Here is a 69,154-nt window from a genome sequence, read left to right on the forward strand (position 1 = left end):
TAAGTGCAAACATAACTTTGCAGCCCAATGAGGAAGAAAAGCCCCATTTTTAAAAAAATAATCAAAAAGAATAAAAGTAATGAAACTGACCAGGAGCAAAATAAAAAAATGTCTCTGATTTTAAGAGAAATCGGAAGACTTAAAAAGCAAATTATTGCATTTTGAATTTTAGGAAAACAATTAATCAACTGTATGTTATAAGGTACTAATATTTAAAGTAGTATTAATATAACAGTATTTGTAAAACAGTAAATTTGAAAAATCATAGATAACAACAATTATGTTTTAGCATTAAAGACATCATATTGAAAGCTTATGCGTACTGGTGTATTAACCATTAAAGAAACCATTAAGAAACAATACAATAACAATCAGTTTGTGATGTCAAACAATTTGACAAATAAAGACAGTTTCGGTCTCCTTCCAGACATTGGCACACACATTGAATAATTTGTACTTCAATACTGTTATCTGGTAATTTTCAAATCTACAGAGACCTTCCAACTTGTGTATATCGCCATGTTTCCTTCTTAGATCCCTGAGTTTCCCATTGTCCTCAGCACTGGTCAATCCAATTGAGGGTTTTATCAAGATTAAAGACATTCTTAAACCTTCAGTACCACTTATTAAAAGATTCAAGTGGGTCTATGTATATACTTGATCCTGAACATATACTTTTTAATCTGTGTGGATTCGAGAAAATCAAAAATAAATGAAAACTGGTGTATCCGATTCATGTTTTTTAAAAGTGATTAAACATTTATGTTGTACGATGATTACACCCTGAAAAAGAACAATTCAAAGAAATCATTAAAAGCCCAAAATGACAACATTCATGCCCACGATGAGTGTATGTAAACTTCTAACCACAACTGAGTATTTGTGCTATACTGTGATCAGCATCAGAATTAATCTACAATAATCTTTCGGCAGCTCTCACGCGTCAGGGACCAAGAGGTCACTGCTGACACACATAACAGCTGATTATAATCCTGTTTCATCCTGTGCAAGGTGTACCAGCTTTGGTGAATGAAGTGAAAGCCAGTGCACATTTATTTGGATTTTTCTGCATTTTAAATGAAGTTAAAGTTGGACAAAGCAATCCTAAATTTTCCTTTATGCATAAACATAATCCGGGAGAGTCTCTGTGTAAATCTGCATCTACCTTTGCAAAATCAGATTAGGTAAAGTCCAGGTCATTCATTTCACATTTAAAATACCATCACATACTTTTACATAATCGTTTAGGTTTAGTTCACAATTGCACAAAATGTTGAGCATCTGTACGTCAGGGGAAAAGGCATTCGCTCAAACCTCACATCTGTCATTCGCAAACTGGCAGGTATTATTATGTAAAAAGCAATGAGCCTGGGAACTGTTCATTGTACCAACCGGCTTACCACTTCATCAAGTGTAACGCTGGACTTAAGTATCCTGTGGTTGTAATTTATTACATGGAAGCTAATGTTCAGTATAATCTATGTGCATTCAGAGGAATCACTAAAAGTCTATGCCTACTTACCATATAAATGCCAGCAATGAGGCAAACATACAGACGGTCAAAAATCCCCCTTATATTATTTGTTATTGTTTATTTTCTATCAGTGTCTACTCCAGATGAAACCCATTTTAATATGGCCTTGTCTTTTAAATCTTATGACTGTAGTGGACATTGTGTAACACGGTTAAGTCAAATTGTCCCTACATGAGTTTATCGTGGTCATTACTGTGGATTTTCATCACACTAATCCCGGAGTACAGTTTCTTTTTAAGCTTTTGTGTTTTAGTTTATATGAATCGTTTGAGTGTGTTCTGGATTTGACTCGATTTGACTCCAAAAACATGATGAGGATGATGAGAGGGAAAATTCGACATCTCGGATACTTTAAAGGAGTTTACAAATCCAGGGCAGTTAAATGATCTGCACAGCTGCCAGTGCTCACACTACTGTACACAGGGCAGTGTAAACAAAAACTGAGAGACCAGTGCATATACTGTACACCTGAGTTTCAGTACTTATAACAACTTGGGCAAAATGTCAAATACATGCTGCACAGTTAGGTTACAGCTAACTGGCTAACTGCCCCACGCTGTTAGTTATTTATGTCAGCAGTTATGAATTATATTGTTATATGTATAGGTGATACTGTGCTGCTGTTCTGTGTCCACATTTCTGTATAGGCAGGTGTGGGTGTGTGTATATATGTGTTTGGCTGTAGGATGGATGTCAAGCACCTGCAGGCCTGGTGGGTGTGGCCCTGCTAGGGGACTGGCCACACCCGAAGCTCCTGCCACACACCTGCTGCTGATCAGGGCTCGTCGGGGGAGCTACTTAGGAGAGTCTTGGTCGCTCCCATTGGTGTGGGATCATTGTGTGAGACTCCACGTTAGTCATCCAGTTGAGCTTAGTTAATGTGTGTGTCCCCACGGTTGTATGTGTCCTGACGGCTGCTTTTATTGTGTCCCCAGGAGAAGTGTGGAGCGCCAGACAGCAGCCAGCACGAGGAGTGCTGAGACACGGGAGCGGAGAGCACTAAGACACGGACTTTTCACGGAGAGACACGACACGGGAGTCAGGGGAGAGCACGGGGATTTATTGTTGTTTTTTCACTGTAAATAAACGCACTGTTTACACACAGAGCTCCGCGCCTGGGTCCTCCTTCCCTACATCCCCACGGTTTGCCCTGCCAAACCGTGACAATATATGTTTGTTTCATGCCATTACATGATTTGTTGATGGCTAAATCAGTTAAGTAAGTTGGAATTACTTTAGTTATCAAAGTAATCTACAGTAATCTAGCAAACTTGCAAGGATAATGTTAGCAACTAAGATACAGGTAACCTGGAGATAATTAATTGGCAAACAAAGTTACCAAATCAGCCTTAAGATTTAGAAACAATTACACAGTCTCATCTACTTCATACAGTATTTTAGTTTAATTTGCAATAACTTGCAGTTTGACTGTGTGAGCAGCGACATCAGTGTTTGCTAGCATTATTTATTGGACACAACAGCTCAGAGACACCTTTGAAAACAATAAAGTTGAGTGCTCTTTTGGCAGCTTTCCACTTTTGCCCAGATGGGCATCATTACATAAAACTAGCTTTCTTCTAATGTTAGCTAACAATAGTTTTCCTATATGTACATAACTGAAGTTATCGGCTGAGCTAGCAAGCTTGGTTGTAGGTGAACTGTGGGCTGCCCTTTTGGACCCCTATGTGGGGATTCTGGGGGCCGCCCCATTGAGCTAGCCGCTGCATTAGTTTTGCCTCTTGTGGGCACCAAGAGATGATTTTCTAGAACCCTCTCTGGTCCACTTGTGATTTGTCCTAATGCAGGGACCACCAAGGTTATTACAGTTAATTTCATCGAGGCTAACAGCTAAAACTACCAAAACAATAAAGAAACAGGTCTTCTAAAATGGCATCTTTTTGTTGTTGTTGTTGTTTTGGTAGTTTTACTTGAAATAGACATTGCTACTGTCTCAGAGTACTCTGAAGTCATAACTAGAAAAATTATGTAATCTCAAATCCCTAAATTAAAACAAAATATTTCTGCCAAAATGCTTACAAAGTTAGACACTGATTTCTTCCAGAATAAGTGTTATGGTGGATTGGCTTTGCAGTATCCAATCACTCAGCATTATGAAGCAGTTCAACTTCTACAATTGCTACAAAGAGAGAAACTGTCCATAGAAGCTGCTACGTGGTTTATTGTACGACACAGTTAGCATACTAATTATCATGCTTAAGTGCCATTTTCGTATTTTAAAATCAGCCTGAAGTGGCAAATACAGGAAGCATAATTTTTGTAGTTTGTACTTATTATTTGTACCCTTAAACAATAATTTTGATGGTAGCAAAACAATAGACAACATCAGTGTTTTTGTTAGAGTTTGTGATGGTAATCACGTTGGAGTTCACCACCTGTGAATGCCAGCTTCACAATCTGTAAAACACCATTAACAGCTGGGAATCAGCTAAGTTTGGAGAGCTTCACAGGGCCAAGTGTCTGTTTTTCATGCACTGCCTACTTGCTGTTTGAGGCAAAAGTCTTTGTTTACATCAAAATCTGTTGGGACATTGAAAATGAAAAGACTGTGATGGATGATAAATGTTTCCAAAGGCACGTTTAAATTATAGACAAAAGCATCAGAGTAAAGGCAGCAGATGTTTCCTCCAACCATCTGTCTCCTTCAGATACTGTACTTCTAAGTAGTTTGTCTTCATTTGTGTGCTACATCAGCAGGCTATTAGAAGAGATTTGCCCTGCTTGCACACACACGCAGTGAATGGATTTTCATATGAGACTGTCCACATTATGTCACAGGTCACCAACTGTAAAAAGGGACTTGATCTTATGCCTGCGGCTGCAATTACTTTGCAAATGCAGGAAACTCAGGGAAGAGCCTGCTTCTGGATTACAATCTAAGCTTGTTGTAATCTTTGCTTTTTGCTAATATGTTCAAAGGAAGTCTGGACTATAATTTGCCATTTGTAATGGATAATGTTGCAGGCAGAGCTTTGTAGAAGGGGAGGAGCGATGAGTTTGGAGTGGCAGCACAGAGGGGACAGTTTACGAGTTCAAATGAAGGAAAACCAATAGTGCCATGGGTTTCTATTGTCTCTGTGGGAGTGCAGAGGATGCACCCTTTCATCAAGGTGGCAGCACATCAGAAGAGCCGGCAGAGGGATGTACACACTTCTCACCCAAGGAGCCCCAAATGCAACAAGATTATGAAGATTTGATATATCCGCTGGGAGGCGAAACACGGTGGCTACATATCAAAAGCCAGGATTAGTTGCCTTTTCATTTCATCTCCTCTGGCCTTGCCTCGACCATGAGGCTAGAGCGCGGGCGGCGGGCTTCTCTGGCGCTCACCCTCAACTTTGTGGCGTTTGCTTTTGCCTTATCCGCGGTGACCACCAGCTACTGGTGCGAGGGGACCAGGAAGGTGGCCAAACCCTTCTGCACAGGCCCACCGGTGAACAAGAAGGAGTGGTACTGCATCCGCTTCAACAGCACCAACCTCAACGACAGCCGCCTAGTGCAGTACATCTTTGAGACGGGGGAGGAGAAGTTTCTGATGAGGAAGTTCCACACGGGGATATTCTTCTCCTGCGAGGAGGCGGCCGACATGAACGGTAAGATGACCCTAAGCTCTTCAGCCCTTTAGCTTTGGGGCTGCAGACGTTCAAAAACAGGAAGAGCTAATGGAGGAAGCAGCTCCTGTAAACGCACAAGACAGTCTCTCAAGTTAATCTACAGCTTATAAATGTCAACCCAGTTACTGGAATCGCACCATCTGGACGCAATCTCTTGAGTCATTTAAGGTCATTTATGTATAATGCACAGATAAGGTGAGATAAACAGCTGCGAGTGTGCTTTGGCACTCGAGTAAGCTGGGTTAAATTCTCTTTGGGTCTAAATTCAGCACATTTTAGCTAGATTTCCTATTGTTTTATGCCTGTGTATAGGAAAATAGCATTTCAAACAGTGCAATATTGTTCTTAAGTAATATTTTGGGTCATTATGACCAATAATAACGAATGAAAAAGCTACACCTGTGGAGGGGGTAAGGTAGTGCACGAGGAAAATGAAAAAGACAAAGTACAGATTAGGATTAAAGCTGTGACATGCTGCATGCAGGTACTGCAAAAAGGTCCTTCATGTTGCATCATAACTACAGCTTTCTACTTGAGGTCAAAGCTAAATCTCATCAAGCGAAACATAAAACCTAATTACAAACGTGTACATGCTTTCCACAGGAATCATACTGACAGATAAGCAGCAATCTGCCTGGTATGGAGGAAGAAAAATACAAATGTTTTCAAAGAGAAATAAATTTCACTATAAAAATTTCACGTTACAGGACATATGTAGGGTGTATGAAAGTGTCATTGTTACAGAGCAAAATAATCAAACAGTAAAGCTTCCAGATTACAGCCATTGCTGTTGCATCCAAGCCGCCCCAGTTGGTTTCATAAGCTCTGGTAATAAATCTCAGAAAAATACATTTTTATAAGGATTTGCATGCAACTAAGAGCCAAATTGTCTACTGATTTTCACCAATATGATCAGAGCACAAGAGTCAGTTCCTTGGGAGCTCCAACACCAAGGTGCCGTATCACTAGAGCTGGGCGATAGAACGATAACGATATGTATCGCGATATAACTTTTACTCGATAGAGAAATTAAGCTATCGCGATAGACCTCGCCGCTCTTGTCCTCTTAAAATAAAAAAATTAAAAAAATTTTTTTAAAAAAGGTCAGCCAATCCAAACTAAGTAGCGCAGAGCCGAACCAATCACAGCCGCAGCGTCACGTCGCGTGACTTGTTACGTACAGCACAAGTGCCAAGCCGCACGTGTTTGTTTGGGAAGCAGCCAGCGGGTAATGGAGCCAGCGCGTAATGGAGGAAATGAGTGTGCCGACTAGAAAAATCAACCGAGCGTGACCGAAGAGAAAACAGATGATGGTTCCAATGCCGGAGAGATTGTCGAACGGAAGAGCCATAGAAGTTCCGTAGTGTGAAGGTATTTCGGCTATTTCAAGTCTGACAAAAAACAGAGCAGCGTGCACTGTAAATTGTGCCGAAAGCAAGTCTGGAAATACAATAAACTGGTGCATGCGTCACACTGTGCGTCACGTTATTGTTTCGGTGAAATGAATTTCTACAATACTGTTACTGTTAATTCTACTCTCTGCAGTGTTTAAATGCTTACATGTACACACAGTTACTGTCTGTCCACACATACGACTCGGTTCTGCTTCTATGCCCCAGCTTTGTTTACTTTTTCCCACCGAGGCTTCTAGACTTCTGATTGGCCAACATTTCTGCACGGTTAGGAATCTAGCGCCACCTGCTGCTTTGGCATGTTCATAGCAGCGTTTTTCTTCATTTCTGCCTTTATGTGTGGACGGGATTATTTTTTAAAACGAAAACGGAAAATCTCCGTTTTCAAAAATACCCATGTACGTGTGGACGTAGCCTCAGTCTCTGACTGGAAGCGCTAATTCGTCATTCGGCTTTTGTCAGACTAAAGTAACTGTTAAAACTGTTTGAAAAGCTAAGCTATACAACAAGGAGAGATTGAGAATTTCCTTTTAGTTCTCAGTTTATTTGATATTGACAAAAGTTAGTCAGTTTTGTCTGTTATTCTGTAAAACAAACTAAGATTTATTTTTAGAATTAATATTTTGTTTCTAAGTGGAATTGACAATTTAGTCTGTTTCATTTGTTCTATTTTGAAACTTAAACGCTTTAGCGGCTGCCTTTTGTGTAGTTTGCAATATTTGCCTTTATTTATCTGAAAAAGTCTCATGTTCCTTAAGTACATCTACCCTGTTGAACTTATTATGGGAAATAAATATTTAAATAAAAACAAGCTGCTGATTATTTCACATTTTACTTGTGAGCAACGGCACATTTAAATCTTACAAATATAGTTATTTGGCTTATATCGTGATAGATATCGTTATCGCCTGAAATGAAAAAAACATATCGTGATATGAAAAAATCTCATATCGCCCAGCTCTATGTATCACAAAACAATATCATCAGATGCTACAATCAGTTTTATATATGTGGCTGCGGTGCAAAGATGTCAGTGTTTGTGGACTCACATTATATCAAAATATACTTTTAAAAATATATAATATTCAAAAGTCATGACTTCATGTAAAAAAAATACTTGTAAGTATTTTTGATACTACTGAGTGCACTTAATTCATTTTATTGACAATCACAAGAATTGCATAGCTGATTGAACAAATAACCATGAATGTGAGATTTTCTTACAGATACACATTTAAAAAAGAATTCCATATTAAATCAGCAAAGTTTGTAGAACATTTTCTGCTCAATTTGCATAAAAAGTTTATGGTCCAAAGTTTGGGCATATAAAATGACTGCTATGAAATTTTAAATCCATCTATACAGAACTTTTTTCTTGTATTTGTCCAAACTGTGCATAATGAAATTTACAGCAAACGGGAGATGGTCGAGCAGAATGGCCACGTTGATTTGAGCTGGAATGACCCAGCGAATAATTTCGGCGTACAACTGATGCTGGGGATTGCAGCTTTTAAGGGTGTTTTCGTGATTAGTGTCAAAGTGGATTCTTCTACATAAGAAAACTTACTTTTTCCCCTTTTTTTTCAGGGTTTGAATGTCGAGAATTCTCAGATATTGCACCTGAAAATGAAAGAGGTTGGTGAGATTTTTATATTTTTAACTGTCTTTTGATTTCTTAGAGTTTTCTGTTACCTTATGGGTACTTTGACCTCAAGAGGATAACATAGATTGTATATAAAAGATGGACATAGTTCCCACGATGTCAACCATTAGTTCATAAAGGCCCGCTCGAGAATCTCCAATTTTGCCATTTTGGGGCTTCAAAACATCTGAATATAAGTCAAGGATGCTGCATGGTCTTAGGTATCTATGCCCGTCTTTAGTTTCTATTTGATGCTTAACGGGACGATAATTTACAAAAGCAACATGACTTTGTATTAAAGAAGATTTTAAACTAAAAACATTGCCATAAACTAATATGAATTAAATCAATGTAAATTACATGGACTTGTTGTTGACCTGTTGTTATTCCAGTTTTAACTGGGTTAATTTAATGCAGCTCAGGAGTCCAGGGTGGATGTGGGGCATATAAAACACTCGAGTCTCACAACGACAAACATTATGTCTCTGTCTCTAAACCAAGACACAGTCTTACACTTACATGTACCGTGAATGCCTCAAGATGATTTACAGTATTTTACATGCTTGATATCTAAGTATCAGTGACTTTCTAAATATGTTATCCAACATTATTTCTAATAATGCTATAAAACTTAATGCAGTTTCAGTACAATGGTTGGGAAAGGGCCTTCGACTACACTCATACTGAGAAATCTTACCTTTGCAAGTCTTGCTTGTAAGGAATCTAGAATTAGCAGCTGCTGTCCTGATTTTATAAATCCATGCAGTCTAGACAGACTCATTCAAATCTCCAGACATAAAATGAGCAGACCTGTTGTACATGCATGCTTGTCTGCCTTTAGACATGCAGGATTATGCTTCCTCCCTGTTTTTGTTTGTTTTTTGTATTCACAGGAGTGCTGTGGTTGTGTATCGTGGCGGAGACCCTGTACCTCACCCTGCTCTTCGCGGGCGGGGCTCTGATGACTCTGGAGCAGTGCCCCTGCTTCAGTGTCATGAACAAACTGAAGCTCAGTGCCTTTGCTGCCATGTGCACTGCCCTGTCAGGTAACACTGCATAATGAGCTCCAGTGCAGGTTATAAAAACATTCATGTTCACAACTTAAATTCCCCTTAAGCATTTATGCCTCTTTACTTTTAATTAAACCTTTAAACAATTTTTTGTTTTTTGCTGATAAATGTTCTGTAAATGGATGTTGGTGGGACATGTTTATTAAAGCCAACAGTTGCTCATAAGAGGAGTTATAGCTGCTGACTGCTTAAATCAACTTTATCCTAAACCCGTGATTAAATCTTTAAATACTAAATAAGGAGAGACTTAAAGTATAGAGCCTTTAACATCGACAAGAAACATGGAGATAAATTATAGGTGAAGCTCGTGTGGCGGTAAATAAAAGCAGCAGGGCAGCAGGTCATGGTGGCTGGATGAGATGAGGCTGACAGTGAGCGAGCGCTCGCAGCAGCTAACTGCTCTGCGTCCACTCGCTGCCTTGGAGGATTTGCTGGTTTCTGGACTAATCCGATTGAAGCCGGGGCTGCGGTTTTGGACTGCGCCAAGACCTGCCCAGAGGAGCATCCTCCCGCCCCCTCAACTCCCCCCATCCCCCGACTCCCATCCCCCCTGTTGTTATTAGTTAATCCCAAGAAAAGCAGCTGTGAAGGGGCAGGCTGCTGATTGAGGGAGAGCCTGGATCAGGCAGGCCAGTCCACCTCACCCAGAGTCAGTCAGAAAATCACGTATGCGTTGTACAGGGATGTTTCAGGCTTCAACCGTCACTACAGTCATTTCATGTACTCTTTTAATGTTTTACAAATGTGGATCATCCACACTTGGAGTTTATGTCTTTTACTGCATGTGATCATTTTTCACAAATCATAAATACAATGCATTGCCAAAAGTATTCTCTCATCTGCCTTCACACGCATATGAGTTTCAGTGACATCCCATTAATCCATTAGCTTTATGATGTTAGCCCACACTTTGCAGCCATAACGGCTTCAACTCTTCTGGTAGGCTTTCCACAAGGTTTAGGAGTGACTTAATGGGAATTTTGACCATTCTTCCAGAAGCACATTTGTGCAGTCAGACACTGATGCTGGATGAGAAGGCCTGCCTCACAGTCTCCACTCTAATTCATCCCAAAGGTGTTCTATGAATTAGGTCAGGACTCTGTGCACACCAAACTCACTCACCCATGTCTTTATGGAGCTTAGAGGATAGAATAGAATTGAATGCCTTTATTGTCACTATACAGATGTACAATGAGATGCACAGTTTCTGCAGCATTATATACATATGAACAGTATTTAGAGAAAAAATATATATAAAATGTACAAATATACAATCCAGTAAAAAAAGGAAATAAATATGTAAATAAATAGTGTTATGTATATATAGTTTGAGTTATTGCACGTAGAATTAAATATTGCACGGTGGTGGTTTATAGAAGGAAGTCCTTGGAATGGGGGGTGGAACTGTGTTTATGGTTATGGCTTTTGGGAGGAAACTGTTCTTGAGCTTGCTTTGTGCACTGCTGTGCAGTCATGCTGGAGCAGGAAGGGGCCATTCCCAAACTGTTCCCACAAAGTTGGGACCATGAAATTTTCTTGATATGTTGAATCAATAAGAGTTTCATTAACTGGAACTAAGGGGCCGTGCAGTTCATATTCAACTAAATTCTATTTTCTTACCCCTCCTAATTCATAAAAATTATTTTTAGAAAACCAATGTATTTCTATTAAAAACAGAAATACATTATATCAGTATTAAAACACTTAATTTGTTATGCTAACACTACATTAGCATAACAAGATTAACATTAGGATAAAAAAAACATTGAAAAGACAAAAGGCATAGAAAACAAATAACACAAAAACATATTAGCAGGAAAAACATAAAAATCCAGCATAAAAACTGGAAAGATTGGAATCTTAAAGAAGTAGGGATCTGTCTACTCCCATGTTAAAACAGGTGATCTTTTACTCATACTTTAGCACTACGAGCCTCTAAAAGAACCAAATATTAATCTTATACACAAATAAATTGCTTCATATAACTTTTACGATAAAGAGCCATCAGTATGGTCCTCTCTCGGTTGTCACAGATTCACAAACCCAACTCTATTAAATTTAGTTTTGGTCTTTTTTTGCGGTTTGAATGAGCAGTCACTTGTTGACTTGGTGTCTTTTTATCTTTTTTTGTTCTCAGGCCTTTGTGGGATGGTGGCCCACATGATGTTTACTACCATATTCCAGCTGGCTGTTGCCACCGGGCCAGAAGATTGGAGACCCAAAACATGGGACTACAGCTGGTCTTATTTGTAAGCAACTTTAACCTTCATCTCTGGCTGTTTTGACATTTTTACTCACTAGATCAAATAATCACGGCCCAAATTAAGGCTCACTACCTTCCATTTTCTAAACAATCTTTTGCGCCTCTGGCTTGAGACTCATCCACAGCCACCGTATTGTATGCAGGCGCTCGATCAGTCAGCTAGGCAGCAGTATTGTGGGTTTAACTGAGTTCAAAAATTCCATGATGAACCGGACATTGGTAGACAGTGGTTCTACTGTCCACAGCCAAACTCTAGCAGACTCTTTCTGAGGTTGTAACAGTAGTTTATGTTTCCAGGAGTCACACTTCTGAGGTGAGGCATGCTTTCCCATTCACATTTCTGCACAGGTACAGCACCTCGATTCTTCTTTTTATAGCCATTCTATTGTAGTTTTGCTCCTGTGTTTGAAATAATAAACTGTTGTATGGTGCAGCTTGGGCCAAGATTTTTACCTGTCAAAACAAGCTTAAATCATAACCCCTGCACCACTGTGCTTACAGTTGGTATGGAGTGTTTGTGTTGATATGCAGTGTTTGTTTTTCTCTAAATGTGGCGCTGTGCATTATGGTCAACTACAGGACATTGTTCCAGAAGTCTTGTGGTTGGTTCAGATTAACCTCTGCAATCCTAAGCCATGCTGCCATGTTCTTTTTAGAGAGAACATGCTTTGTGCTGGCAACCTTTGCACACAATAGTCGTTCAGAATGTTTTTAATTTTGCTGTCATGAACTTTAAGTGAGTTTTAGCTCTGTGGATTTTTGCACTTTTCTGAGCATTGCACGGTCTGACCATGGGATGAATTTGCTGGGATGCCCATACCTGGTTGTGGCATTACTTACGTATTTCACATGAATGAAAAACTTCCAAAACGTCAGCTTTTACAAAAATTCTCACACTTTTTGATCATTTTAATTGGTACATTTGATTAGGAGCACCTGGAACAGTCAGATTGTTCAACTGGCTTTCACTAACTGCACCAAAACTACGCGATTATGTGCAGAAGAGATGGTACTCACTGAACAATGAAGATGAAGGGTACCGGGCACATTTAAAGAGAAGGATTTGGCATGTCTGTTGCTACACTGTGCAGTGTTGCATACCTGCCCAAAAATCTGGGAGTTTTAGTTTTGCCATTTGTGTTTTTATTTTTGTTGACAGATGGGTTGATATTATGACTGCAGTGTATGGATGCATGCATTCCAGTTATTCACAATAAAGACTCAGTAAATGCTTTGCTGGTGAGTTCATGGGCCCAATCGCTAATTTTGGGTCATACTAAAAACAGCTGAAGATTATAATCAGTGTTAGAGTCAGAAGAAGAGGAGTATCAAGAGCATGTTTATTAGCTGAGGACTTGTTACTGAAAAGTCGTCAATGCAAAGGTCTGTCTCTCGGCTGTCAAGGTAGCTGACACGATTGGTTATATCCGTAGGACTGGATACAGTTACAACTACTGAGTTGGAAGGCGACAGAAGCCCTGGGAATGGGATTACATTTTACCAGTTCTTGATTGTAAACTAAAATAGCACACAGCACAAACAACACTGCTGGTACGTCTGTGTAGAGCCGTGTTTATTGTTGGGGTTCTTACAGCTGCAGCTCAGCAGTAGGCTAACCCTCTTTTTAACCCTCTCCACAGATTAGCATGGGGCTCTTTCGGCACCTGCATGGGGTCTGCAGTGACGGCACTGAACCGCTACACAAAGACAATCATCGAGTTTAAATACAAACGGCGGAACATCGAGAAGAGCCTGATGATAAAGCAGAACATGATGGAGATGAACGTCCCCGAGCAGATGTGGGACATGTACCTGACTACTGTGCCGGTTGATGCCGAGGCACCTCTAGAACTGCCGGTCAATGGCCACAAGCCGTCCACAGGAACAGCGTACGAGGTCGAAATGGGCAATGTACCAGAACCACAAGGAGAGGCGTACTGTTAAAGATGGAAACGTTTCTGGGGTTGATTTCCTGGACCTACACTGACTCTTGTTCTTGGATTTAAATATTTACTTCAGGACTTTTTTTGTATATTTTGTTCCTCTCCACACACCAGATGTGTCTGGTTCTTAAAAAAAGATAATGTGAGAAGTGGGGAAGGGAAACGGGCTACATTTCCCACTAAACTGGATGTAAATGCTCCTGATGAAAGACTGATCCTTCATTTCTGCTTTAGCTTCTGCTGAGCCAGCCTGTTTCATTTATGTTTGATCAAACTGTCCTCTGAAGAACGAGGCTCAATGATCTGCTCAGCAAGAGGAAGAGAAAATTACCTCATTCTGTACCATCAGGGACGTATCGCCGAATCACCGCAGGTCTACCTGCACAGACTAGACTCTGTTTGAAGTGTCCAGTAACATCTGATGTTGGACAGTCGGTCAGCTATAAAAGATTTTAAAAAGATGACAAATTAATGTCAAATAGCAAACTGGGACACAAATGTCTGTCAAGACATACAAAACAACCACTGAACCTGTGAAACAACCACAAAACAGCCACTCCAACAATGAAAAAACCCAAGACAGCTGCAAAGTTTGTAGATATTCTCCACGACTGACTGTTCAGGATTTGTTTTTTTTAAAGAACATCTCTTGATAAGATGTTACATCAGGAATTTGCCTTTTCTGTCAACTCCCCTGAAACAGCTGCTGTCTTTATACTCTGGTACTTTTGATGTGAGACATGCTGTAACTCAAACGCTGACAGCATCAGGCCGACACAGAAGTGCAGGAAAACATGTTTACAGGAGTAAGATTGACATCTGTTGGAACAAAAGCAGACAATAAAAAAAGCACAATATCTCTCGAGCTCACAGTTTGTGTCACTGAGGATGTAATGAAGATGAAATTAAATACAGCTGTGCTTTTCACTGACTTTGTTGCTCTTCTAAAAACTAGCAAGCAAACCCAATTAAACGCTCGATTGTGGCCAATCTCTTGTCATGCTGCTGCTGCTGTTGCTGTGGGGGAATTAATCTCATCAGCTGGCGAGAATCCAGCTGTGCTCGCCAAACACGCTGATTTCATCTGTGATTCGAGGCTCGTGGTAACACCGGAGCCCATTTTCCCCACAATCTTTCTTTTTGTGATTAATTCTGCTGCATTTATTAACGTAGGCTCACTATAACAGAGTTATATTACTAATAACATTGATACCTAAACAAGCTTCTACATTACACTGCGTCTTAGTTCCATATGGTTTGTATTACACATGGCCAAAGTTTCAACCAAAGAGGTCAAAGTATGTACAAGTAATACATGTGAGATAGGATACTTTAAACACTAAGGTTTACAAAGTCTTTTCTACTTTTGCCTCTGCATGATTCTGTGATTAGTTACTATTTATGCTAATTGCAAGCAATCTCTCAGTCTAAAGCTGGATTGATCAGCCAGGAAAAATTAAATCAACTGCACTAATTAGCTTTAGTCCACTTCTGTTAACTGCAGATTAGGACCTACACTGCCTTCTTAATATACAGACAGAAATACATAAAGTCTCTGGCCACAGTGTCAAATTATGAGGTCAGTGTATATAAAAGTAATTCCTGTAAATTAAAATCTCAGACTCTACTAGTTTGTTTTGGTTTTTTCCCCACGCTTGCCTCTGTATGATCTCATACAGTGGGGATATCCACTTTATGGTCAATCAACCCTGAAGTCCCACTCATCTGCTGTTTATGTGGGGCAGCCAATCATCAGAAAGCTGCTTTCAAACAGAGCATGAAGTCAGGGGTCACACCAAAGCCTAGTATGAGATAAATAAAACTTATTTTGAACTGTGACTCATGCAAAGCTACTCTAGTGGGGTCCAGGAATAAATATACATGTGGAAATGAGCAGATGTCCCTTTATGTAAACTTTTTAATATAAAAATTGTATTATTTACTCTACATATCAACTACATAATTCTGCATGTATAATATAATAATACGCTTGTATAGTATAACAAAGGTTTTTAATTACATTTTAATGAATTTTATTGGTAGAAAATTCAGTCATGCATGCACACAGTCTGATATTTTTAAAAGAATCACAGTTTATCTGTTAAACTGTTCTTATTATAATACAAATATCACCTTCAACCCATTGGTTTAATTATATTTTTGGTTATTTTATCCAAATATAGTCCACATTACATTTAAAATTGTTTAAATGTACATTGAATGATGTGAGATTTCTCACTTGTACATTGCACACTGTGCGAGTGTAGTTAATTAGAGGTAGAATTACAGTATGTAGTCTAAGGAGCTTGGAAAGAAAAGCGTCTGGACTCCTTAAACTATGAAGACCTGGATGACTGAGAACCTTCACAGACATACAGCATGTAGGTGCCATAGAAGCTGCAGTCAAGTGATGACAAACTCTTTATATCTCTGCTCTGGTTGTTCTTCAACGTACTTCTTTATGTACAAGCAGGAGACATGAGCCTTTAAGTTCTCTTCAACCACAAAGTCCAGCGCAGCCTGTTAAGAAACAAAACAAACATTAAAACTACTCAGAAAAAAATCACGTATGACCTGAAACGAGTTGACTGACACCTGGAGTTTTACCCTCGACAGCAGAGCTGCAACACCATGGCCCCTGTATGTCTCGGGTACGAAGGTCGACATCAGGTCCACCTCCTTCTCCCCAGTGAATCTGTATTTCAGCACCCCACATTCATGGTCCGCTAGAAAGAGGACAGTAATGGCTCCTTATTACAATAATATTAAGCAGATGCTTATAGGAAGAAAAAAAAAATTAAAAATCACCACATGATTTTTGTATTTCCTAGATTAAATTATCTCATGCTATTTCATAGAAAGTAATACAGCTCATTTTCTTTCAAATGGGGAACTTGTGAAACTTTCAGCAAAATTAAATCAGTTGGAACAGAAAATACCAAATTCCCATCAAAAACACCTTAATTTAAACCCCAACTTCTCCCCTGCAACTTGTTGTGCTAGGTCTTGACTTAGCAAAGATTTCACCAAAATACATTAGTACAGATCACAATAAGTATGCCGATCTCTTAGCTAAGTGGCACTGAACCCTTTAAAATATATGACATTGGTATGGGTTAAAAAGAAGCTGACTTTAACCAAAGAAACCATTAAAACACACATTTTTAAATGGAATTTCGCTGAGCGCTCTGATTGCTACACACAATTTATGTGTGAGAGGGATTTATGTGTGAGAGGGATCCAAATAAACAACTGAAAGAGAAACACATCACACAACACAATATTGAATTTAAAATAATTAATCATCTCAAATGTCCTCCATCAGGCCGCGACGACACCTCGGGCTCTCTTAGAGGCTCTACGCGGGAAGGGGAGCTGCAACTCGGGCTGTGTGCTTACCAGTACTGCTGCCTGCGGTGACCGTGAAGCGCTGGTTACGTCGGTCATGTTCAACCTTTAAACTGCCGGCGGAGCTTAACGTACTGAAGGCGGTCTGAGAGGATTTCAGTCCGTGACTCAGTGTACAGACTCTGGAAAGTATTCTAAAAGCCATTTATTTTAAAAATTAAATTAAATAAACAGCTAAAACACGACAGCGCGTCGACGATCAGGTCTTCTCTGACTTGTCCGCCAGAGTGCGCCATGAGGCAGGAGTTAATCATTAAATTCCTTTGACCTTCAAAACAAAATAATGGGATTCATAGGATATTCATTTCACTGAAAACTGTCATATCAGAACAGTAATCCTAGTATTTTTTATAATTATTGGTTCCATTTCTGTAACTCTCTACTGAGAGACATTATAAGAGAGAAATTTGGCACTGAAAGAACCACAAGTTGACATCTGTGGTTGGGAACAGAGTTTATAAAATGATTTTTAAGAATAATTGTTCCATGCATGAAGTTTTTATGTCCCACAATTGAAATTCAAGTTAAAATTAATTTCGATTTTTCTTCAAAATAACTGTTCAATTAAGAGCCCAGAGGTGTTTCAAGATGATTGATTTATTTAACCCAGTGATTTTATTTCAAAGAGCACCTCGGACAAAAGCAGCCAGGATATATTTATATAGCTGTGTGTTTCTTCACAGTCATAAATTTCATGACCATGAAACATCCCTAACTATTTCGATCATAAACATGAACCCAAATATGAAAATATTTCTGTATCTTATTTCCAAGCATTCTGTTAAAGCTCAATAACATCTTTCATGTAAAAGCTGTTTGTAAATGTATCTGTTAATTTGAATCAAGTAAGTACAAACATTTCCAAAGTGTGGCGTAAATTATAGAGCAGTAAATACATATATATATATGTATATGTATAAACATATATATCTATATCTATAGCTATAGATACAATTTTAAGTTCTCTGTGAGATTTAGTCAGTAAGGTATGGAAGCTGGTTTCTTCTTCTTGAAAAAAAAAACGCCACTCTGAAGTTACAAATTTCAAGTTAGTTTCTTGAAATGTCAACTTATTCAGAAATAATTTGAAATTTTGAGCTTTTAGCAAGCTTGTTATTTGTACAGTTTATTTTCAGTGGCAGTAGTGAAAGTAATTATTACACTTCAAACCATGACTCATACAGTAAATGACACATTTCATGATGAATGAATAATGAGTAAATAGTTCATATTTTAATAATATTTCATAGTTAATACTTTGATTATAGTTTAAATACAATAAAAATTCCATTGTCGCCATAATAAGTATTAAATTATGTGGTCATTTTCAGGAAATTCTTTCTAAGATCATGTGAAAATTCCAAACTTGTAAAATAACATTTGTCCATAGTCTTACATATGATCTCGGTGCCAACAATAATATGTTAACAAGCCTTTTTTTTAAAAAAAAAAACAAAAAAAAACAACAACAACCTACAGCAATAGGTCCATAAATTCGGCAACAGATGCAAAATCTCTTCAATACGTCACCTTCTGATAGAACTGCTATGAAAACTAAAGAAGAAGTGAACATTTATAAATATGAGTAAGTGCTGTAAGTCCTGTAACTCCTGATTGTTGAGTTTTAAGGAAACTCTGTTTATTAAAATGAAGAAAATCAATATTTTACACACAAATCTGAGTATAAGACAAAACACTAATCCACAGGCTGGATTTACCCACTTAGGAGCTCAGAGGCAAACATTTGTTGTTGGACCCCTGTTGGCCCCCACTCTGTGTGGCAGCTTCATGATTCATGAAAATCATATCGCTGATTTTCCCACAATTCAATTAAACCAACAGCAACAGATAATGTGATGTGGATTAAATCTGGAACTGATGCGCCATGCACACGAACATCAAATGATCATTAAAATATCTTTGACTTCCACTGATTTGTTAAAAACCTCATGTCATGTGTCCCATCATCCCGGTGCTGAGGCAGTATCTACATCTCAGCGGCGATGGCGGCATTCTTCACCCCTGCACCAATCACAGCAAAGAACACATTTGGGAAAAAGGACCTGGCGTAAATGGCCATCTTAGGGAGCGAGGGAGCAATCACCACCTCTTTCCTCTTATTGTTTAAAGTCTTCACAATCTCCGCGGCGGCTTCATCAGGAGAAACGCCGAGGGGCTTCTTAGTGTACAACACTGCAGTGAGCCGACAGGAAGAGGAAATAACACTCAGCATTTTCAACAATAAAAGAAGTGTTTGAACATCTGTCTTGCCTCCTCTGAGTTTACTCACACGACCACAGGGATTTGGAGGTGGCTGGGGCTCCAGACGCAGAGCAGCTGATGAAGTTGTGGCTGATGGTGCTGACGGAGATGCCGTACTCCTCCACCTCCGCTCTCAGGCAGTCAAAGAAGGCCTGAACAGCGTGTTTAGAGGCTGCGTCTAAGATACAGAGTGAAACCTGTCATCATCTTCTCTGAGGAAACAGCAGGAATAATCTAAACTTGTTTTCTAATCTAATCTAAACTCTGCACTGGAATTTTAAAATGTTTACATTCAAATTTTTAAATATCGTCTTTGAAGGAGTCTGAAAACTTTGATAATGGATTGTTTTAAGTCATTTTTAATAAATATATAAAAAAAAAGTCCAAATCTGAATACTTGCTGCTTAATGCTAAGTGTTAATGGTAACTCAATGTTAGCGTTAGGCTAACATTAGTTATTTAAAATGAACTTTCTTCATACCAATTTGAATTTTTTTCAATAAAATAATATTTTTCAAATATATATAATTTTTAGTAACTTAGATATTTTATTGAGAAAAACTATTGGCAGAAAAATAGAGAAAATAACACATCACCATTTCTTGCATTTAGCTACTAAGATTATTATTAATTCTGCTGTTACCAAATATCAAAGAAATGAGTAATTAGAACTGTTGATTCTTGTCAAAAATCTCGAGTTTGCTTTGTAACTGATCAGAAACAAAATACAGACTGAACTAACGTTTCTGTTGTTTCCACAGAAACAGTTTAAGCAGTTTTACAACAGATTACCTCAACATACAGCAAATGAGTTCACCATAAACTAAAACCAGTTTTTGTAATACGAACATTATGCAGACTGAAGTTATCTGATGTTTCATGAAAAAGGGAATTTAAAAACTCACAGGTACTGCGAAAAGGCACAGCTAGTCTCCCTTGGATGCTGTTAACCAGCAGCAGGTGACCACTTCTCCTGGAGATCATGGAGGCCAGCACGCCTGAAAGAGAAATTCAGCCTTCATCGTCTCACCCTTAGAAGGTCAAAGTTGAACATGTTCCCATCATCTACCTTTAGCCAGAGTGACGGGCCCAAAGTAGTTGTTGTCCATCAGCAGTTTGTCCACCTCCAGAGACACAGTCTGTGCTGGAGCTTTCACCTTCATGCTGCTGTTAAAGATAATAATATCCAGGCACCCATAACAGTCCAGGATCTCTGCAATTGCCTCAGGCATGCTGTCCGTATCTCCAAAATCCAGCAGCACCAACTTAGGAGGGAACGTCTGAAGAGGAGAAACAGCAGAGGAGGTCTGCATGGCAGCAAAGTGCTGTATGGTGACTACATCTCATTTACTTTCACTTGTAATGCAGTACTTATGATTTGAGCAATTAAAATCTGTTTATTATTAGTAGTAATAGTAATAGCAGTAATAATAGCTAACATGCTGAAAAACACAGAATTTACATAAATGTGCAGAGACAGAAATAATATAATTAATTGTTTGTGTTTCATACACAAAAGTCTTTAGAAGAACAAATGTGGAAGGTTTTGAGTTTTTCTTGACGGGTGTGGTGCTACGGTGAATTTCAGTGTAGCATCATGTGTGACATTTGCACGGTGGGCTCTACGTGACCTGCAGCAACATTAGTGGCTGTTCTATAAAGCCAAATAGTGGTCACAGGAAGTGATGTGACAGCAGAACAACAGCCAATTTATATTCGAGTCTTCTTAATTCCTGTTGTGTAAGTGGAAGAATTTTTTTTCTTATTGACAAAATGCACTGAAGTGTTGGCTTCATGTTATCATTCTTTACGCTAAGAATATCATGTCAGGATTTTGTGCCTGATTTGTGGTTTTAATTTTGGGATTTTTGTGTGGTGATGTTTTGAGATTTGTATTCTTATAAGTTGTTTCCTGGTTGGTTTCTTTATGTTTGTATTCACATGTTTGAGTTTTGTTCTCTTCTTGGTTGTGGTTTTGTTTTTATGTAATTACTTGAGTTTCTGTTTATCCTGCCTCCCCTGTGCCCCAGTGATTTGTTTATTCCCTGTTTTACTTCCTGTTTTATTTTGGTAGTTTTTGTGCTGTCTGTCTTTAGCTTTACTGTCTTTATCTTGTTATCCCTTGATTGTTTCCACCTGTTTCCACCTGTATTCAGTCTTTGTATATTCATAACTGTTGTCTTCACTGTCTGCTCTACCTCTTTTCCCCCAGTAAATTCTTAGTGTTTTCCTAGTTTTCCTGATGCTGTAGTTATCTATGATATTCAGTTCAGTTTCTGTTTCAATTTTATTTTTATAGCACATTTAAAAGTCTCAGGTACATCAAAGTGTTTCACAGACAAGCCGCATTTGCGGGGTTACAGCAGTAAAGGAGCAGGAAAATACAATTATCAGCAAAAGATATACAGTTATAAGATGGTGACGTGGCAACAAGCATGAACCAGGGAAAAGTTAAAAACCAAGTTGTTTGGAAGGCAAGCTTAAACAGGTGGGTTTTTAAACGTGATTTAAAGGATTGGATGGATTCCGACGCACGGACATCAATCGGCAAACTGTTCCAGAGTTTTGGGCAAAAGCAAAAGCACGATCCCCCCTACTCCTCCGTCGAGACATTGGTTGCATTAAGAGCCCCTGGTTAGAGGATCTGAGTGCTCTCGTGGGGATGTATAGGTCAAGGAGGTCGATTAAGTAGCTGGGTGCCAATTTATTTAAAATTTTAAAAGTGTATAAAAGGATTTTAAAAACCATACGGTATTTGACGGGGAGCCAATGAAGGTTGGCGAGGGTTAGCCTGATAAGAGGGATGAATTCATTAGAAGTGAGATGCAGGGTCCTATAGTGTTCAGGGCATTTTTGATAATGCGAGAGGGAAGCACATCGTGACGAGAGTTAGAGCTTTTCGATTGGCCTATTAAGGGTCAGAAAAGATACAGGTTCTAGGACCGTTGAGGGTTCATATTATCTATGAAGCTTTGATAAAAGAGCTTGAAGCTCATGAAACATCAAGTCTTCATGCACATCTGTCGCTTCACTTTGATCTTTTCAGTCAAACCCTTATTAGGATCCGATTAAGGTGATTTTCACATAATGTGATTATATGAAAAACGGGTGTCTCATACTCAGAAGCTCTCTGGCTTTGTTGCATTCAAACATTTAAGTCATTATTTCACACTGCAAACTCTGATTATACTGAACAGCAAAAACTCTGAAATTACTCTTTTTATGTGGAGCCTAGTAATTCTGAAAAGGTGGTTCAAGTTAATTCAAAAATGTTTCATCATCTTAAAAGGGAAGAAAATGTAAGTTTTCACTTCTTCATTTTTTAAATTACTTTGACATTTACAATCCACCAAAGACCCTAAGAGCAGCTCCACCAGCAAAAAATGCAGCCTGGTAATAAATGCCAGTGAAAAGGAAGCTTTACTGCACATTATTAGTGATTACATCTTTTACAGTGTTCTGATTCAATATATTGCCCAAAGGATTTTTCTCGTCTGACATCCCATTGTTAATCCACAGAGTTTACTGAGATGTTGGGCCAGTCTTTGCAACCACAACAGCTTCAACTCTTCTGGGACGGCGTTCCACAAGGTTTAGAATTGTTTCTGGGAATTTTTGACTATGCTTCAAGAGGCCCATTTGTGAAGTCAGACACTGATGTCGGACGAGAAGGCTTGCGTCACAGGCTACACTGTAATTCATCTCACAGGTGTTCTGTCAGGTTGAGGTCAGGACTGTGCCAGTCAAGTTCTCCCACACCAAACTTGCTCATCCATTTCACAAGTCTCCAGCACAGACTTGTGGACAGGTGCCCAGCCATGTTGGAACTGGAAGGGGCCATCCCCAAACTGTTTGCACAAAGTTGGGATCACTCTACATCAGAGGAGGAGCCAGACATTTGAAACACCCGGGGCTTAGCCCTAAAGGGTAGTATGCATGTGGGATTTTTTTTTTTTTTTGAGGGGGGGGGGGGGGGGGGGGTGTGGAAATGACTGAAAGATTAATAGGCTCTGTTTTGAGTTTTGTTCAAAAAAGAATGACTTCATATAGGGAAATATATATATCACACATGCAGGACACCTTAAACTAGTTTTTTAATTGAGCAGCAAGACAGAACGAAGTCGGGGCTGTATCAAGACACAGGGACTAAACCCCAATTCAACCAGACCCAGAACTGATCCAGAATTAAAACAGGACTACAACAGTTCAAAAGCAGGATTACTGAGGACTTAACCAAGACATAACCACAATCAGAACTAGATGATAGTAGCACTAAAAATCATCATAGACCTGCACTACACTTATTTATTTAATTCTACCAAAGTACAATATTTAGATTGAGAAAAGTTTATGTAATTATTTAGCCTTGTTGTGCAAACAAGCCTGCAGAACTTAATAAATATAGAATTTGAAAAATAGCAAACCTAAAAAGAAACACTAGGTACGAGATACATGAGTACCTATGATACGGTGATACTTTTAGTAAGCAACCATTTGACTAACATGTGTGTCTCACCTGCTCTTGTTCATCTCTGTTCTGTCCTCACTCTCCATCTCAATCTCTGCTCCTCTCTCCCTCTTTGTGCTGACAATCATCAAATATACAGTTGAAACCAGATATTTACAAACTCTTCAGATCAAAACACAAACACTTTTTTAATTGTAACATCAAATCAGACTAAATGTTTATTTTTTTAGATTGATAAATATAAAAACATATTTGTTAACTTTAAGAGTAAAGAGAGAAACTGTCTGTGTTTTTTAATTGCAAATGGCACCAAATTGTATTCAAACTGAGCCACACTTATGGAGCTCCACGATTCTTTTCCTGGTGTTTTGGTTGACATCTCTTGATTTTCCCATTTCAAAGAAACAGCCTCTGTGTTTTGCCTTATATGCATCCACAGCTGTGCCACCAATTTACTCACATGGACTCTACTAACCTATCAGAAGCTTCTTCAGCTCAGAATGGAATCGTCTGGAGTTTTCTTATTAATTAACAAACTTAGTGTATATGTACTCCTAAATTTGATGAAAGTGATAAAAAATAGACCGATCTCTCTCTCTTTATTCTGACATTTAACTAATTCAAAATATATTTCAATATTTATCTAAAACAAAAGGTTACTCTAAATTGATGTTGTACAGTAAAAATGTTTTATGTTTTCTCCCTAAAGTGTATGTAAATATCTGGTTACAAATGTGAATATCCTGCTGTGTACTGAAATCCCTCTTGTTTTGCATAGAAATATACTGAACAACATACAAAGCATAATATATAAAATAACATTTACCTGAGTTTTTTCTTTGAAAGAACCCTCTAATGTCCATTCTTATATTTCAGTACATAACTGAAACCGAATTAGTCGGGGAGGGTAAGAACTGAAAATATGAAATAAACACACGTAAGCTAAGACTCTCTAAAAAATAGCATTTGTTCAGCTTTTCATTTCGCCATTTGTTGATTCACTTGAAGAGCAAGTAAAATAATATTGGTCAAGTGATCAGTTTCATATCAATCTTTCGTGATGCACCGTCATATTTACATTATTTGTACGGTACGAATGATTTGCTTTGGTACCTGCTCAAACTTAAGCTCTCCTTAGTATGGCTGGCTCCGTCTCTCCAACAGCGCACTCACGGGCAGCAGCTCCCCCCGCCCCCTCGCTCAGTCGCTTAGTGCCTGAGCTTGGATCATACCAATATCAGGGGGGATTCACGCACAGTCGTAAATTCCCACAGTGTGCACTATGTGCTTCGAATATTGTGTGTACTTTTTGTTTTATACAGTTGTCAGCCAGGCATCTAACTATGAAAAAATTACACTCCAAAATACCCCGGGCTTCTGACAAAACAACCCGGGCTTGAGCCCCGTAAGCCACCCCCACGCTCCGCCCCTGCTCTACATGCCTAGGTTTTTTACACCTGTGGTCATGAATGTGATTGGAACACCTGAATTCAATGATTTGGATGGGTGAGTGAATACTTTTGGCAATATAGTGTACTTCACTGAGTACTTTGTCAACGGTCCTTTGGTCTACGAGCTGTTATAATCTCTAATTTCAGTGCTTTTAGACTTACCACTGTTGGATCCGAAGAATTTGCCAAATCATCAGCGAGTTCTTCGAGTTTCTCCCAGTTTTTCCCGCAGAGGATCAGCCTCGCGCCTCCTTTGTGAAACACGCCTGCACACTCTTCACACAACATATAGAACTGCTAAGAAACCAAGTTCAGTTTAAAGATGCTGTGAAAAGGTTCACCTAAAATTACCAAAGTGTGTGTGTGTGTGTGTGTGTGTGTGTTACCTTTTCCAAGCCCAGATAAAGCATCAGTTATAACCACCACCTTGTTGCGTACAGACTTTTTGGACAACAGTCCCATGATTACACCATAGAGGTAGAAAAATCCAGCAGTTAGCAGGACCACGCAGGGCACCAGGAGCACAGTGGTGGTCCACGTCGAGTCCATCTCCTGAAAAATGTTTTAGTTGTAACATGTAGGAATGAAATTAAAGGATGATTCTTTCTAGATATTTGATATATGTCAAACGTTTGACATTTTGTTGACAAAATGTTGAGGAAACACAGACACACCTCTAACACAGCGTGGGAAACTGTTAGTCTAGCCGAGAAAAATCAGTCCTCTAATGACCTCGGTTGGCAGTCAGTACAATTACCAAAGTGTAAAAATGTAATTCTGCCTTTTTGTCAGGGTTTTGTTCTGCGTCTTAGCAACGACAATGGGACTCCAGCTGCTGTGTGAGGTGTACAGGTGCTGGTAGGTGCTCATTTACAGCCACAAATGCTCTTGAACTCGTGGTTAGGCACAAAAAGCATGTTTCAAGTCTGAAACATGGATTTACGTTTTAAATTGAATATTATTTGAATTTTACTGATGCAGATGAGATGGGATGGAAGTGAGTCATTACATGCGTTTCATACCCAGAAGCTCTCCGGCTCTGTTACATTGGAATCCATCTCACCCTTTACAACCTTTTTTAAGTCTAACTATGTGTTCTTATGACTCTGAAACAAAAACAGAGAAGAGTTTTTAAACCACGTTCTTACACCAGTAATCAAAATAAAGACAAATGAGAGATCATTAATGTCTTTCTTCTGTACAGACAGTATACTTGGATATTTTAATATTTATACACAAGTTCTCATCAACTACTTGATATCAAGTCCAGCTTTTCACACTATTATTTAAAGTCTTTAAACAAATTTGTCTTGTGAATCGTAGGGTTAGAGTTAGGCATTAGGAAATGATGCCAGATCCCTGGATGGGTTACCATATCTGTGATAACCACTAGCCAGTGACCGTCTGACAGTTGGACCTGCTCGTCCTCATCACATCCACTTTTTTTAAACCAAGATGGCAACGGAGAAAATGCTCATCTCGAGGCTTAAAAACACGACCTCAGAAACCAGTGGATGACGTCACTCTAGGTACATCCATCATTTATACTGTTTATGTAGCACAAAAGATAAAAATGGCAACAAAAAGATACAAAAAGTTACTACAAAGAGAGAAAAAAACAAGCCTGCAATAAGAGACAAAAATGACAGTAAACACTAGAACACAAAACACAAAAAAATCACAACAGGGGAAAACTAAGAAAGAAAAAACTGCAAAGCAAATGCACAAAAAAGCAATGAAAAGACAAAGTTGCAGGAAAAGAGAAAAATAACAAAGGAACAGATATTTATCCAACCGACGCACACAAAAGGCAACTGCAAAACAAAAAAATATAACAACAGAGAGACACAAAATTAGTTTAAACAAAGAGAAAAAAATGACGAGATAAAACACAATCACAAATATAAAAAAGCAAACAGACACAAGAAAAAAAAAAGTTGTGAAAAGAGACAAAATGACAACAGGTCCAGTGTGAGTCTGGATTACTCTGTACTCAGTCTTTGGTGACTGAGATTGAAAGTACGACAAATGCACAAAAAACAGCAACAAAAAGACACAAAATGACTTCAGTGTAAAGTTACTTGGTGTTTAGTCCACTGGCCACCTCATACCACCATTAACTCTACACATTTCTCATCTGGCAGTGAAGACAGACACTCGCATGTTGTATCCAACCAGGAATTTGAGGATAACCTTTCAGTTAAGGCTCACCATGCCAAGCACTGGCTGTTCGTCCAAGAAGAGTTTTCTAAAAATACACTGCACTAAAAATAGATGCTGTGGCCCTCACAAAGGCTCAGTGTCACCCCGGACTCGCCAGGTTATTCCAAAACAAAGTCGGGAAATAACGGAGCACTTCTCAGTCCCTCTGCCTTCTGAGTCTGCGGTCGAATTTTACATTAAAGCAAAGTTTCCCCACCGTCCTCACATGGTCTCTGCACTTTGCATAACTCACAGCTAGATTATAATGAGCAGCTCATTTCTGAGTGTCTGAGCCACCCAACCTCGACATTTGCAAGGAATTGAATTAGCAGCCACCGCTTACCGCTTCCTGGGCCTCTGCAGGTAGTCGAGTTTAATTCCTCTCCTGAGGAGCTGTAGCTGCTCTGCTCAGCACAGCTCCTGTGACATGACAGCAGCCCAACCGGCCAGGCATTGCAATACTTTAGGATTTGAGCTCTTTTAATAGCAGCACAGCTGAGTCAGTTATTTTCCATGTATGTTGTCAACATGGTATGTTTAGAATGACAGGTGGGGAGGAGATGGGGCTCCTACTGGCTACAGGAGGCTGCCCCTCTTCTGTGACCCATAAATAATTACGCATTGCTGCATAAAACAGCACACATACTGTAAGTATTTCTAAGCATCCCGAGGTCTGTGGTTCTTATCTTGCAGGTTGCATTTTACCTGAAATAAGGGATTCAAATTCAATTTTACTACAACCTACTGAAAACCTACAAATCCCAAATTAATGTTGTGTTAGTGTTTTTACACTAAGGTCAGCGGGTGGACCAGATATGAATTGGCCTATGTGTCTTTAGTATGACACAAGCTCTAACAGAGATGAAATCTGATAACCTGATGTGCTATTTTAAAGATACTGAGTCAAGTTTTGAACCACAATCCTGGTGCTAACAGGACTTTAAAAGCAGCAGACCACCAGGTGGACTCAATAACTTGGCAACTGTGGGGATGAAGAAAAGAAGAAAATGTTGCTCAGTGTTCACTGAAGTCCACGTCAGGTAAGCTATGTCCTAAAAGTCATTCCAAAACAAAGATATGTGTAACATGTTTGAAATGTGCAGAAAATTAATGCACCAAAACGTTAAAAAATTCAGGAGTTCTAACACTGTGTGACATACTTAAGCTGAAAGGACTAAATACCAGCTATAAATAAAACAGCAGGTAAATAATTTAAAATAATAAAGTAATACTGATAACGGGGAAGATTTAAAACAACAAAAACAATATAAAATGCAATGTTGTTTTTTGTTTTAGGATTTTAATTTCTTCTTTTGCGACCGCTAAATGTTACAATTTTAAACTTCCGCTTGATTTTATTTTGAAGGGCTTGCCGGATGCTGTGAGTCTATCTTGACTCTGAGGAGCTCTTGGATTTTGCGCTGACAGAGCGGACAGGTCGCTTCATCTTTCCCGTCAGACACATCGGAGCCGCCGTATTTTTCTTTTCACAGCAGCGTGACACACATCATGTCGGATTTCGAGGAGTTTGAGAAACAGCTGAGCGAGAATCGACAGGGTGAGTGCTGCCGTCCGTCTGTGCCCCAGTTCGTTCTGCAAGCTAGCAGCGTAGCGCCGGCGCGGACCGTTAGCTCGCTCAGTTGGTTTTATGAATGAATATCGCGACCTGACACCAACTTCAGCGCGTACTTTTCCTCTCTATGACTCAGCTTAGTTGTCTTATCTGTGCGATCATATTTTGATTAGACTTCAGCCTGCTTCTGAAGCTGCTAAATCTGTCACACAGCCCTGGACGCAGTCTGGGTGCCGGTAAGAGCGCACAGTCAATTTTACCTGAGGCAGCAGGAGGCCAAACTCCAGGAAAACCGCGCACCTCTTTATAGTTTTCTCCTGCACCGTGAAGACACCTGCGGGCAGAAATGTAGTAACACGGCACTTTCTGAATCATTTGGTACTGTTTCTGAATTCGGCATCCATTAACAAGTATTGCAACGCGTTATTAACAAATTAATTAAAAAAATAATCTTTGAGTGATGGATCGAACAGCATCACTAGGGAAGAAATTAGAAAAGGACAAAAAAATGAAGGAAACAGTTTATTTGTAATTGTTTCAGTAATAATGAGGAGTTGGAGCTGAGCTTAACACATACTTATCATCACTTTATACTTATGTCTGCGTGTATCTGCATATGTAATCCCTACACTAGTTTATTATTTTTAATACTATTTTAAAGCCTATTTCATTTATTATTTATTATCTGTTTTGAAGTTCTGTCAAAATGTCATTTTATTTTATACATTTTAATAATTAAAATTTTAATTGAAATTGAAATTTTTTTCATATTTCATTGGCTAAAAATTTTTTTATTACTTGGATGAATGAAAATTCATTCAAGTCGTGTTAGTCAAAAAAATATATTATTAAAAATATATTATGTTTCACAAGCTCACGTGCCTATGAAAATATACATATATATGTGTGTGTGTGTGTGTGTGTGTGTGTGTGTGTGTGTGTGTGTGTGTGTGTGTGTGTATTAAAAATTGTAAAGAAAAGAGTAGAATATTGTTTTGTGATCAGATGTTCCTTCATTTGGTCAGCATATTCCAAGATAATGATGCCAGGATTCGTTGGGCTCAGATTGTGCAAGAGTGGTTCAGTAAGCATGAGACATGATTTTCACACACTTCTTGGCCAATGCAGACTGCACACCCGGTGCCACTGAGAATACTTGGGATAAGCTGGGATAACTTTATGCAGCGGTCCAACTCTCCCATCACTAACATCTTTGAATGATGTCACAGCAGTCAGACTTAACCCAATATCAATTTTGAATCTTTTTAACTTTTTCCCAGCTTCTCCAGTGAATATTTGCTATTATATTCATTCATTTAGGTGTTATTAATCTCTTATAATGCGTAATATACCTGCAATAATAAAAACATGCCAGCGAAGTTAAACAAGGTTTCCAGTCACAAAGAAAGAATAAAAAGTCAAACAGACCTCGTCCACAGCCTGACATTTAATCAAAGAGCTCCGGTACAGCTGGATCAGATCCACACAGAAAACAAGAATACCTCTTATCGATTTGTTAAAAGGTCTTAAGAACTGTACAGCCAAGAAGAAAGGCCACATTAAACTGCCACTTTTCTCAGAGATATATGATCAGCAACATATCCAAGGGTGTCAGACCCTGCAGGTACTACAGAAAGGAGAATTTCTTTAATTATCAGCGGTGAAAAGGGTAGATCTATTAAATATTTACACCATAATTATGAAGCAATTATCTGTAGAACTCAAAAGATTAAAGAGTTAATGGAATGACATGAAAATAATCAATTCTGCAAAAAGAGGCTGACACCCCCACTCATCTCCAGCAGAGCTGTTTGCACTGTCACATCCACAGTAGTAAATTGTGCTTCTACTGATGGAAAATTACAGCGATATCACAGCCTGTGAGGTTAAAAAACAACCACACCAGGGTTATGAGCTGCTGACCCATTCGGGCAAGTGACGCTGTTTCCACCGATCAAAACGAACCTTCACTAATGGCTACTTTCTTCTTAGAGTCAGTATTTTCACATTAAAAGGCCATTAAACCACCAGACATCATTAACCCTCTGATGTTCAGGACTTCATCAGCAGAGACCCTAACCTTGTGCTGTCTGTCTGAATATGTGTAAAGTCTTTTTTCTCTCAAGTCTTTAAGGTACAAAAGAAATAAGAATTCTGACTGCCATGGATCCACATCTGTTTAAAGTTTGTCCATAACAAGGTCCTTGTTGTCCATCTCCAGAGCAGCAGGTTAGGGCTGGTTGGTCACTGATGGCGATGACACGACAGCCAACTGAATGAGGAAGAAATGAAAACTGTCTGTATCTTTAAATCCAGCCACCGGTCTCAGTATTTGCTCTAGCACTGCTTTAGCTGATGTTTTTCCTCTCTTATACTTTTATATTATCCCCTAAATGTGCTGATAAATTAAGTAATATTCTTTGAAATTAAGCTGCCGGTAAGTAAAAGAGGCCAGTAAAACTCTGATCTACTGGCCTGGATGCTCACTGGGGAAAATTTTTATGTTGAACTCAGAGTTTATTGAAGCTTTCCAATATTCCGGGCAAATTCCTGTGAAACTAGAGATGTCAACTTAGTTTTATTTCCTGGGAACCAGGCTGATCTCAGGTGAGGTGGACGAGTAAAATCATTCGGAGTGTACCTGAAGTAAAGCGGTGTCGGTACAGCCTGAAAACATTTGGTTTTATTGCTCAAAAAAGAAGCGCCGCTGCTCTGTCGTGTTTGTCATCCCGTGTTTTTCCTGACCTCACAGAGCGAGAGAGGGAGCGGCACAAGAAGAGGAGTCGCAGCGGATCTCCCGGACGAGGTGACAAGCATCGCAGCTGGAGCAAAGACCGAGGTAGCCGCAGCCGGGAGAAACGCAGCCGTAGCCGGGACAGGAAGAGCCGGGATCGCCGCAGCTCCTCCCGAGACCACAAGAAGCACAGGTGGAAAACTGCATGGCTTCCTAGGAAGGATGAGTCCGTGTACACCGTGTTTGGTTGTAGATCCTCAGACCATAAACAAAGTGAAAGAAATGTTCATTTTCATTACTGAATGAATGAATTCTGAATTCAATATTTTTGAATTCATAAAGTAGCAAAAGATGTCATTCCAATCACTGTCACATAAAGATACGATACTCTTTATTTACCCCAGAGATTTGGATATTCCTGCAGCCAAAACAGTAAACACAGGGGTGTCAAACATAAGGCTCAGGACGGCCTGGCCAATGAGCTACCAGAACTTTATCTGTAGTTTTACACATTTATTTATCACAATTTAAACCTAAAGAGTTGTATGGAACGCCAGGACGCCATAATGAATGAATTAAATACACCATTAAATAATTTATTAAATTCATTTTGGCACAGTTGACTCCTTCAGGTCTCACCATGAAATAATTTTATCTGTCGACCTCACCCATCAAACCCAGGGGGCGGGGTTAACACTGATGGAGTCAAAACCATTGGTTTGGCCTGGTGGCCATTGTTTTTAGCACACAACAACCGGCATGTTGAAACTAACAGAACTGAACTTTGGAAAAACCCTGTTTGTGTGTCACCAAATACCGTTTTAATATTGTCTGGTCGGTTTGTCAAGATACAGCGTCTTTGCAAAAGTGCTTCGATGATTTCGGAGATGTCTGCCCAGCCCAGTCTCACGGCAAAAACTGATGATGTAATATTTCTGTCCAGGTTGCAGTCTTCATGATGAAGTCTAACAGAGTGAACCATTAAACTTCAGTAAAACTATGCAGTTATGAAACGTAACTTTAACCTCAGCCAAACCGATTCTTTCAGTTGTAAATAAAACAGCGAAGTAAAAATGACCCGACAGACAGAACCTGAGTGAATGAAGTCCAGCGTTTAACCACTGAGAGTTAAAACTCAGGTGAGGTTTCAAAGCTGTGTGCCGGTGATTGGACATCAGCCGCTGATAAAGCTGGTTCGCCTATAAAGTGCTCTGTTGGGAAACAAGCTCCAGCAGCTCTACGCTCGGGAAAAGAACTATATTTACTTATCTTGTGCAGAAAAATGCGCCGACATTGCGTTATATCGAGCACCGGCTGCCCAGTCAAACTGTGACTATCACCAGGTAACGTAGGCGTGTTTCTTGAATTAGCAGCAGGTGTTAAACAGCTGACAGGTGAGGAGGAGGAGGATGCATGAAGGTAAACTGAGGGTCTGTTGAGCTGATCGCTGGTGTCGTGAGAAAAATGTCAGCTCGTTCTTTATGTTACAGAAGCACAGAGACACAAGACCAGGCGGAAAGAGACGATCGTTCGGTGAAAATGAGAATCTGCGAATGCAACATGTGGAACACGGAGAGTGGAATATGTAAACAAACCGGTTAACGTAACACCTCCCCCCACCCCCACCCGTTAAGCTGGAACACGGGGGCTGTGAGCTCGGTGCACTCTGTCAGCTGACTGTTAGCAGAGCTAGTGACATCTCTGAAAACATCTGAGCACTTTTGTGAACATGTTCTATGTTGACAACCTGACCAGACGTGAAGATTCCGCCATGACATTCGCGGCTAAAACACTGTTAAAAGTGTAGCTGGTGACAAAAAAACGGGGTATTCTAAAACTGTACACCACCACCATTGCTGCCTGTTCATTCTGGGATACCTGGCTGCCCCACACAAGCAATCGATTATCTAGGATCGACTTGTCTTGACTTACTTTGCACGGCAACCAATCAAATGTTAGAGAAGCTGCATGGGCAGTGTTAACCCCGCCCACTTAGTTTGATGGGTGAGGCTGACAGATAAAATTATATCAAGGAGAGAGATGAAGGGGACAAAAGTGCCAAAATGAATTAAATAAATAAATCATTAAATAATTAATTAAAACTGTCAATAATTATTTAAATGTGTTATTAATTAAATATGTCAATAATTAAATGTGTCAATAATTAATTGTGTGTTCACGTAACCACTGAAAGGTTTCACTCAGATGTTTTTGTGTTTTCTGCGTGCAGCCACTCTCCAAGACGAACGAGGAAGAAAAGGACCTGCAAATATTGGGACGTGCCTCCTCCTGGCTTTGAACACATCACACCAATGCAATATAAAGCTATGCAAGGTACCCGACTTGTTCTCTTTGCCTCTTTAGCCTCTAAATCAGACTTCAGCAGAGCTGCAGTGAGTTTCTGCTTCGCGGCTTTGTGCTCCCCAGCTCTCTAACTCATCTGTTCTCCAACACTGAACCCCGATCTGAGCTTTGCTACTTTACATGTGGGCTGGAGAAGTCAGACAGCCTGCCGTAAATCCTGAACCAGCTGAAACAGTCGTGTTTACAGCGCTGTCTGCGTGTTTTTGCTGTTCACTGCCACCAGGGTCCAGTGTAAAAAGAAAATAAAGGAATCGGTTGCTTTGGTTTGTGTTTGTGCTGTTGTTGATCCTTCAGCTCGGCCACGGCTGCAGAGGAGACAGGTTAAAACGCACAAAGAGCTTCTTTGTAACCGGAGTTTAAAAAACGATGAAAACTGTCAGTCTGTGCTTCTCGTTCTGCTTTGCTTGATCTGAACAGGCAGTGCTTGGCTTCTTCCTCTTTTCTGCACAGCTGGTCAGCGACAGCGTGAAGTAGGTATGAAGGTTGGATCTGGGATGGCCGATGGAGATGTCTGCTGTTATTATCTAATGCAGGGACGCTGTGAGAGAGCCATGGCGCTCTTTGAGTACTGGTGGTAGTGCTGTCCCTGCTCCAAAAGCCAATCGGCAGCCAAACCAGGAAACATATGAGCATATCATCTCATTCTATAACCCATTAACATGGTCTCTGGTAGCACTCTGATTGGAGGATTCAGAGATGCTTGTGTTAATTTAGACCAAATTATTTTATGTTTTTTGTAGTTTTTTTAATCAGATTTGACAGAATCTATGCTCGTGTTTGTTCTGTGATGAGCTCTGAACCACGCTGACACCTTTAAACACTCGCTGTGCTTCATAAAACTACGTGTTTGTTGCTCTGCAGTCTGACTGTGGGATATTATCCCTGAAACACATTAATAGTGGCGTCTGTGTGCAGCTATTTGGCAGCAAACACTGTCCCTCCTTCGTGTTTCCTCAGCGGCCGGCCAGATTCCAACAATAGCTCTGCTGGCAACGTCCACCACTACTGGAGTAGCTGCAGCCCCGACACAAGTGCCCATAGTTGGCAGTCAGATGACGAGACAAGCCAGGCGCCTCTACGTTGGCAACATCCCGTTTGGAGTGACTGAGGTACTCTCGTGGTCGCTGTAGATTCGTACCAAACAGACCTGCTGGTGCGGCGCCTCAGGTTTGATTTCTGTCTCCTCAGGAGTCCATGGCCGAGTTCTTTAACGCCCAGATGCGCCTCGCGGGACTCTCACAAGCCCCGAGTAACCCCGTTCTCGCCGTGCAGATTAACCAGGATAAGAACTTTGCTTTCCTAGAGGTGAGGGTTCATATTACTGTTCAGTGTTTTAGGTTGGTAAAGAATATATAAATAACACTTATATATTTATTATTCGAACTATTTTTAACAAATTATTTTCTGTTGGTAGATAATTAAACTTTCTAAAAAATATTTGTTGTGTGCTTATTATTTATCTACATTTTCATTTGTTTATTTTTTATTGACCGTTGAAATCGCCCGTCCTTCTCACAGTAACATTACGTCATGTTCAGTTCTGAGCACAAGCAGCTTGTCTGAGAGGTCTGAGCTGCTGTCTAGCACTAGTTAACGTGAGGCGCACCGACGTGCTGACTCGCTACAGGCTCTCACGGCTGCTGCATACATGTGCGTGGTGTCTGCGCAGTTTTGGCTTCTGCTGCGATTCTTCACAGACGAGCCGAAGGTTAAATCTCACCCTCCGTAACGGCTCACTGTAGGATTTATCAGATTCCTGCTGAAGCAGTCGTGTTAGTAGGTGTTATTAGAATTGTTCTTTGTTGGCGCTGTGACTCAGTGTGACTTTCTTTCCTAGTTTCGGTCTGTGGATGAGACGACGCAGGCCATGGCCTTCGATGGGATCATTTTCCAGGGTCAGTCGCTCAAGATCAGACGACCTCACGACTATCGGCCGTTACCCGGAATCTCAGAGCAGCCGGCGTTCCACGTCCCAGGTTTGACTCCGATGCTTTCTTCTTCTTCTCTTCAGAGTTATTTAGTGTCATTTAACGTCATTAAATTTAGTTAGAGTTAAAATGACCTGTTCTTACATGAAGCCAGACCTTATTTCCTGACATATACAAGTTCTTTTAATGGTGGATATTCATGTTAGCCAGGATGAGGTTTTAATAATGAGATCAGTACCGGTATATGTGAGCTAAGACCTCTGCAGGACGTCACAGTGAGCTTCTAGCTCTGCTGTGGCCACTCCTCTGTTTAGTTTCAGTATTGATTTTGGGAGTAGACTAGTTGGGATGAAACAATGACTGATGAAAATGGACGGAGATGAATAAACTTCTTATTATAATTGAGACATCACAGCTTTATCCGAGAAATCCAGTTCAGATCTGATTTCGTTCAGTCTAGATTTGATCTTGATCCCATCTATATCTGACAACACCTGTGATTTCATGAGGCCCAATGAGCACATGGTTAAAGGAAGTCTCAGGGTCTTGGCCCATTTTTCTTTGTCACAGGTCTCCCAAAGCATGTTAGTCCTGCTGCCTGGACGTCCTGGGATGACCTTGTGAGATGGGATTTAGGGTCAAGAACACCACCCCCCCAATCAGACCCCACCTCCCCTTCTGAACAAGCCTGTATTCTACACCACCTCCACATTGGTTTCTTTATTTGCGTTTGAATTACATGTGATGCTTAGTAAATAATCGTGTTAAATAGTCAAGATTACCGTTATTGACTAATCACACAGCCTTAGCATCCCCACACATTCTTTTGATTGAAATCCAATCAGAAGAAAGATAGTTTAAAGGGGCAGGAGCTTGTTGAACTGTGAGTCATGCAAAGCTACTCTACTAGCTGGAAATGAGCAGATTAGATTTTACTTCATGGGTCATTTGTGCTTTGTAAGCTCATATTTGTTTTGTGATTTGTTTGTTCTCTCTTCTCGTGGTTTGTGTAGGCGTCGTCTCCACTGTTGTTCCCGATTCCCCTCATAAACTGTTCATAGGAGGCCTCCCCAACTATCTTAATGACGACCAGGTATTTATCTGAGCGCAGGCTGAACAGCTGCGCTCAGCTTTCCTCACTTTACGCTCACATGAGGTTTTTGTCACCCTGAAACATGCGTAGTATGTTTTACGTTTCACATTTCTTTGTGACGTGAGAAATATATAAAAAAAATATGGTTAGTCTCGAGTAACAAGGCTTCTGATGGAAGTCAAAATAGCTGAAGGGACCGCATGGTGTAAAAGCACAAAATAGAAAACAACACAACATACAGTGCTTGTGCCTGTGTTCCATAATGTCACAGCTTTTATTTTGGTGAATCTCTGATTTTACATTAATCATTAAATATAAGTAAACTCCTTACACCTTTCTCATGCTAAGCTTACTGATTTAAGACAGGTAAGCAAAGTCCAGTATATTTAAAGTGACATGAATTTACTTCTTTGTGGTATTTATTCCAGTGGGTCATTATCAAAGAAAAAGTCCACCTTAAGAAGTTAAAAAAATTCTTCTTCTTTGCCTTTCTGGATTTTTCTGTTGTTTGTTGATTGGTAGGTGCCTTTAACAATATATGTATATATATATATAGCTGCACGGCACTAACGCATTAACTTGCTAACACGTTGACGCCGTGCAGCCCTTGCACGGGGCGATCCGCGTTAACTCGCTAACGGAGATTTGCCGCATTAATGCAGTTATGGCGTTAACGTCATTTTGACGAGATTAACGCTGACAGCACTAATATATATAAATGCTATATATACTTATATATAAGATTTATATATAAGTTTATATGGAGAATTCCTCTGAATGTTGAGGAGATATCGACTGAAATCGAGCTACAGCTGGGCGTACTTTAGTGCAGTACTAATTCTTACCACCAGATAGTGCAGTTTGTCAATTTAAAATGTAACATTTAAATGTCAGTTTAGCCTCATAATGAAGCAGTTCATCAAATAGGGCATCTCTGCACTAGCTTCCTGCATGTTTCAGAAGTTAAAGTTTTACTTTAATATGAAATGCTGAGCTCTTATGAGCCAGCTCGCAGCCTCAGAGTGTCAGGTGAGGCCTGGCTGTTGGAGTAAAGTGGTTCTGCGATCAGGACCCCTCAGTTTTGGAACAGTGAGACTCATAGATATACAGAAGGATTCATAAAACACCCCATTCAGTTACTAGAATGATAAGAACATTGTTATTTACAGTGGCATCATGGGAAAGGCAAATCTGGAAATAATATCAGAATTTCCCAGAAACATTTCAATACACCCCCTGATTTTAATTAAAATAAGAGTCATTACAAAAAGTACCTTTAAATGCCTTTAAATGGAAATTTAGTGCCTGACTACATACTCACGAAAGGACGTAGAAAGTCAGTAAACAACTCCAGAAACGCTGCAGCAGCTCAAACAAAAGGTGGCCTTTCCCTTTGCTAAAGACTAAAAAAACAGTTTGTTTTGTGCACCTGTACGCAGAGAAACTTAATTCTAACTGTCCATTCTGTCTCATTTAGCCTCAGTTAGTTTGCAGAGCACATGCAGCCTGATGTCTGTGATTCTCTGACTTATTTTTTCTTAATACTTGCAGTCACTGCCACTGCGTTGATACTCACAGCTCTTTCATTTTTGTTCCCCCACTTTGTCCCCAGCTAGGGGCCTGTAAGATCGTTAAGTCTGCGCTCATAATTTGTTCAGTAGTACTCATCTACTGCTGCCATGCCAACATGTAACACAAGGCAAGTAAGACATTCTGGTCCTCACACGGATACACTCCGAGTCCGCAGGTCGCTTACAGGCTACTTTCTTTCTCCCATCATGCTTTTGGAGCGCGTTTAAGATCCAGGGATTGATCATTGAGGTTTGGGGGTTGTGTTGGTGGAGTTTAGTTATTTTTTTTAACACCATCTACTGAATATGGGATTACTATTATATGCATATCTGTTTATATATTTGACCATGTTTGAACACTTCAATCGATTGTCTGCTTTGAAGCTAAAATACCACAAAATTAAGTCATTCCAGCCTCTAAATTATCCATAGACTCCATATTTTACAGTGTTTCCCACACATCTGAATTCAGTTTGTAGTGGTTGCGCTCGGGAGGAGCCACGCACACACTAAAGGTTACGAATAATCAGTACAAAGTTACAGACACAGATGGTATAAAACATGGATGTAGCCTATTGATCTGAAAGCCAATGTAGAATTCAGTTCAGTTTTATTTATGTTAGGCCAAATCACAACAACAGTTTCCTCAAAGTGTTTTCTATTGTAAGGTAAACCCCCTCTAAAGTTACAATATAACTTTAAGCATGCCTTCTTCGTAAAAGCCTCCAGGGGGCGACTCCTCTCTCCTCCTTTGGTTGGACAGGAGAGTGTCGACTGTATACCTCAGCAACGTTTTCCTAATGACTTTATGGCCTCGGTCACTAATTTCAGGTCTTATAGAACGTTTAGTAAATCATGGTCATGGAAAGAATCAGAAATGAGGATTATGTAGTACTTGCTTGTTGCCTCTCCAGGGAGTCTATCATCCAATAGCACAACAGACTCCGACTCCACCATCTTTAACTGCAGCTGGTGACAGTCGTCCTCGTCCTGCTCTGCAGCCTCACAGTAGGTTCTCCAGAGCAGGAGAAGGACCGGTGCTGCCAGGGATAGTTGCAGTGCAGCTGGGTTAGTCCGTTGGACTGCAGGATGATAAACTCCTGGTACAACCTTTTTTCAAGAGTGATTAGAAAGAGACATCAGTGCTGTGCCTCTCCTTTAGCCTCCTGTACTGATGTAGATTTCCAAACAAAACCAGCATGGCAGCTTGCTTGGAGGCTTTCTTGCAGGTTACTAAAACACAGAAAAAACACATTAGAGGTGAGACACAAGCATCTCTGTGTTTATTCTAGTTTTCAGAGGAGTCATATAACCAGATTAGCTTGATTTGCATAAAGTAGCCCAAATAGTTAATGTAAATGAGGAGGTGCCGACTCCGTGGCTAATCTACCAAAATGCCACCCTGCTTGCATGTATGGTTTATTCATAGATTATGACTAGGAAGCGAGGAATTGTCACTTCCTGTGAGCAGCTGAATGACGTGAAAGGCCGCCATCACAGCTTCCTGCACATCAAGCCAGGCAGCAGCGATTACATTTTCAAAATATAAGCAGCACTATTAAATCAATCCCCAGATATACCTTTACCAGCCCAAAGGAAATTCTATATGTGGGAAACACTGTTTCAGCAAAATGGGGAAATGACTCAAAGCCTGTATTTAATTGATTAACCGACAAAGTGAAATAAGCTGCAGGGTTATTGATCATTCTCAGGACTTTGAACAGTTTTATGTGCTGGTGTTGTTCCTGAGTTTTCCCAGGAAGCAGCGTAGTAGTGAGAAATCTTTACAGTGTAAAATGCTCCAGCAGTGTGTACAGATCAGCCCAGCACCTTACGAGTGACTCACATTCTGCTTCTATGTGTCGTGGTCTTAAACTGCTTTCGAGTCTCAAATGGACATTTAGAATTCACTGAGTAGACAAACACATTCAGCGGTGAGTTCTCCAGCTCAGATCTCGCTCCCGGACTCTTGTTTGCAGGTTAAGGAGCTCCTGACGTCGTTCGGGCCGCTCAAAGCGTTCAACCTGGTGAAGGACAGTGCCACGTCACTGTCGAAAGGTTACGCCTTTTGCGAATACGTAGACATCAGCGCCACCGATCAGGTAACGGTGACGAAGTGTTTTGGTGGGATCTTGAGCTGTGCTGTTTGGCTACAGGTCTGTTTGCTCTTCATCAGGCTGTAGCCGGGCTCAATGGGATGCAGCTGGGCGACAAAAAGCTGATCGTCCAGAGGGCGAGTGTGGGAGCTAAAAACGCCAATCCTGTGAGTACAAGTGGCAACATGAACCTGTGGTCTCATTTTTTGCATCATGTGCACAGTCTGTGTATAAAAGAGGAATGCTGCCAGTCGCTGGTTTTGGATTCTGCACTTTGAGGCCTCAGCTTTAGCGTTTTTATGCTGTGTGTGCGCTGCAGACCTCCATCATAGAGACGCCGGTGACGCTGCAGGTGCCTGGGCTTCAGAGGCTCCAGAACTCTGGCATGCCCACAGAGGTGCTGTGCCTTCTCAATATGGTGATGCCCGAGGAGCTGGTGGACGACGAGGACTACGAGGAGATCCTCGAGGACATCCGCGAGGAGTGCTGCAAGTACGGCACTGTCCGCTCCATCGAGATCCCCAGGCCTGTCGACGGCGTGGAAGTACCCGGCTGCGGAAAGGTGATGTTTATACACTCTGTACATGTCCAGTGAGCCGCCATCGAGGGGGCGTTGGATTTATAGCCAGAAAATATATTATAAAGCGTAAGTAGCATCGATTCTTCGGGACTCACCGGCGCTTTTTCATAACACCTCCCACCCACTCCATGACATGTTGGTCAGTCACAGGAGCTCGTTCAGTGAGAGACTGAGATTACCGAAAAGCACCACTGAACGACACAGGAAATCATTCCTGCCTGTGGCCATCTCCCTGTACAACGCATCCACTTAACACACTGTTTGCTGCTACAGCTACACATGTTTCTTTTCCAAATATTTATTTATAAGTGACTTATGTATGTATGTATGTATATATATGTATATATTGTACTATTCTTAGTTAGCGTATTGTCTGTCTTGTCTTAATGTTGGTTTAAAATGGAGCACTGTAACAAAAAATAATTTCCCCCAGGGATCAATAAAGTATTCTGATTCTGATTCTGATTCTGATTTCAGATCTTCGTCGAGTACGTCTCTGCTGCAGACTGTCAGAAAGCCATGCAAGCCCTCACTGGACGCAAGTTTGCCAACAGAGTGGTGGTCACCAAATACTACGACCCCGACATGTACCACAGACACGAGTTCTGAAAGCACAGACACGTCCCTCCTCCTCGTTTTCTGTTTGTGGGCTGGGCGTCAGTCTGCTTCCCTCCTCCTCTGATCGTCGTGATCCTGTCCTTTAGAGACCAGAGCTGGAGCAGTTTTATTGCTGGACTGCAGTGTGTGTGTGTGTGTGTGTGTGTGTGTGTGTGTGTGTGTGTGTGTCTTCAGTACTAAATAACTTCCAGCTTTTGCCTAACACCCAGACTGTGAGTGAACTCATTCTGAACTTAAAAGATACTGTAGTATACATAACATTTGCCGTAGAATGAATGTGACATGTATCTTACCTACACTAATACTGCCTGACAATTTCAGAGTAGCTATCTATCAAGTATGCACTGTACGAGAAAAAAAACAACCGTCAAATGTCTGGATTTTCTTCCTGAGCACAAACGTTCATTTCGGGTTTGAAAAGCCATCGTAATGTTTCTTCCGTGGCTTTGAGAAAAAGAAAGGTGTTCATTTATTTATTTATTTATTTTTCGAGAGTAATATTTCCTGCTATATATGTCACATGTTAATGTTCCTTAAACATATACAGTGCTGTGTGCTGCTTACATAGACCAAATGTTGACTTGTTTCATGTCAGTAAAGCCTGAATGGCGACTTTGTAAATACTGTCAGAGATACATTCGATTGGCGAAACACTAAAAGCTGCTTTAATTCGAGAGTAATCAAAATCAAATTTGAAAAGTTTCAGCTGGAAACTTTTGATCAGACAAAGGGACAGTTGACCCATGGTTAAACCCTCCACCTGAGGGGTGTATGTGATTCTCATTTCTAACTCTGCACCTTTATTCTGGGACTCCACTAAAGCAGCTCTGCATGATTCTGTTCAAAAACACTGTTATTCACTTTCATCCTTTCTGTGAAACACACCATTGTAGATCCTGCGTCTTTAAGACCCCCCCCCCCCCCCCCCCCCCTTTCCTTCCCAAAAAGCTTACCTTATTCTGATTAGCCAATTTTGGGAAGAATGAAAAAAAAAACCATCAAAGTTTTTAAAAAAATACAATGTGAGAAGTGCAGACAGCATCTGGGGAATTTTTTTTTTATCAGATTCGATTTGTGATTCTCCACAAGCAGTTTTAATGTGCCGCTCGTCACTGAAATTAAAGTAAATTTTGATAATGCTTCACAAAAAAAGTGCCCAGAGCAGTTTCAGGATGTCTGCCAAGGTGTGAGGCTATTTTTAGAGGAACTTTGTTAGAGCAACAAATGTGTATTTGGCTGTTGTGATACTTTGTTAGGTTACAGGTAAAAAAACAAAAAACAAAAACGCCTCCTTCTGGCCAAGCTGTGTAGCTCCATCATTATTTGCAGCACTTTTCAGCTTGATTTATTATTGATTACTGATAACTTTGACCTGGGTAAAGATCAGAACTCGTGATCAGTCATGAAAGCTAGCGGTTTTACTAAAACTCGGATACAGAAATATTTTATACGTTGCTGCCTTCATAGGGGATGCAGCAGTGTTTCAGACCTTTAAATACGATTTTTAAATACATTTTAACACGTTTTCTACATTTATTAGAGAGCGATTCCACTTCCTGGTATTCCCAAAGGTGGCTGTAGTTCATCCAGAAGACCAGCAGGGGGCTGAGTGTGACTTTTTCAATGAACTGAATGAATGGAGCCAAACAGCTAATAAAAATGTTTATGTTGTATCTTAGTTTTAGTATTAGTTAGTACCTAGTGTTGATAAAATGTCCTAACTTAAATGGTTAGTTTTTCTTACAGGGAGGCAGATTCGGCTCATAAAATCTTCGCCTTCTGCTGCTTGACTGGGTCTCTTTCTATTAAACAGGAAGTCCATGATTGGGGGACTAGAAGTTAAAATTCAAAAAAGTAATTTTCGCTTCTTCCGTTGTTGGTTTTAATCAGTTTCCACACATCATGTCACTTTCCTGCGTTATTTTTGTGAATAACCTGTTGTAGTGACAGTAAAAAAAGGTGCAAGGGTTTAACAAAAGGTCGACTGTGTCCGTCTAACCATAAATATTCAGAAATTAATTTTCAAAATCAGACGAAGTAACCATGGTCTTAATTAAAACCACAAAGCAGATGAACACATGCTGAGAAAAGCACCTTTAAGTTGTGTAGATAGCCAACTGAGCATTTTTTAAGCTTTATTGTTTGTGTGCTGCTGTTTTGCATCTGTTGAAGAAAATGTATGAAATTAATTTATTCTGAAGTATCTTAAATCTGCTTAGAAAGTGCAGGCACAAATATGAACTAAGACACCAGAGACTGGAAGGAAAGCCCGTATTTGCACATGCAGCGATGTTCTGTAGGCAAACGTGTATTTTATTGTAATAAACAGAACACATCAGATGGTGATAAACACACTGCTGTATTTTCTACAGTTTTGAATGGTTCAAAGGTTTAAAACATGTTTAGTTTGTACGACTCCCCATCCTTCCACGCCATCGCCTCAAATAAATGCTTGCATCCACCGCCTGGCTGCTGCTGTGATGTTTTTATTTCTGAACTATCTGTGAGATGTATTTGAACATACCCATTAAATAAAGATGAATGATAAGATTATTGATATAATAATTAGTTTCTCCTTAATGTTAACCCTTTATAGATGGATGGAGAGACCAGAGGTCACTCTTTTATGAGCACCTGCTGTGTTTCACTGATTATAATGTTGGCTTAATATATGTGGTGTTAATTACTGTGTGGTCCTTCACCTCCTTTATTTTCATGAGATAAATTTTACATCCAGCTGCTCTCCCTCTGATTCTAAGTGCTGTAAACATTACAGGTAGAACTTTAGAAAGCAGTCTTTTATTTTGAAAGATTTAAGTTAATGTGATTGCATCACTGCTGTTCTGAACTTGTGTATAGTGTTAGTATCCAAATTATGAGTGTTGGTAAGAACAACAAGTTTTGCTCTGAAGGTCAGTTTCTATATTCAAACTAGATGTAATGTGTCCTTTCATTTCCTGTTTATACTGTCAAAATAAATAAAGCCTATTACAGCGCAGTATTACAGTATTAATGTAGATATGCATCGTATGACTCCTGTAAATGCAGGTATGATGTACTGATATTATAGGATACCTGGCCAATGCTTGTCTACATTTCAGAATAAATGTGCTATGTTTTAAATCTTTATTGTTTCAGCAAAATTTCACAATTGGAGAAATAAATAAAAACAATTTTTATTTTTTTTATTTTATATGTTTGTTTTTTTTCATCTTCATCAGAGTTCTATGTAATATCGGAACCTCCCACATGAATATGATTTAAAACTGATTTTGTTATTATTAGCATACTGGATCTTCTGGTAATTTTATAAACAAGAAGCTGTTTCGGGGACATTAAGAAAAAAAAAATTTTGTATGTTGTACTTTTGTTGAAATGCCATGAAAACAGCAGTTTATTATTTCTGATATTATGTATTTCTGATGTATTTCTTTAGAGTATGTGTCTCATTTATAAGGAAACAATAACTTTGTAGGTTCTGTCCAGGTGTAATATTTTGGTACAAAGTCAGATTTCACTTATTTTATTTAAGAATTAATATTTTTATTTACTTTTTAAATTAACTTTATTAGTCAGGTGTGTGTGTGTGTGTGTGTGTGTGTGTGTGTGTGTGTGTGTGTGTGTGTGTGTTTGGAGTGAAGTATTTTGAAAAACAAAATGGTAAAAAAAAAAAAAACTATAATAATGAGTTTTATTTTGTAGGTGTGACCGGAAGATGAGGTGATTTCGCCGCTTTGTTTTTTTCAAACTTTATCCTCAACTTTGCTCAAATATATGTTGTTTTAAACATAATTAATTATTAATCAATCATTATTAGTTAATTAATATTCATTTCTGTAAAAATTAAGAATTAAGGAAGGAAACTCCATTAATAATCGATTTTACTTTGTAGGTGTAAGCCGGAAGTTGAGCGCAGGTCTTACTTAAGCCGCTGTGAGAGAAGTAGATGACGCTGTAAACTCTACCTTTCTCTTTTTTTTTTTATAAAACATTACGGTTTAATGGATGTGTAATAGCTGTATGTGTTTTTTTAGCAGTGTGTTTTATCTTAAAGCTAAAACAAACCGTTAAAAACCAGCTTTATTTTGAAGGTTTCGATCGGAAGCGGAGTGGCGGTATCACGTCAGAGGCCATGACGACAGGAGCGCGCGGCTCAGTGTGACAGATGTTGTTCGAGGAGAAACCGCTTTACTAAACTGGGAGACGAGAAGAGGAGGAGGAGAGCGGGCCGTGTCTGGATCTGTCCCCGCGGAGGAGAAGCGGCGCTCACCGAAACATGTCCGGGGAAAAGGCGGCGGCGACTCCCTGCAGCAAGTTCCAGGCGAATATTTTTAATAAGAGCAAATGTCAGAACTGCTTCAAGTCGCGCGAGCTCCATCTGCTCAACGACCACGACCTGGAGCAGGTGAGTTCACGATCACCTCAGGTGCTCCTGTCATAACGTTTAGCCACTTTTGTTTGGATTAGTGAGCTTTCTGGATAAAAAATGTTATCATTAAACCGCCAGCTTTAGTCTAAAAACATGCAAATATTAAATATGAAGATGCTAACTTTAAGATTTCATTTTGGTTGATCAGTAAAAGAATCAGAAAAGGTCATATTTTGTTTTATTTTATCTCTGAAATGTTCTTGTCAGGAAGTCTATATATTCAAAGTGTCCCATGTCTCCCAGAATATATAAAAGTCCCACATCAGCCTCCCTTCAAGTCGAAAGGTCCACAAGGTCCACATAAAACTATAAACTATAAATAAAACTTATTTTCCGTGGTCTTCGGCATAAAAATCAGACTTTTAAAGTTATTTAATCTTTATTTTACCAAACCAACGGTTTATTTTTTATTACGTTTTTAATTAATGGATTTCTAGATTTACTATGTAACATATTCTCTTTATTTATTTATTTATTTATTTATTTATTTATTTATTTTAACATGATTTTTTTTAAAATATTTCTTTACTTTTAGATTATATGGTATAATTTTATATAGCCTAAAATATTACAAATGTAAAAAACTTAAAAAGAAATGTTGACTTTAAGTTTTTAGTTCATTTTTAAACCATTTCATCAATGTTAGGAGCTGTGTCCAAATGAATAACTAAGGTAGGTGGTAAGGGATCGGGGTTTGTTTTATTATGTGAAAAATGCTTCCACAGCTATGCAAAAATATGGCTGGGTAATGAGTTTCCTAGGACAAGGGAGAAACAAAAATTGAAACTCTGCACCCAGAATAGATTAAAAGTCATGACTAATTCTGTGATTTCACCACCCAGCCCCACTACACTAACCTCCCTGCAGTCCCTTATCCCATTGTTCTGCAGAGTAGCAGTCTTTGGAAACCCGAATATGTAAATGAACTCTGATTAAATTACATGATGTGATTAAGACTGATGCATCAATGCATAGATAGTGTTTACTGTTAATTCTGTTAACTGTTATTCCAGTTAAAGGTGTGCTGTTAGGGTTGTTGCTTTGTATTTTGGGATCAGTACTTATAAATAGTTACTAAGCAAATCTAATGGAATAAAAGATTTAATTCTGTTTATGAAGGACGGACTGGGAATTCATTGGTTTTCTGTTACTTGTAAATTTTTTAAATGCATCAATCTGTCAAACAAAAGCCTGAGGAAAAAATAAATTACATCATCTTTTTACCAGGCGTGCTTCAGCCCTGTGTACTTAGTGCTGAGCAAAACATGTCAGGACTGAAAACACGCTTATGAAGGCGAGGTGATGTAAGGAGGTGATAGTGACAGCTTCCTACATGCCTCACATTGTTCAAATATGCCATCACTTTGTGTCCCCCCTCCCGCCTGCTTTTGCCGGGCCCTGTAATTTCAACACCGTTCATCAAACCTGCAAACACCACACACGGTTTTCCAGTGACGTTGCAGGCTCAGAGAAAACCACCTTGTTTTGCTGTAATTGTGGCACTTTTCCCCAGCGTTTTAATGTTTAAAATGACTTTGAAAACAAAAGAACCCAAGTGTCTGAGACAGGAAGAAGCACAAAGAATATAAATATGTTTATTTAATACTTTTGGGTCACCACAGCGGGTAGCTCACCATGTTTGATACAGCAGATTTTTTTTTCTTTTGGCCAGATGTCCTTCCTGACTGAATCCTAAGGGGATTTGTGTCTCCCCATGGAATCAAAACCAGGGATCTTTTGTTTGTTAGGCGAATGTGTAAAGCATGGCATGAGTTAAAAGTGAAAACTAAGTACAACCTCACTTAGAGGGCAAACACCACCCAGGTGCTACTGATCAATGCTCAGACCCAAGAACTCAGTCTCAGTCTCTACAGGCCTCAGCTAGCAGGATAAATGTTCAAGTTTATGAGTGTAAAATTAGAAAGAGACTGAACAAGTGTGGATGGTTTGGAAGAGGTCCAGGATAAATGAAAATATCTGTAGGGCTTATGTTTGCAAAGCTTTCTGGAACAATGTTTTTAGACTGATGAGAGTAAAGAGGAGATGTTTGACCACAATGCACGCAACCAGACTTATCATATCAACATATCAATGCCTCATACCAACTGTCAGCACAGTGGTGGAAGGATGAAGATTCGGGCACCTTGTGTTCATTCAGTAGACTGTGAACTCCTCATACCAACGTGTTCTAGAGTCAGATGTGAGGCAATCTGGGTGATTGAGCAGGAGAATAATCCAAAACACACCAGCTGATAAAGAAAAGACTCAAGGTGGTGGAATAACTCAAAGTCCAGACCTCAAACTGACTGAGACTCTGTGGTCGGACCTGCAGACAGCTGAACGTAAAGCAGTGCTGCAAACCTTAATGAACTGAAGTGACATCGTAAAGACGAGTGGGCCAGACGTCCCCCACAACCATGCAAGTCTGAGATATGTGTGATTCTGTTTTGTTATGAGGGTTTTGTGCAGCTCCTGAAGAGTTACAAGGTTGTTTTTGTAAATTTAAACTAAAGTCTGAATAAGTTATTCTGTACTTTTACTGAAAATTACCAGGGGAAACACATCCCAGGCTATTTATGTGCTTACATCTGACTTATGCTGTGGCGCTGTTATTGCACTACAGTACTGCTGAATGAGTTATTCTGTCTCATCAGAGAACATGGACTGAAAATGCCCTTTGTTTTGCTCTGCTGCCTGTGAGCTGCAGTCTCCGATAAAACACTGTTAGGTACTTTTTATCTGTCAGATGTAAAAGGCTGATATTGCCGCCACGCTGCCGGCAGGGCGGGCAGGTGGGTAAAGTGGAAACCCAAGTTTCTGAATGTGATAACTCAAGAACGAAGCGACGTAGGAGTTTCAAATTAATCCCATAGGTGTATCTATCAGGAGGCTGAGGGGTACTACTGAGCGCTGCCAGTGTTTTCTTCAATGTTCATAAATATCATTATTACACATTTTCTTGAAATATTGTGATATAGTTTTGTGGCTACCCATGCATCAGGTTATTGCTGCTAAAGGTGGTTCTACAAAGTGCTGGATCACTGATGTACTGTCACTCAGAAAAAAAGTTTAAACCTGCTGAGACGCTTTATATTTCTAAATTAAAAAACAAACAAACAAACATGTGAATATTGAAAGAGGAAAAACAAAGAGCCCACAGATCCACGACGTAACAGAAGGTGTTTTTGGCAGGTTTGTACATGTTTCTGTTGTCAGACTACAGGTTCAAATCCCACAACAATAACAACAGGCATCAAATCCACACAGTTCAAAACACTGACTAATATATGACATCACTGTCCTGTGCCCTTCCAGGCCAAACCCATCTATGCAGGCTGGCTGTGTTTGGCTCCAGAGGGGACAGATTTTAACAACCCGATGCAGAGGTCAAGGGTAGGTCAACTTTTTAAAAAACACACGAGTGTGGCATTAGTGTGATCCTGTGGTGATTTTAGTTTCCTGTCCTTCATCGTCAGAGATGGCAGCGGCGCTTCTTTATCCTGTACGAGGACGGCAGCCTGAGCTTCGCTCTGGATGAGCTGGTGAGAAACAGCACAGATACTAAAATTACAAACAAATGCAAACATAAAACATAACACGGAGTGTACAGTAAGCCCCAGCCTGTGCATGCATCTGCATCTACTGTATGTTTTGTTGGGATCCAGAAGGCATCTTTAAGCCAGATGTTGTGCACACAACCACAGCAGATGATGTGGGCTTAGCCCGTCCTTTAATGCACACATCCCCCCTCTCTGTTTCTCTGTCATCCCCTTAAATCCCGTTCCCTTTCATTCCACACTTCACACCACAAACTGCTTTCTGTTTAGCGGCCATAATCTGAAGTTTTAGTAAACATGACGTCTTAACTCGCTCTGTGACCCCTGGAGGAATAATTTGGATGTTCTGATTCTCCTGCAGCCCAGCACTTTGCCACAGGGGACGGTGAACGTGAACGTTTGCACAGACATCTTCGATGCAGAGCCCAGGACGGGCCAGAAGAACGCCCTCTGCATCGTCACCCCAGAGCAGGAAGTATTCATCCGTGGTGACAATAAAGACATCATTAATGGGTCGGTATAAAAACCTCAGAGTAGCGTTAAAAAAAGAGATTGCTGACATGTGTGGGCACAAATGAGCAAAAAGGGAGAAGCTTTCTTGAAAACATAAGTTGAAAAAAAAAGCCTTTATTTTGAAAAGTTGGCATGTTAAAGGCCAGCGGTAATTTACTATGACTAACTAAGGGCCTTTATTCTGAAATTCTGACAGCCTTGAAGCATCTTCATTGCTTCCTGTATCTAACTACAGTCTTTTGTTTTGAAAACTGGACATATAAGTGCATTTTGATAAATTCGTCTAACTCAGGTCTTGTTTTATGTCAAACATAAGACTCAGGGACCAAAATCATCCCAGTAAAATCTACAGTCTGGCCCCCTGGATGGCTATGGAAGGCCACCCGGACATTTAACGGCTTTTTCATACATTTAATAAGTTACTGTTTTTTCCATTTTTATCAGTAGGTTTGTTTTTTTGACAATTTAAGTCAAGAGACATGCTGACATATTTCTTTCATTTACTGCAAAAGGATTTTTTATCATGTACAAAAACTGAAATAGATTTTTGAAATTACTCTGCTTATTATTATATTAAGATGAAATGTGTAGTTAAACTTTATTACAATGAGAGAAAGCTCAGTTTCATTCCTCAAGATCAAATGAGCGTGACAACTCTGATCTAAATAGGGCTTCACATTTAGAAACTCTCACATACCTCTTGTCATCCTGGTAGCTTTCTATACCTACTTGGAGGCTTTTATTTTGAAAAGAATTACATTTAGAGGCGTCCTGATGGCATTGTGTCATGTTTTGTCTCCAGGTGGAGTGAGCAGCTGGCAGTTTATCTGCGAACTCACAAACAGAATCAGAAGAAGAAACGCAAAGTTGAGCCTGTGGCCAACCAGGTATTGTGCTCATGTGTTAAAGTGTCCAGTTTTTGTGTTCACGCATGCTGATTATGAGACTTATTTCAGACAAGTTTATACCAAAGAATCAAGACTGGTCTTATTAAGATGAAAACCACAAATGTGCCAGTAAATAATCACCTGTCAGGAGACGTTTAGACGATACTTCCTCAGTGAAAACCTGAAAGAAACACCAAGGAAGAAACTTTCTGATGCCTTTGAAAGTTTCAACTTCATTTCCAAATGAAGACAGAAGAAAAGAGTTTAGAGAACTCTGAGTGAAATCAGAGGAGTTCATGGTGACTTTCTAAAATATGTAACCGTAAACCAGCTTTGCATGATTCACAGATCAAAATAATCCTTATTTATCTGACTCTTAGCCTCAGTGCAGCCCCTCAGTTCATCCTCTGTTTGAAAATACTCTGAAATAATGTGTTTTAGCTCCTCCCCGTTTAAGCCAGCTTTCCTCCGATTGGCTGCCCCTCCTAAACAGCAGGTAGTTTGTGGATCTGTGGTCAGAAATTAGGCATATCCCCCCTCCATGACATCACAGAGACACAGTGACAAGAGTAGAAAACAGTGTCTAAAAAATTAGTGTTTAGAGCAGAATGAAGCATATGAGAATGTTTAAAGTGTCTGTTATTGTACAGAATCTGTTTTCAAACATGAATGAACTGTTAATTTACAGCCACATTATTGTACCTGTATTAATTTAATGTTAAAAGTGTGAATTTTCTTTGTCTCTCTAACAAACTTCAGGAGCCCAGTCCAGCAAAAATGGTAGCAACCGATCCGAGTTTTCCATCCTCGGGGAGGGACCGCCCAGAGCCCGGCCAGTGGCAGGAAGACCAGCGGGACGGGGGGCCAGATGTGACTCCCATCTGGACTGTCACGGACACCGAGCATCTGGGCCCTGAGCGGACCCCTGCAGGTGCAGCGGAGGAAACCATACAAACACACACAGGCTTTCATGTCTATCAGCCAATCACAGCCGTTTCCTGTCCTCTCGCACCATCCTAACGTCCTGCAGATGTTCGCACACTCGCAGATTTTTATTTGTCCGTTTCGTTTAACCCTCCTCTAACCAGGCGTACCGGCTGAGCGCTCACTCGCGGGCAGTCGGGGGAACGGGCTGGATGAGTTTCTGTTTTAACAGGAAGTGGAGTTACTTGGAGAGATGTGCAGGAAATCCTGAGCCTCTGACCTTCAGGCATCATAAAAACCAAACGGCAGACATGAGCCCTCCAAGGCCTCTTAAACAAGTCCTAATGGGCTTGATGTTCGGCACAGGGCAGGTATTTTTCCCTGCTGGAGCTTCAGGCTGCGACAAAATGGACACGAGTGCCCATCTGGCATCAGGCTTGTTGCATAGTCTGGAAAGGTCCCATAATGAAGTTCTGGATTAACTCCTGCTGACTCTGACTACAGGCTGCTTCATTAGAGAGATGGAGGCTAAACACAAAGCTCCCTCTGTCAGGATTCCCCTGCTTAACAGGCTCTCCTCTGGGGAACTCATCCAGTTTTTTAATTTCTTTTGCACATTTATCCCATTTCATTATGTTTTCAACATTTGGAGATTTCTAATGTTTACTGAAACAAACACATCAGCTGAGATTTCAGTCAGTTGATTCTTTGACCTTCCAGTTTAAAAGCTCTGCGTTTTCAGAAACAAATACTTTTTAAATGGCTCTACAGATGCTCTCAACCATTTTTAGACAAAAATAAAAGATCGTAAAACTTGACCGTTAGTTGTGCAGGTTCAGGGAATAATTAAATAAATAGTCGGCAGACTTATTGCTACAAATAAGGGTTAGCGGCAACCGTAAAATCACAATGGATCCACTTATTCTTAAATCAGCTTAAAAGGGAGTCTTCTACCTTTGCACTGAACAGATATCAGTTATGATGATGACGGCTTGTGGCTCGATTGTTTTGCCTGTCAATAAATGTTCAAGAAGTACACTAATCAGTACATGCTGATGCTTTCTTTGTTTCCAGACTAGGCAAACAGAAATCCGATAAACCCGAGTTCAGACTTGTTGTTTCATATTGTTGACATGTCAAAGGTTTTTTTAGTTTTTTACAGAGTGGATTTTCTTTTGTCTTTAATAAAATGTTTAAACGTTTGGTGAATGTGCAGTCCTGTGAAAAAAGTGCGCCTGGTTTTTTGGCGGCCTGTAGAACCACCTTTACCAGCAACAAAACAATCGTTTTCTGTACGACTTTATCAGTATCGGCAGAAAACGTGAACTTTGGTCCAGTCTTGTTTGCAGTGTGGCTTCAGTTTATGGAAGTTTGCAGTCCTTAATTTATGCACAGCTCTTTAGCTCTTCAGTCAGGTTGGAGATTTGCTGCTGTGCTGAGGATCATTGTCCTGTTTCATTTGCTCCAAGCTTTAGCTGCCATACAGAACGCCTCACGCTTGACTTTAGAATACTTTGGTTTACACAGGAGTTCGTGATTGAGTCAGTGACTGCAAGGGGCCCAGGTCCCGTGGCCAAACATCTCCACATTGGCCTCGCTTGTCCACGGCACGTTGTTCTAGAAGTCGATGCAGCTTTGCCAACTAAACCATGCTGCCGCGGTTTTCTCCTGGCAACACTTCCAAACACGCCGCACCTGTTCAGTCGTTTTCTAGTTGGACTGTTATGAACTTTAACCTTTAACATGCTGACAGAGGCCTGCAGAGTCTGAGATGGAGCTCTTGGGTCTTTTACAGTTTCCCTGAGTATTACCTGATCTTGGGGTGAATTTGCTGGGACGTCCACTCCTGGGAAAAACTGCAAAGTGTCTTGAATATTTTCCACCCGTGACTCTTTCTCACTGTCGAATTATGGATCTTTACAAAGGGCCTGATAACCCTTCCAACACTGCATGAGTAACATATATCCCCACAAAGCTTCCTAAGTCGAATACTTAAATTAAGACCTGCACATTAGAGAAAATTTACTGACTTAAACTCGACGGGAAATCTTTGAAATCTGTCTTTTCTGCTTCTTTAGTCGGGCTTTGCTTTTATTTTTGCGCTTTCACAGTGTTGTCGGTGTTAACGGTCTCTTTGTATCGTAGCAGCCAAAACAAAATGATTAATAGGCTGTCATACAGTAAACAGAGTACTTCTCTGTTGATGCTACCATAGCAACTTTACAGCATTAACTCTAAATGTGGGATTATCCTCTCCACAATGGGGAGGAAGCGAAAACACCTGAACCATCTGCATGACTTTTTCTGCGTGTTTTTCCCAAGAGAAGCTGCTTTAAAGTCATTAAAAATAGACACAGAATGATCGGATTTAACTTTCTGCTTAATTCATTTGCTCATCGCGAAAAAAAAAAAAATTTTTCATTCAGACGCAGCCAAAGGAAGGTTATTTCCATATGCAGAGCTGCCTATGTGACACAAATTATTACAGAAACTGCAAGAAAAGGTGGAGCTGGGGTGGAAGTGGGTTGAATGTGTAGCAGAAACTGTAGGAAGTCGAAAGCAGCTGAAAAAGTTAAAGAGAAGAAAGTGACAGATTTGTGTATTTGAGGGCCTGTAACTCAAACTGTTTGTGTAGTGTGAAGGTACACTACACAGTTACTGTAGAGTGAAAATCTGCTGATTTTAAGGGGCAGTGATTTTCCTTTCACCCTGTGATTTATGGCTTATCGCACTGTTGAACTGATGCAGTGATGACAAGCTGATAAAAGTCTGAATATAAAGCATCAGCTTGACATTGTTCTTTTTATCAGAGTGGTAAAAAACTGTGATTTTTGTTATTTTAAATGGTGCTGAATGAGGTAAAACACTGATGTGTTGGTGTTTCCTTAAAAGCCGGCGGGAGAAGGTTGGGATGAGTGAAATGATTTGTGGTTTGTGAATAAAGCTTGGCTGAGGTTTTATGGCAAAGGGACGCCTAATTTCGTGGACTTAAACCAAGCTGTGGTTTGATGTTCCTGCTCTCTGATGATCTAACAGTCTGAAACTTTTTTGTGTTGGTTTTATCTCCAGGCAACGCCTCCTCCTACCTGTGCCTGGACCCCAGGGGCTCTCTGACCTCAGCCGGCTTCGGCGGCTCGGTCGGGTCTTCAGACTTGGCGGCCTCTGAAAGCTCCGACACCGGCAGAAACAACCGGCTGACTGAACCCAACAACATCCAAACATCAGCAAACAACAAGAACCAGAGGCAGGACGGGAGGTTAGAAGCGAAGCTGCTTCCTGCTCATTTTAAACATCTTATGATTACATAAATCTTCGTGTTTTGGAGCAAGCAGCTTTTTCTTTTCTTATTTATGTTTGTGTGTAATCTGTGGGTAACTCATCAGAGCCATTTAAAGTGCACTGGCAGAGAAATGTGCAAGCAATTAGCACAAAGGACATCCAATGCCTCCCCCAGCATAAAGCCGAACAGGCATCACACACCGCTAAACGGCAGATCAAAGCCTCACGCTCTACCCCTCCATTAGAGATCTGACTGCTGCATTTTTATATTTAGCCAAGAGAAACCCTCCCAGTTTGTGCCCCAGCAGCATGCGAACGGGTCACGTGAGGAGAAATCATGTCAGCTCTTCGCTCTTGTTGCCTTTTTGGGAAACGAAAACACAAAATCCTTATCCCTCCCCCCCAAATAAGGTCAGAAATTCCAAAACGCTGGTGTAATTAGATATCCTCGGCATTGTTTCTCAGGACCTCAACACTGACAGTCTGCCTGCCAGTCAGGGAACGAACCTCAGTTTGAGGGCACGGAAGTGTCTGAACCCACCAAATCCTCACATTCAGAAAGGAGTTAAAGAAACCGGCCTCTTATAAAAACCCCCCACAGTGTGCTGGACATGACAAGAAGAAACACTCAGTTCATTTCAGGTTCATCCAGGTTTACTTTAAAGGTGACACAGCCTCATGTGTCCTTATCTATATGAATACCACAAGTCTGGGTTTATAGTTCTTCTGTTTGGTGACTTTTGCCTCGATTTAATAGAAAAATGCCATTTTTGACCTTTTGAAATCCCGGAGGATGAATGTGAGCAGGAGAGCATCCACAGACTAGTATAGGATCCCGTTAAGGTCCTTGTACCTGAGTGGAAGGAGAATCTAATCAGCTCTTCCTGTTTTCCAGCAAAAACAGATCGGAGGCCACCAGGAAAGAGCAGGAAACGGGAGCATCCATGTTGAGGACGGGCAGGAGCGAGACTCGTACCAACAAACGAGAGGTGAGATGTAAAAACTGCTTCTGTGACACAGAACCTGCATCTGTTTTCCTTTCTCTTTAAATGAGTGGTCAGTGTGAGTGTCTGAAACTGTGAGCCCAAAAATCTGCGACGTCCAGCTTCTTTTACCCCATCTTCATCTTCATCTTCAAGCGTGCTGAGTTTCATAAAGTTTTTTCAAATATCCTCTAAATTCTAATAGAAAATATTTTTATTGGAGAGTGAAATCCTTCCAGCATGTTTCAGGTTTTCTGTGAGAAGCCCTCTTTAAAGTCAGTGATTAATGGGGCGTGTCGTTCAGTTTCTGCAGGTTTCTGCATGTTCATGCATTTATGAAACAGTACTCAATATTATGCAGCCATGAGAAAAAGAAAGTTTTCCCAGGACTCTGGAAAAAACTCAAGTCCTGAGACAAACAAAGTACATCCCAGTGTTCAGTAGCTTGTACAGTCACCTTTAGCAGGTCTAACTTCAAATAACAGTCTTTAACATCGCTGTGGAGGCATTTTGTTCTTCTTCCCACCACAACATTTCAGTCAGAGTGAGGTCTGGACTTTGACCGGGACACTGCAGCTCCTCCGTTCTTTTCCTTTTCAGCCAGTCTGCTGTAGATTTGCTGCTGAGTCACATCTGACTGATTATAAAGAGAAGCTCATCATCAACTCAGAGGCTGCAAGATGCCCAAATCGTCATCCCCCCACCACCGTGCTGACTGTGCCTGTGGGGTGTTTGGTTTACAGTTTAAAGATAGTGTCATCATTGATGTTATTTAATATGTTTGTAATACATTTGTCTCTTAATTTTATACCATGCTTTTCACCTGTGGAAGTGAAAATGGCATCACACTTCAAGGGTTTTCCTGATATTGAAAATCTAGCATCATAACAACCCTGGTTTACAAACACAGCTCATTCTTTAAAACTAGTTTAACCGTCAAGTTTCTTAATAGACAATGGGACGTATTTATCTCGTGGCCTTCCTGCGGAACTTGGCTGGCTTTGGGAGGCAAAGAGAAAGATTCAGTTAAAATATCTGAGTGAGGTTTTCTTTCTTTGTTGTCAAACTGGGCGACGATATTTAGAACCTGGTCTATCCAGTTATTATTGGAGAAGGAAGACCTGAACAGGTTGTCAGTATCACAGGAGTAAGAGAGTGAAACACTCATAGTCCTGTGTGGACACAAAAAAAACCACATAGCCAACCAGCCACTGGATTCAAACCCACAACCTTCTTCCTGTGAGGTGTGAGAAGGCTTCATATTCAGCTCATCTGTAAAACACCGCTGGGCTCTGGTCTCTGCTTAATAACCCACATTTTCTTTTTAACAATTCAAACGAATGTTTTTCATTTGAATCATGTTTAAAGTTAAAGGAATGCCCCTTTAAAAACAAAAAAGATGGTGTTCTTTAATAATTTTGGTAAATAAATGATGTTTTTGCCATGAGCGGGCAGCCGTACTGACCGCTGGCCACTGTAATATTCAGTATACAGACAGAGAGCGCTGTGAACTGGTGACGGCACAGACAGACGGAAACATCCAAAAATTAGAAAACTAAAGACAAGAACAAACACAGAGACAGTGTTGTTATGTAATGTGTAACTGGGAGGTTGGTTTCACATTATTACAAAAGAGGCCTATTTTTAACCCGGTGAGAAAAGAGCCCAGAGCAAACAATAAACAACAAGATGAGAAAAATTCTCAGTGAAATCGTTTATTGTGGTGAGGCTGTGCAGGAGCGCAGAGCTTATAATAAAAACGTGATTGAGAAAATAAAATTTTAAGTCCTTCAACGCCGGCATCCAACAATTAAAAACCCGCTTCCTGCCTGTGGTCGTTGGCTAACCGTGAACAGGTAATGATTAATCCTAGCGTGGGTTTGCCGTGATTCAGACCAGCCGTCGTATCCAGCTGTGCTCAGGCTGCACCGGGACGGGCCGCGAGGTTGGACTGGTTTGAACATGACTCAGGCAGCAGCCAGGTGTTATCCATGAAAGACGTCACTCTGAGGCCGAAGGTCCGACCTGATCAAACGCTGCCCAGAGTTAGACGGAGAGTTAGGAAAACTCCCAAATTACAGTCTGAGGCTGTTTGCTTCAGTCTGTCAGTGTGGGTGTAAACAACCCGAGGACCCGTTCAGGTCTTCAGAGCGCTCATTCGGTCTAAGCCGGTGATGAGAGCGTGGCGTGAAACGCGTGGACGAGCCGTTCGGGCCGTGTCCGGGCATGACTTTCTTCACATGAGCGAGCACATGTGTCGGCAGGTGGGAGGGAGGCTGGTGATTCACTGTGAGCAGAACTGGTTTTGATGCCCTGAAGCAGTTCAGACGCCGTTCCTCTTTATTTTCCAGGGATTCGGAATAAACCAATTAAATGTGAGGACCCGAGGCGCTCGGGGATTCTTCGCGATTCTCTTGAAGTGCTGCTGACGGGCTGAAGAAACACATGATGTCATGTATTTACTGATAAACTCGGAGGAATGAGCGCCTCCCGGTTTCCAAGCGCACATCTGTTTGTGAATGCTAGTCAGTGTGTCAGGGCTAGACCCCGGTGATTAAGGAGGTGAGCAAACCCCAGCAGGAGTCTGTGTGACGGCAAAACACAAACATTCCCACGGATGATACTTAAAGCGAGATCACCTGTTAAACTGGGCTCACTGTAGTAAATATCCAGAAATGTTTTCAGGATTTTCTGTTTCTGAAAGGAGGGTTTAGTAGTTCAGATTCCTCCTGATGAGCCAGAAAAGCAGATTTAAAGGAGAGTCCATTAAACGAAGCAGGAGAGGCCTGTGGGCAGCGTGTTGTGCAGCACACATGAGATTAACTCGCTGTTTCACAGAGGGACCATCGACCGAGCAGCAACCTTCAGCCAAAAGCTGGCCCTCCTCTCATGTCCACCTGAGGCATTAGCCTTACGGCACATGAGATCCCTGCTTTACCCAGTGAGTTACACCGGCACTGGAGCTCACTGGTGTCTGCTAATTCAAGTCAACTGTCATTGTGTTGTTGGTGCCTCTAAATTTATTTATGACTCATAACATGGCTCGCTTTGTGTGCTGACTCTGCAAGAAGTCTGTGTTTGTGCATTGTACACATAAAGTTTAGCTGACAACTTTCCTCTCCATCCTCACATCCAAAATGGTCACACATGGCTTCACATTTCTAAGCGGGTTCACTGCCACCCCACCCCCCAACCGACTGAGGTCTACCCCACCTGGGACAGGTGTCTCTGAACCAGTAAAAAAAAACGGATGAATGGATTTTATAACGGACAGTCAGATCTCAGACTGCCGTCTCCAGGCAAGTTTCTTTTCCCCTCAGCTGTAAAAGACTGATGGGTTTGTTTGTCACCCCGCTGGGCCGGTGGGGAGGTGGCATGGACACTCAAGTTTGAGAACTTCTGTGTGAAGTTCACGTGTTCCCCCGAGGCCTGTTTGGGCTCTCTCCAGGTACTCCGACTTCCTCTTGCAGCTCAAAGATGTACACGTTGGATTAGCTGGTGATCTTTTTTAAATTGGTCGTGTACAGTGAGTAAACAGCGTGAGTGCATTACATTAGTCTGCTTCCTTCAGCTCTTTATTTTAGTTTGTTCTCTCCTTTCACAGTAAATCATTGTTTTCAGCAGCCGGAGCTGCTGCAGAAACATTGTTAAATCACAGATGGTCGTCTCAGTGGCCGCGGTTAATCTTTGATTAAACACACTCTCCTTTTCCAGAGGATTTACTTTTTAAATACAGCAGCAGCAGAATATTTAGGCCCACGCGTTCATTTATGTGTCTTTGGGTGCGTTTGTTTTTCTAGTCATGAGAAGGTCAAAAGAGCCTGTCTGGAGATTCTCGAGTCAGCCTCTTCTTCTTCTTCCTCACTTCCTCCCCCTCGGTTTTGGGAGGCCTTCAGGGAACAGAGGAGCGGCTCTGTCTGCAGTCAGAGCGCCGCGCTCCTCCGTGTGTCGGGGCTTTGGATACTTTTCAATATAAATGCCAGGAAAAAAACCACAAAGAATGTTTTGTTGTGATTAAACTGGACATTTTTCCCCTTTAAAGTGGTTATATAAGGAAGAAGAATGAATCTTTTGAACAGCGGAGGCTCAAGTAAACAAAAAAAGGGGACCCTTGTTTCACTTAATGCGTGTAATCCAGAGTCTGATACGTGCTGTTAGAGCCGGCATGAAATCTGATCATAACAGGCGTGCGGCAATCTCACTCTGAGTTTTGGAGCATCATTTTGAAAAGTAAGACTAAAGCTGCAGAGTCCCGGGGATTATTTATCCTCTAAAACCTTTTTCATGCATTCCACGGTCAGACCCGCTTCAGCGAGTGAGAGTTTAACAGGCAGTGGAGAAAAGCCCGCCGGGCTCCCCGTGGTGCTCCGCGGCGGGCCTAATCCTCACAGCTGACGTCTGTGCCAAGCGTCCAGACTATCGGTTACTCTGGTTGGTGGAATGCAGGCAGCACATGCAAACAGCCTCCGTCCTGATTGAGGAAACGCGTCACGTCTTCTCATCAGTGAAAGCCTTCCTGTGAGGGAAGTTCTTATAAGTTTAATTTGGGCTTCTTTTTTTTTCCTTCTGTAGAAACTTCAGTCGTGTGGAGATTCGTCCTCTCTCGTTGCCCCCCCTCCCCAGAGAAGAGCCAGGTCTCTGGACCACAGGACATCAGACACGGCCATGACGGTGAGCCACTGATCCGAGGGCAGTTTGAGCCTCGAAGTTTCCAGAAGTGACTCTAAGCACAACTTTTTACTCATACCTGATACTGATTATTGATCTGATCCCAGCAGAAAGCTGAGGTAGAGACCCTCCTCTTACCTGTAAGGAAACATCAGGGGAAGCGTCGTCTGTTCTGACCTTTTCAGGCACGTTTAAACTCGCTTTGACCAAAAACGTTTGCAAACACACAGAGAGAAGCTGTCGGTGGAGCAGGTGTGACATGCCTCCAACTGCTGAAACTCTACTCTGCTGACCTGTGGCATAATAAACACAGTCCTACAGATCAGTCAGGCTCAGACTGATATCTGATTCAAACATGAGATGGTGTGGAGTTCCCCCCTCCTACCCAGCCCTCAGTTTTGCAAATGGAAATACTACAGTACTAAAAATCGATCTAAACCTACCTGGGCCTGTCTGTAGAAGTAACTGCCACCCAAATGTGCCACTTTTGGCAAGCCGTGCAACCAAGTGTTTGTGGTAAAAAAAAAACATCTCAGTCTTACGAAACTCCAAAACCTTCATTTTGTTTTTGTTTTTTGAGCACGATGGGCAAGTCATCCAGGTCCTGAAGGAGCAAAACAGCCCCAGACCATCACACTACCACCACCATGTTTGGCTGTTGGTGCTGAATGTTGTGTTAGCTTTACGCCAGACGTAACGGCAGTCAACTCAACTCGTTAGTCCACAGAATTTTTCCCAAAAGTCTTGGGGGTCGTCCAGACGTTTTTGGGCAAAAGAAAAACAAACCTTTGTTTCTTTTTGGTCAGCAGTGGTTTCCTCCTTTCAACTCTCCCATGGATGCTATTTCTGCCCAGTTTCTTTCTGAATGTTGAATAATGAACTCTGACCTTAACTGAGCCACGTGAGACCTGCAGTCCTTTAAATGTTGTTCTGGATGCTTTTGTCTCTTGGAATAATTTTGATAGGCCGGCCAATCCTGGGAACGTTCACCGCTGTTCCAAGTTTTGTCTCTCACCGTGGTTCACTGGAGTCCCAGACATGGCTTTGTATCCCTTTGAGACTGATAGATGTCAGTGACTTTGTTTCTAGAGATCGCAGCTGCTTTTTGTCAGACAGGTTTATTTAAGTGACTTCTTGATCCAGCCGGTCTGACAGTGTGGCCGAGTGTGAAGTCAGCTTTTCAAATCATTTAAAAACTGCATTTTTTATTTACTCGGTTTGTCTTTGTCTAGTATTAAAATTGATCACATAAGTAAACTACTGGTCAAAAATGATGGAAGCAACAAACAGTCTCAGCTCTTCTCTTTTCTGTGTGTTTTATTCAAACTTTGTATTTTTTATCTTCTGTACAGCCAGACTTGTTAAACTTCAAGAAAGGCTGGATGGTCAAACTGGATGAAAATGACCAGGTAAACATTTTAAAGTAATCCAAATCTGGCTGTTTCAGGTTGTGGTGATGATTTAAAGGATCTTACCAGCCTGTGTGAAATGTGCTTTGCTTCCCTCTAGTGGAAGAAATATTGGTTTGTGTTGTCGACTGACAGTCTGAGATACTACAAGGACTCGACGGCCGAGGAGGTACTTTAAACCCGGCTTCATAAAGTAGAATATAAACAGTTTTTGTGCATTTCCAGATCTTCACCACGTTTTCTTTCGTCTCCTCACAGGCCTCAGATCTGGAAGGAGAGATCAACCTAATGAAGTGTTACAATGTGTCTGAGTACCAGGTGCAAAGAAACTACGGCTTTCAGATCCACGTAAGTCTTCGCTTCTGCATGTCATCACTTCATGTTCTGCTCTAAAGATGGAGGTTAGTCACATGTTTTTATGTCGCAGACTCCGAAGGGCGTCTTCACGCTTTCGGCGATGACCGCGGGGATACGAAAGAACTGGATCCAGGCGCTGATGAAGAACGTCCATCCGGCCAACGCCCCTGATGTGGCCAGGTGATCAAATCAAATCAAACAGGTTTTGTGCAGGTTGTGCAGTTTAAAGTGTTTACAGGTGATTTAAAGATGAGATAAAAGTAGATGAAAGATAAGGTGAAGCTAAAATAAAATGTTGACGTACTAAAAGCACTTAAATGATAATAAAAATGATTGATTATTCTTTTTAAATTTTAAATCATCCTGTTCTCAGTTTACCTGGCCAGCACATTCCCTGCAGCCCACCTGAGGTCCTCCCCAAACCAGACGTGACTCAGGACTCTCCCTCGGCCGACGTCTCCTCGGAGAGCGAGCCTCACCCCAAAGCCAGCAGCGTGACGGAAAGACGGCGCGAAGGCCGCTACAAGACCTTCGACTGGGCTGAATTCAAGCCTGAGAGCGAGCCGGCGGTGGACGCCGATCTACAGAAATCCCCCTGCTCGCTGGAGCTGGGTGACCTGGAGCGAAGGAAGCGGCGCGAGGAGAGGAGGAGGAGGTATGAGAAGATGCTGGGCTTCTCTCTGCTAGAAAAGGACGGCAGCGTCCGAGCGCTGAGTCCGAAATCGCAGCAGAGAATGGAGGAGGAGATGGAGGAGTGCTGGAAGCAGGTGGAGAAGACAATGTTCAGACTGGAGAGGACGGTCCCGCTGTTTTCTGACGGGAGAGATGCAGAGGAGATGGAGAAGGTGCTGCAGAGCTACAGGAAGGCGGTGAGTGGACTTTCAGTTTTAAAGAAGCATGACCAGAAATAAATGATAAGTTGTCTCAGAGTCTGTTGATGTGTAAGTTAAACCATAAAAACAGGTAATTATGCAGATATTATTGCAAGTATATCTTTAATTGACACAGTTGATTCTTTTGTGTTTGCTCACAGGGAAAATACAATCAGTTCGTCTGTTTCTTTTCGATACAGGTATAAAATGAAAAGTAAGGCTCACCTGATGGAGGGTGTGTGAGGCTGTGTAGATTAACTCTTTGTGTACTTTGTGTTATTGGAGGTGGAAGATCTGAAGGTTCAGTTGGAGGAGTCGGAGCATCGACGACTGGAACTGGAAGCTCAGCTCAGCACAGAAAGATTTCAACATCAGCAGGTGTGAGAAAGCAGCTTTTATCTCAGACACTCTTTGGTGTTTGATGTTTGTTGTGTTTGACTGACTTTGATTGTTTCAGTCGGGTTTCTGTAGTTTTATGACCTTTTTTTTTTTCCAGCTGGATTCTCCCGTCAGTCCTGAAGCTGATTTTTACCCATCAGATATGAAAGAAAAGCCACTCAAAGACCCGATGAAGAGCCTAAAGGAGGCGTACAGAGAGCTCCTGCAGCAGCAGAACGTCATGAGACAGAACATGATGGAGCAGCTCGGCCAGGAAACACCTTCACCAACACCACAGCTGCCCAGCATCTGGCTCTGCGATACAGGGGGCGAGCTGCAAGAACTGGAGGATTTATTATCTGAGACAGCGGCCTCACCTTTACTGTCACCTGCATCAGACAGCCAACACTCTCAGAGTGAGGGAATGAGCTTCGATGACAGGACAGCCGACCTCCAGGACCAGCTGCACGCAGACGCCCGTCAGCTGTTTCCTGTCTCAGAGACACAGGCGGATAAGTTCAGCTCGTGGGCCCATGAGTCCGCAGAGGGAGACGAGTCCCAGCTGAAGCAGGTGACTCCTGATCAGGTGACCCTGGAGAAGCTTTCCCTGGAGGTGGAGCTGCTCACGAGCCAGAACGAGGCTCTGAACCAGCGCAACCAGGAGATGCTGAACCAGCTGACGGAGGCAGACCGCGAGATCGAAAGGCTGAAGGCGGAGCTCAGCAGCAGGTACTCAGAGCCCCGTGACCTCCCTGAGGTGGAGCAGCAAGGGAAGACCAGGGTGGAAGATCTGGAGATGGAGCTGAACTTGAAGAACCAGGAGCTCCAGGAGGCCCAGACGCTGATCAGCTCCCTGGAGGAGACCCTGAGGGAGACGGAGGTGCTGCTGCAGCTGAGCAACCCGGTAGGAGAGGATGAAAACAAGAAGAGGGACGAGAAACCGGAGGGATACCTGCTGCGGTGTTTCGAAGCGACCGAGGCCAAGCTGACAGAGCTGGAGAGACAGCTCGACCAATCAGAGCTGAACTGCAGGGAGCTGCAGGAAGCGGAGAAACTTTCCTGCCAACGAGCGGCGGAGGCGGAGGCTGACATCAGGAGGCTGAATGAGGAGTTAGAGAAGGAGAGGCTGAAAGGAGACAGAAGTGTTTCTGCCGAGGAAAAGACCCAGAAGGTGATCGAGGGGATGGTCGCAAGGCTGAGCGCTTTGGGGAGACTTTTAGAGGCGATCGACACGTTGGAAGGAGGTGAGGCGAAGGTGGAGGAGGGGGAGAGGAGTCCTGCTGTGGTGAGCCAGCTGGAGTGGGAGGAGGCTTTTTGGAGTTTGCTGCTGAAGAAACTGAAGGAGGATCCGTCCAAGCTGATCGAGCCCGCAGATGTGCGGGTCGGCGAGGCGGCAGAACAGATGGTGCTGGAGACACGAATGCTGCTCATAGGCCACCGTCTGCTTCAGACCGAGCAGGCGGCGCAGGAAGGCAGAGAGGGCAGACGCGAGGGCGAGGCTAACGATATAGCATTGGAAACCACGAAGACGGAGGAGGAGAGCGGCATGAGTGACTTGAGTGACTTTGAGCGTTTCAAAGCCGTCACACAGATTAAAATGTCTATGCTGGACCAGCTCGCCGCCTCCCTCAGCGCCGCCGCCGTGCACGAGGAACTCCAGCCGACAGCAGACAGACTGTATGAGTTTCACTCTTCAGATCATCCTTGGATAGCGTCGTTCATTTACTCGGCGGCAACCGAAGCACTTTACCGCCATCGATTGTGCAGGCTTTGGGCTAAATACGCCAACTGCTCAAAATGCGCCAAACTCCGGGAGGAGAACGAGGACCTCAAAGCAAAACTGTCAAACCTTGAACAACGACGCACATCGAAGATGAACGCAGGCTGCCAGACTGATGAGATTTACCTCCAGGACGCGGAGCTTCAGGGCGCAGAGGAGAGTGAAGAAGAGGAGGAGGAATTGATAGGTGAGATGGAAATCCCACAGAAGGTCTCAGATGAAAGCTTAGAGGAGAGCGATGAACCAGATGGAAACGTGGAGCTGATTTCAGCTCTGAGAAGAAAGGTGGAGGAGCTGGAGGAGCAGCTGACGGTCTCCGAGGACAAAATGACTTTGGTGCAGCTACAGCACGAGAAAGAGACGGAGAAGCTGAAGGTAGGTGCCGCTTTCATCCACTTTTGTTTGACTTCCTGTCACGAGCTTTGTGTGTGACCTGTGTGAGCGTCCGCTGTGCCTGCAGGTCACCTGCGAGCGTGGACTCGCCTGCATGGAGGAATCTCACCTGAAGGTGGTTGAGGGGCTGCAGCGTCGACACAAACAGGAAGTGGAGCGCCTCCTGGTGGACAGGGACAGACTATTAGAGGAGGAGAGTGCTGCTACTGCAACAGGTGAGGGAAAGCGCCCAGTAAGAGATGAGGTGTTGCCCAAAATCGATTCAGTTTCAAATATTCAGACTTCCTCCTCTTCCTCTCAGCGATCGAAGCCATCAAAAACGCTCACCGCCTGGAGCTGCAAAGGGAGGTGCAGAGGAGATGTGAGTTCGAGAACAGCAATGGGCTCTCAAACCTGGAGGAAGTCCACAGGCAGCACAGGTACGTGAGCATCCCAGCAGGTTTTACAAGACAGGAGGGAAACACTGGAGTTAAACCAAAATGTCATTCTGGAAAAATCATCACCGCAGGCCGGCGTCAGGACAAAGAGCAGACTGTTGATTCTGGTGGTCAAAGATGTTTTTTACAGGGAGAACAAAAGCACCTGCAGCTCACAGCTCTGTGCCAGAATCCACAGGAAACCTTTTCCCCACCAACACGGTGCTGGTGCAGAGCCTGAACTGAACTGGCTGGCAAATGTTTTAAATCCCATGATATTTTTTTTCAACAATCAGAGCCCGAAAAAATCCTACCTGCCCTCTGTGAAGGCAGGTAGGAGGTGCTCGTACATAACATAGAACATGTAAATCACAGCAGGCTCTCATACTCCCAGCAGGTTTCTAAATCAGTCTATTTTCTGATGGAAATGAGTGAAACTGGATCCAGACTGGGAACCAGCACCCTGTCATAACCGCTGCAGTTGAGTGGGAAGCAGCAGTGATGAGAATTGGCACCTTTGTCTGCTCCTCTGCATCAAAAGGAGCCAGCTGAGGTGTTTCAGGCATGTGATCAGGATGCCAGTGAGGGGTTTGGGACCCGGTGCAGGCCCAGTACAGATCGAGTCTATCAGCTGGTTTGGGAACACCTCGGTGTGCCGACAGGAGAGCTGAACAGAGAAAATACGGATAGGTTGTGACTCTCAGTGTGTGTCTTTGCAGTGAGGAGCTGGCCTCCTGCCAGCGGGAGCTTGAGGTTTTATCGCAGCAGTTTTCTCTGAAGTGTCTGGAGAACGGACATCTGGTCCAGGCTCTGGATGCCGAGAGGAAGGCCCTGTGCCAGTGCCAGCAGGAAAACCAGGACCTGAGGACCAGAAACCAGGTGAGACGCACAATGAAGGCCGTTAACGGCTTCTTCTGACATCCTGAAATTTAAAGACAGTTCAGATCACTCTCATTTTCCTCTGCAGCTTTCTGATTTAGCGTCTAAGTCTGCGGCCGCCATTGTAAAAATCTCCACATGACGATTGTTCTCTGTTTAGGTCCATTTATGCAGCCTTTGTTTACACTTTGGTGAAACACTAATCAGGATAATTCAGTGTTTTTACTGTTCCTAAGTAGATTCATGGACTTTTGTACTTGGATCATGTCAGAAATCATTCATTGTTTGAGTGTTTGTGGCTTTACAATCTTTTGCACGCACATTAAAAAGCTGAGCTGTTGTTCACTGTGAATAAAAGCTGCAGGAGTCAAAAAACAGGCGAAAGATATTCACAGACTCCAGTGAGACCAGAGGTGTGAGCTCGACTGTCGCTGTGGGGGTTTAAACATGTCTCCAAATACTTTTAAAAAAGTGTTTTTGAGGTCAGAGGTGAAGCAGCTTGATCGTTTCTCCTGTTTTTCACTTTTACTTGTTCAGGAGCTGAGCGGCCACCTGGCAGCAGAGATCACCAGACTGTGCACGCTCGCCAAACAGGACGCTCTGCCGCTCAGTCAGGGGATGGACGTGTACGAGATGGAGGTGAGTTCGGCTACTGCATGGTCATCGAGAGGATTTTAGCCACAGCTTTATTTCCAGCATTCAAAGTTATTAAAAAGGACCGAGTATGAAGAAGTCCCACCCTCTATTTTGCTGTCCAAATAGAGGGGCAGCCAATCAAAAGAAGGCTTGCATAAAGGAGGGTGGCTTTAAAAGAAAGAGGAGCTCAGGGAGAGGATGAACCTGAGGCTGCACCAAGGCCCAGGATCAGAAAAATAAGGATTATTTTGAATTGTGAGTAGGGTTGCAAAGGGGCGGAAAATTTCCGGTAAATTTCCGAAAAGTTTCCGGTAAATTTCCATGGTAAGTTAAGCTTGGGAATTTTGGAAATATTCCATATTGGAAACTGTCCATGGAAATAATGGGAATTATGGAAATTAATGGGAATTTAGGAGAACTAACTGGGAATATATTATTTCCAAGCATAAATATAAACAGAAATCATAAGAAAACCTCCATGCAAAATGTTTTCAACAGATATTTAAACAGATTTATTTGTGAGTACAGTAGAATAGAACACGTTTCAATAACTTGTTTCATGGATGAATAAAAACAGAAATGTTGAGTTCAATATTACCATCCCCTAACCCCGCTCATTCAAAAATGCCCCCTGTCCAAAAATCTCCACAAAGTCCCATTCAAAAGGTTAAATGAAAAATGCCACTTATCCTCCAAAACGTCCCATTAAACATTCAAATCTTCCTTCAAGCAATCCTCTTTTCTCATTTTTGCTCAGTCAATAGACTCTTCCTGGACCTCATCATCATCCAACAACATGTCCACTTCCTCAGCACCCAACTCTGAGTCTTCCTCTTCAGTGTCACTTTCCAGCTTTGTTGAGGATGGCTCTGTGTCAGGCTCAAAGAGCCGTAGGTTTGCCCGAATGCCGACCAGCTTTTCCACTCTCACATTTGTGAGCCTGTTGCGAA

At 41.4% G+C, this 69,154-nt stretch overlaps 6 protein-coding genes across 11 annotated transcripts in view; 3 read left to right on the top strand and 3 right to left on the bottom strand.

Moving 5' to 3' along the window:
- The first annotated feature begins 4,352 nt into the window (after positions 1 to 4,352).
- Positions 4,353 to 15,123, top strand: LOC113020248 (germ cell-specific gene 1-like protein). Of its 2 annotated transcripts, XM_026164041.1 has the most exons (6): positions 4,353 to 5,145; positions 8,166 to 8,213; positions 9,114 to 9,266; positions 11,428 to 11,539; positions 11,851 to 11,901; positions 13,194 to 15,123. In XM_026164041.1, exons 1-6 carry the CDS (start codon positions 4,842 to 4,844, stop codon positions 13,495 to 13,497), a joined length of 972 nt encoding a protein of 323 aa, XP_026019826.1. In that variant the 5' UTR covers positions 4,353 to 4,841; the 3' UTR covers positions 13,498 to 15,123. The 2 variants fall into 2 exon arrangements, with proteins under 2 accessions (XP_026019826.1, XP_026019827.1); XM_026164042.1 differs by lacking the exon at positions 11,851 to 11,901 and having other exon boundaries at positions 4,356 to 5,145.
- A 391-nt stretch (positions 15,124 to 15,514) lies between these two features.
- Positions 15,515 to 17,142, bottom strand: LOC113020249 (protein NATD1-like). The gene is made up of 3 exons (XM_026164043.1): positions 16,896 to 17,142; positions 16,104 to 16,222; positions 15,515 to 16,016 (listed from the first exon to the last, which is right to left on the bottom strand). The coding sequence occupies exons 1-3, from the start codon at positions 17,047 to 17,049 to the stop codon at positions 15,900 to 15,902; spliced, it is 390 nt and encodes a 129-aa protein (XP_026019828.1). The 5' UTR covers positions 17,050 to 17,142; the 3' UTR covers positions 15,515 to 15,899.
- A 1,207-nt stretch (positions 17,143 to 18,349) lies between these two features.
- On the bottom strand, positions 18,350 to 27,769 carry dhrs7ca (dehydrogenase/reductase (SDR family) member 7Ca). 3 transcript variants are annotated; one of them, XM_026164045.1, is made up of 8 exons: positions 27,631 to 27,769; positions 26,108 to 26,191; positions 25,472 to 25,637; positions 25,248 to 25,360; positions 20,236 to 20,446; positions 20,072 to 20,164; positions 19,195 to 19,344; positions 18,350 to 19,097 (listed from the first exon to the last, which is right to left on the bottom strand). In XM_026164045.1, the coding sequence occupies exons 2-8, from the start codon at positions 26,141 to 26,143 to the stop codon at positions 18,892 to 18,894; spliced, it is 975 nt and encodes a 324-aa protein (XP_026019830.1). In that variant the 5' UTR covers positions 26,144 to 26,191; positions 27,631 to 27,769; the 3' UTR covers positions 18,350 to 18,891. The 3 variants fall into 3 exon arrangements, with proteins under 3 accessions (XP_026019830.1, XP_026019831.1, XP_026019833.1); XM_026164046.1 differs by lacking the exon at positions 26,108 to 26,191 and having other exon boundaries at positions 27,631 to 27,767; XM_026164048.1 differs by lacking the exons at positions 26,108 to 26,191; positions 27,631 to 27,769 and having other exon boundaries at positions 25,248 to 25,382; positions 25,472 to 25,555.
- Positions 27,770 to 28,073: 304 nt separating this feature from the next.
- LOC113020252 (splicing factor U2AF 65 kDa subunit-like) lies at positions 28,074 to 42,465 on the top strand. The gene is made up of 12 exons (XM_026164044.1): positions 28,074 to 28,327; positions 28,654 to 28,845; positions 31,613 to 31,787; positions 33,825 to 33,928; positions 34,916 to 35,067; positions 35,147 to 35,263; positions 35,796 to 35,934; positions 36,900 to 36,979; positions 40,530 to 40,652; positions 40,727 to 40,813; positions 40,966 to 41,208; positions 41,704 to 42,465. Exons 2-12 carry the CDS (start codon positions 28,797 to 28,799, stop codon positions 41,833 to 41,835), a joined length of 1,401 nt encoding a protein of 466 aa, XP_026019829.1. The 5' UTR covers positions 28,074 to 28,327; positions 28,654 to 28,796; the 3' UTR covers positions 41,836 to 42,465.
- A 3,413-nt stretch (positions 42,466 to 45,878) lies between these two features.
- LOC113020254 (myosin phosphatase Rho-interacting protein-like) overlaps positions 45,879 to 69,154 on the top strand; it is a 26,860-nt gene continuing 3,584 nt past the window's right edge. Inside the window, exons 1-21 of one of the 3 annotated variants that reach the window (XM_026164049.1) lie at positions 45,879 to 46,249; positions 49,589 to 49,666; positions 49,750 to 49,815; positions 50,192 to 50,343; positions 51,146 to 51,230; positions 51,990 to 52,161; positions 55,224 to 55,410; positions 56,329 to 56,422; positions 60,989 to 61,087; positions 62,437 to 62,493; positions 62,594 to 62,662; positions 62,752 to 62,841; positions 62,921 to 63,030; positions 63,224 to 63,719; positions 63,884 to 63,922; positions 64,008 to 64,100; positions 64,219 to 66,255; positions 66,341 to 66,488; positions 66,575 to 66,692; positions 67,409 to 67,568; positions 68,106 to 68,207. In XM_026164049.1, the coding sequence (XP_026019834.1) occupies positions 46,121 to 46,249; positions 49,589 to 49,666; positions 49,750 to 49,815; positions 50,192 to 50,343; positions 51,146 to 51,230; positions 51,990 to 52,161; positions 55,224 to 55,410; positions 56,329 to 56,422; positions 60,989 to 61,087; positions 62,437 to 62,493; positions 62,594 to 62,662; positions 62,752 to 62,841; positions 62,921 to 63,030; positions 63,224 to 63,719; positions 63,884 to 63,922; positions 64,008 to 64,100; positions 64,219 to 66,255; positions 66,341 to 66,488; positions 66,575 to 66,692; positions 67,409 to 67,568; positions 68,106 to 68,207 (4,581 nt within the window). In that variant the 5' untranslated portion in view covers positions 45,879 to 46,120. The remainder of the gene's footprint in view (positions 46,250 to 49,588; positions 49,667 to 49,749; positions 49,816 to 50,191; positions 50,344 to 51,145; positions 51,231 to 51,989; positions 52,162 to 55,223; positions 55,411 to 56,328; positions 56,423 to 60,988; positions 61,088 to 62,436; positions 62,494 to 62,593; positions 62,663 to 62,751; positions 62,842 to 62,920; positions 63,031 to 63,223; positions 63,720 to 63,883; positions 63,923 to 64,007; positions 64,101 to 64,218; positions 66,256 to 66,340; positions 66,489 to 66,574; positions 66,693 to 67,408; positions 67,569 to 68,105; positions 68,208 to 69,154) is intronic. The other 2 variants (XM_026164051.1, XM_026164050.1) reach the window with 2 other exon arrangements.
- The window catches only part of LOC113020255 (uncharacterized), a 3,629-nt gene continuing 2,688 nt past the window's right edge, over positions 68,214 to 69,154 (bottom strand). Inside the window, exon 2 of the mRNA XM_026164052.1 lies at positions 68,214 to 69,154. This exon is cut by the window's right edge and continues 1,655 nt beyond it. Within this exon, the coding sequence (XP_026019837.1) occupies positions 68,958 to 69,154 (197 nt within the window). The 3' untranslated portion in view covers positions 68,214 to 68,957.

This window comes from Astatotilapia calliptera, chromosome 4 (genome assembly GCF_900246225.1).
Source record: "Astatotilapia calliptera chromosome 4, fAstCal1.2, whole genome shotgun sequence".
NCBI classification, from domain to species: Eukaryota; Metazoa; Chordata; class Actinopteri; order Cichliformes; family Cichlidae; genus Astatotilapia; species Astatotilapia calliptera.

Bases quoted from the DNA above. Each gene is read 5' to 3' on its own strand.
- LOC113020252 (XM_026164044.1), top strand. From the start codon at position 28,797: ATGTCGGATTTCGAGGAGTTTGAGAAACAGCTGAGCGAGAATCGACAG. The intron at 31,788-33,824 runs GTGGAAAACTGC...TTCTGCGTGCAG, and splicing joins CGAGACCACAAGAAGCACAG to CCACTCTCCAAGACGAACGA. The intron at 33,929-34,915 runs GTACCCGACTTG...GTGTTTCCTCAG, and splicing joins GCAATATAAAGCTATGCAAG to CGGCCGGCCAGATTCCAACA.
- LOC113020248 (XM_026164041.1), top strand. From the start codon at position 4,842: ATGAGGCTAGAGCGCGGGCGGCGGGCTTCTCTGGCGCTCACCCTCAAC. The intron at 11,540-11,850 runs GTAAGCAACTTT...TTATGTTTCCAG, and splicing joins GACTACAGCTGGTCTTATTT to GAGTCACACTTCTGAGGTGA. The intron at 11,902-13,193 runs GTACAGCACCTC...CCCTCTCCACAG, and splicing joins CCATTCACATTTCTGCACAG to ATTAGCATGGGGCTCTTTCG.
- LOC113020249 (XM_026164043.1), bottom strand. From the start codon at position 17,049: ATGGCTTTTAGAATACTTTCCAGAGTCTGTACACTGAGTCACGGACTG. The intron at 16,223-16,895 runs GTAAGCACACAG...TCCTCTTTCTAG, and splicing joins CACCGCAGGCAGCAGTACTG to CGGACCATGAATGTGGGGTG. The intron at 16,017-16,103 runs GTAAAACTCCAG...GTTTCTTAACAG, and splicing joins TTGCAGCTCTGCTGTCGAGG to GCTGCGCTGGACTTTGTGGT.
- dhrs7ca (XM_026164045.1), bottom strand. From the start codon at position 26,143: ATGGATTCCAATGTAACAGAGCCGGAGAGCTTCTGG. The intron at 25,361-25,471 runs GTAACACACACA...TGTTGTGTGAAG, and splicing joins TTTATCTGGGCTTGGAAAAG to AGTGTGCAGGCGTGTTTCAC. The intron at 20,447-25,247 runs GTAAGTCTAAAA...TCTCCTCTTCAG, and splicing joins ATTCTTCGGATCCAACAGTG to ACGTTCCCTCCTAAGTTGGT.